Here is a 68,780-nt window from a genome sequence, read left to right on the forward strand (position 1 = left end):
CACCATGTAATAATTGTTAGCACACTGCCTGAAATGGTTTTGGGCTGTGCTGACTGCCCACTGTGTTGCCCCTTAGCTCAGCAGGCATTTCTGAGGGAACGTGCACATTCTGGCTCTCATTGCAACCATGTCACACCTTTGCAGTCACCGATTTGAAGCCCCAGCTCTTCCTCTGTGCAGAATGAGGAGATGCCTTCCACAGAGGCTGTTCCTCTTTGCATCTTTCTCCTTGCTCAGAGTACCTTGCATCCTGCCTGGGCCCTCCTCGTAGTGGCACTCTGGGTGGATTTTAGGAGGAGGGTGTGCAGTGGGAGTTGACGCAGCTGAAAGCAATGGTGTCGCAGCCTGGCTTGAACAAGAGGCATGAGACCTCTTCCCTGTCTGTGAGCCACACTTAGCTACTGTACTGCTCCTGCTAACAGCTGGTTGCTGGTGTCTAGGACTTTTCAGCTCATCCTGAGCACGGTCCTTGGGGAGCTGTGTCTCTGTCAGAGCTGTTCAGGAAAGATTCACACCCCTTTCCTAATGAGATGGAGTGAGTAGTAGAGACGTTCCTCAGGGACAGTGTTGTAAGAGGTGCTACGTGCATGTTCAGGACCAGAGAGCAGGTCTCCACTAGCTTTTCCGTGCTGTTGTGCAGTAGACATTGATGCATGTCCCATCTTGACAGAAGAGATAAGCTATCTGCCTGCTGATGGGAACTTGCCTTGCAGTTACAGCCACCATTCCTCACATTGTTCTTATCAGATCTCCTGGTTTGGCAAGTCTGTTTGTTGAACGGTGAACGGCAATGTGTTTGGGGCTGTTCAGCCTGGGATATGATACGATTTGTCTAGTGTGAGCAGTGTTCAAAGCATTTAGCTTGTAATACTCTTTCCCCCTCTTGGGACAAGTGTTCTCCATCCAGGAATCTGACTGCAATAAAAGCAATTTATCTGCTTCGCTGCAGCAGGGCTTTTGTGGGGAGCAGTGTGAAGGAACCTGGGGGCAGCCAGAGATATACAGCCATGTTCTTGCCTGGATGTATTGTCAGTGGTGGAGAGAATAACAACATCAAAGAGGCACAAACTGGAGGGAAGGGAAAAAGAGCCAGGGAGAACAAACAGCATGGCACAACCACTGAGAACACAAAATAAACATCCACTGTGGTCAAATGAGGGCTTATATACCACTGACTGTATGTGTGGCTACATGGGATGGGCAAAAACAGGAGTAGAGAATCAAGGAGCAGTCAAGAGAAGGGACAAGATACTCCTGTGGGACTGGTTGAGAAAACAGCATGTCCTCAAATGCAAGGGGTGTCCCATAGTGCCCATTATAGTGCTGGAAAGGGAAACAGGATGTCCTGGCAGTGCAAAGCAGTCCCCCTCCCTGTAGTACTGTGAGGAGATTAAAAAGCTCTTGGCAGTGTCATGACCAAGCAGGCTCTGCTGGTGCCTTTAAAAGCTCTTTCACCCAGGTGGAAACTCAAAGCAAGGCTATGGCTGTGGTTCTTCACTGGGGAGTAGGGAAAGTGTAATTTAGTGTTCCTCACGTCCTTGAGAGCGGAGCTGGAACCTCCTCTGCACTTTGCTAACAACAGAGTTGTTTCCCTGGGCTCCTGTAGCAGTTGCAGGTCAGGTTCAGCTCTTTTCCCTGCAGCTTGCTCTAAAGGTTCATTGGTTCATTTATTTCTGGTGTCCTTCTCTGCGAACAGGGGGTGGGGACAGGAACAGGGGGAGTCAGTTGTGTGGGCCTGATCTTTTCTTAGGTCTCTTCTAGATGCCTGCAGTTCCCTCTTTAGAAGCCCATTTCCTGCACTGAGCCAGTCATTTTGGGATTTTGATTCCCTTTTTTTAGCAGCTTTTCTTTTCCATTTCCATCTGGTTTGTTTTTTACTGTTTCATTTTGCAGTGCCATCAAAGGGAATCTGTTCAAGCTAATTTCAGAGCAACAGATAGTTTTGACTTGACAACCCCCTTCCCTGCAGGCTTCAGCCACAGTCTTGGATCAGAAGCTGATAGCCCCTTCAGACCCTCAACGGTGATGGGAGTTAAGGTGGCTTGCCACTTTTCAGGGTGGGGAGGACTGGGGTTTAGTGATGTGATGATGAAAGAACAGACTTTTTTATTTGGTTTCCTTCTTTCCAGCCCATGAGCTGTTAATTCTTGTGGCTTTTCAAAACTTGCTATTTCTCCTTTAGCATTTCTTTCTCTCTCTCTCTCTCTCTCTTTTTTTTTTTTTTTCCACAGTGGATGAGCCACCCTTGGCATCACTCCTTGTGTGTGTGACTCAGRCAGATTCTGCTTGTCTGAAGGATTCTTGCAAGTCCTCGGAGTTGTCCAGCCCGCCTTGGCTAGTGCTGGAGCCTGTGAGAAACGTTCAAAGCAAGTTGTGCGCTGCCAGCAGCCTTGTTCTTCCTGTGCAGGATGGACCGTGTGCACAGCGACTCAGCACTCCCTCTCGCTGCACCCCCTTGCTGCTGTGTGGGGTTGAATCTGTGATGGCTGCTCCGAGCTCGACTGAGGGAAGTCCCCATGGATGTTTTGTGTATGGTGCAATTCTGCATTTCTTTTTTGCTTATTTGAGTTCCATCCAGTTGTCCTCATAGTGTCTTTGTTGTGGGAAATGGTCAGGGGGAGTTGGACTTGGGGCATCTTGGAAGTCCCCTGGCTTAACATTTTTGGAAGGGGTCCATTCTTTCTGAATGCCTCTGTTTTTTGGACTTATTTGGACATACCCAAGGGCTGATTTTTTTCAGAGGCACTGAATGCCCCATACCTCCTACTGATATTAGATGACATGGTGAGAAATCAGCATCTCCAGTATCCAGAGTACATTAGCCTAAGGTGCCCAACTTACATTCAGCTTCTGGGACAGGTTTGCAAAGCTGTATTGTGCAGATCTGGCTATGGGAGTTTTGAGATGAGAATCCAAACAAGGACAGTTGTTTTTGGATATATACTTGGGTATTTGCACCTCAGTTTCCCCATGTGCAAAATGAGGGAATTGCCATGTTCCTTACCCAGTGGTAAGAGAAAGCTGTTAGAGATCTTCCTCTTCTGGTGCAAGATGCAAGTGGAGCATAAGACCTCATGAAGCTGATCCTTTGTGGAGAGCTCTGTGGGTGATGATTTTTCCTGTTTAGCTAATGATATCTCATCCAGCAAGTCTGGGATAAGCAGAGAGGTCCCAGAGGTGYGAGAGAGAGGGAAGCCATGAACCATCTATGTATCTTCTCTTTTGTTAGTGGAGAAGCTTTCAACATAAGTGCATTCTTTTATCTCCAGGCATGTTTTTGAAAGCCTTTCCCACAATCCACATTCCTGGCCTGCCTCCATGAAAGAATTAGAGAAATGAAGACTGGAAATGGAACTGGGTGGCATGTAACCAGTCCTCTGACCTCCCTTCCCCACCCAGTGCCAGTTCATTTTCTTGTCCCTCAGGCAAGCTGAGGACCCATCGACATGAATCATCTGGCTGCTTGGGCCAATGAAATGGCCCTGATGTCTTATGAACCAGCTTTCATGCACAAGAACCACCTTCCTCCCCTCCCCTTGCACAGCTTGTACCGCACAAGAGTGTTACCGCAGACTTCAGAGCTGCCTGAGACAAATGTCCCCTGCAAATCTGTAAGGCCACTTGGCCCTGGGGATGAAAACCTTCCATCAAAGTGCTTTGAACTCCCCGTGGACATGGGAAATGCCAGTCACTGTGACACTGGAGCCTTCCTGATGCAGTAGAGAAAGAGATGGGGTCTGAGACTACACTGCTTTCTTTTGCTCTTGATCTGCTCCAGTGTTGTGGTGCAGGTTCCCTTCTTCCCTGATGCCCTGCAGCTAGCCCTGAAGTTAGGTGTTTTTTTAAAAGATTCCAGCTCTTCCAATAGCTGTGTCCTTCCTCCTCCTCATTCCCCACATCCCAAGGAAAAGAATTTGCACCCCAAAGGCGAAGGGAAGAGATGCTGCCAGAGAGCCTACTAGATGCTGATGGCCTCTGATCCCTTGCCCCCAGATTCAGAGCATGGATACTACTTCCATATTACCTAGAGAGGCTCAGGACTGATGCACAAGCAGGGAGCTGGGGCATGGAGGATGGCAGGGGATTACACCTTATCTTCCAGTCCTTTGTTCATTCCCATTTTAATTGATCCAAATGCGGAGACTTCAATGCCTTCTCTAAAACAGCTATTCCTCTTTGGTTAACCTCTTAGGCAAGAGGTTAGTGCTCATAGGCACTAGTTTCCTAGTGCTCATGATTACCTTGGCTTCTCCTACATCTGGACAGTCCTCCCCTGTACGCACCCTTCAGATCCACAGACCTGCTTATCCAGTCTCCTGCTTATCTCATCATTTGGCTGAGGTAGGTATATTTCATTCTCTCAGTCCTCCTCTGTTAGGAAGCTGGCTCGTTTTCAGAGTTTAGAGATAGTTTGGGTGAAGGTTGCAGTATTATCTGATGAGAGGCAAACCAACACCTCTCCACTAAAGGGGAAACTGGTCCTATCAAACCTATAGGGGAATCTGTGAATAGCAGGTAGAGGACTAAGCACAGGCATCAGGAGGTGATGCAAAGCCTGTTCTCTGTCATGCGATGGTGGAGTTTGCACAAGGATCTGGGTGCATTGGTAGGACCTATTGTTCAGAGGGACTAATGTTCCCCACTTGTTTTCAGAAAAGCTGTGCACACCCAGGGCATCTGAAAATCTGGAACTCAGCTTCTTGAAATGCACCCTGTAACCCTCCAAGGCAGGGGGGGCATTCCCAGCCAGGCTTCATAGCAGAGGGGAACTGAGGCAGAAATGTGGCTTATTTTCAGAATTACAGGGAGGAACTTATCAGGACCCTAGATGAGGTCAGAGAACATGGTTTAAATCAGGTCACTGCTTGGTATTTATTGTGTAGAGTTTTTCTTTTTTCTTTACTCTTGCACTGAAATTCTTCCCCAGAGGCTATTCAAGGAAATAAATAGCCAGTGGAAAGGGACAATACCTTGCTGTGGAGTACAAATTGTATGAAGCAGTAGGAAATAATAGCAGAGTGAACAGCTGCTACTCCAAGAAAGACTGCATGGTCTCTGCAGCTCTTTTTGCTTTGAATAGACACTAAGGCCTGGTCTACAGCACAGACTCTCTGGTGCCTCGAGTGCAAAACTGAACAGAAGCTTTTCCCTCATAGCATCTTTCTCTGGTGCTGATTGCTTTCTTTGGTGTCTAATTAGTTTTGAGCTGAAACTACAGCCTTTCATGAGAGCAGTAAGGGGATCTCTTGCCTTTTTTCTCAGGGCTTGGTTTGACAAAGACAGTGGTGCGCACATTCCCACATCCAGCATGATTTCCTTGCCTTTATTTCTTTGACATCTGGGCTGAACACCATGTCTAATATATGACAATTCATGTCACTTCTGTGAGCAACTGTTTGTAGCTTGTATCCTCTAGAGGGTGTGTGTTGGCTGCCCTCTCCTCTAAGTCTTGAGCCCTTCCTCAGAGCACTGTGCAGAGGTTGGGATGGGGACAGTGCTGCCTGTTGGGTGTGCTGGTGTGGATTTTAGGGTGCACCCCTCACTGCAAAAGGCCCTGTGAAACCTCTCTGTGGGGTGATTGTGCTACATTGGCCTGGAAATTGGGAAGCTTGTGATTTTCTTCAAGGCTGCACACCTAACTGACTTATCTCTTGCCCAAATAAGGAAACAAAATAATACTGCTGCCAGCAATGATGCCTCCAAGGATCTTGGCAGCCTGCCTGGGAGGGTAGCATTCAGTCTATCCTCAAAAGCAGTGTGGGTGCCAGCTGGTAGCAGTGGCTGCTGCAAGCAGTGGTACATGAGGTGCTGCTGTCTGGAGCCACTCCAATGGTCCTGAGCTCTCATGGGTGCTTTTGGTGGCTTGAGATCCCCAAGGATATAGGGAAGGCCAGGAAGGACTGTTAACCTCAACATCCACCTTATGAGACCTTGGCAAAAGAAGTTGCCATGTTTCATGCAGTGAAAGCATCATTCTCTCCCCCTTTTGCCCCAAACTCTTCCCTTGCTACCTTGTAATTGGCTGCCCTCTTTCTCCCTTCATGACAGCACCATGATTCCTCCATATGCACTCTAAAACACTGGCAACATTTTAGTGACCATCCTGCTCTGCTCCCCAGGTCAGTCAGAGACCCCTCTGAGCACTGAGAGACTCAAGGGTCCCCAGGCAGAGGGGAGGAGGTGTGAGCCCCACAGTCACTCTGCAGAGGACCTGCTCTGCCACCCTTCTATYGCCCACGGCTGAAGGCCCACACAGTTGCTTTGGTCTCTTCCCTCCTTAAACAGGTGCTGCCCTACCCTGTATGATTCTTCTGTTTCCTCTGTGTGAAATTGCAGGTCTGACCCCTATTGGAAGCTGAGCTTGCCCTTGGGTCAGGCATGGCCCCACCCTTTCACTGGTGACTGCTTGTCAGCTCTCTGCTATCCCAAGGCAGCCCTCTGGGAACACAGCAGGGGCTCCTCTGGCTCTAGCAGTGTGAAAGCAGGTGTTCAAAAACAGTATAGGCCAGGTATCCTCCAGCCAGGATAAACATCTATAGGGGGTCCTRGTCGGGCAACCCCTGGCAGATGCCCTCTTATCCATCTCTCTGGGGGTGAAGGATTCTTGGGTCCCCTTCACCAGTGACCACCTCCTCAGGATGCCAGCAAGACCTCTTATAGAAGCCCTTCCTGAGGAGCCTCAAAGCTTCCACGCCCCTACATTTTCCTCCCTTCACGGACCCTCCACCTCCTTTGCAGGTGCCCTTTAGCCAAGTTTCCTCTATCTTTGGGATGTGCATTCCCACAACATCACATTTTCCCAGAGTTTTTTGCTTTGGATTGTGAGTGGGGGAATATCAACTTGCCCCCTGCTCCCTCCTACCCTCCCATTTGCCYCTTGACTATAATTAACTCCTCATGGGCACATCAGGAATCTGGGAGATGACACACTGCAGCAGCCAGCCCTGGTGCAGGGCGAAGCAGGCGGGTGTATGTCACTCAGGCTGGCTTCAGGGTGTGCTAGGTTGAAATATAGCATGAGGGTCCCTGGCTGGGCTAGTGAAACTTCCCAGCTTTGCTTATATGGAGGATCTCAGCTCTTCTGGGGTCACTAAAGTCCCAGACCCTTCTTATGTGGGGAGCCCACATCCTACATGAGCCAGGCCATCTGTACAGAGTTGTTTTCTGACCATGCAGAGGCTCAGCTTCACAGATGAAGGAAGAAGCCATCACTGGCAGAATTTCTGCCTRATTTCCCACCATTATTCCCAGTGGCAAATAAAAAAAGGGGTTGATGCCCCTGCTGAGCATTTGTGGGAGGGGGTTTAATTTTATCTTGGCAAAAATCTCACGGTCTCTTTCTGAACAGCTTGTATCTCTCYTTCCTGCCTCTTGTCTCTCTCCCTGTATGTTCTCACATCCGTGATTCTTGTAACTCCACACGTAGCTCTCTGTATGAATGGTTCTCCCCATCCCTCAGAGACATGCTGCTCTCTCTCCTGGACAGCCTCAGACTCTGCCAGTCAATGAGATCAGCTGATAAATCCTGCTGACACTTTTTTGTTTTTTTCTGTCCACTCCACACAGGTCTGTGTGGGAAGTGGGGGACAGGCTCCACTAGTCAGTATGATACTGACTGAACACCTAGGCCTTGTCTCTGCCACAACATTCCTGCGCGACCTTGACCAGCCGTGCAGGACAGGATTTTTCTGACAAAGTTTAGGATCTGTCTTGGGGCATGATGTCTTGAGCCCTAAAAATGTATGTTTCTACTTGGCTTAAAATAAATTCAGGTAACTAACCCTAGTGGTGGCTACATGGTCAGTGTCTTTTGATGGATGAATCCTATTCTTGTCCCTGCAAATGGGAGCTGCTGGAAAGAAAGAGCTAGTGGGATGCTCAGATATTTTGGAAGTGGGGCTCTTGGCTCTGCATTCACCCTGGGAGGGCTGAGGGGGGAGCAAGGTGATGTGAACCTGTGTGYGGGTGGGACATAGCAGTGCAATGGGAAGCAGGCCCAGTGCCAGAAACCACCAGCACCTGCTCCTGCCACCCACAAACTTAGCCTGGGGAGGTTTCACCAGTGGCTTAAGTGACCTTAACAGCAAATAGATTTCCAAAGCCTGCTGGGCTTTATGACCCTCTGCTAATAGGAAACACCTCCAGAGGAGGAGTGCTTATCAGCGCTTATCTCTTCTTGCTTCAGAAGCCTTTGGGGAAGGGCAGACGCTATCTTTTATCTGGCTGTGCAACAGCAGGATAACTGTGCATCCAGCTGCTCTCTGGAGGGATGGGGCCTGGGAGGGGGAGTGAGGGACTACTAGTCTTCTTAACACTGGCCTCCTCCTCCCTCTTGCTTTCYGACTGACTTCTGGAGTCTGGGAGTAGAGCACCAATTTCTTCAATCAAATCTAGGACACTGTCTCCTGACTTGTAGCTTTTACTGCAGAAGGAGATTGATGAAGTGATGCTCCCTTGTGAAGACAATATTCCTGTTTCTTAGGGTTAGGGTGGACTGGGCTATTGAACCTGCTATGCTTGGCTCCTGAACCTAACAGATTTGGGTCTCATTGGAGCTTGGATGGGAGATTGCAGACAGCTCCCAGGTATTGCTGGTGCAATCCACACAGCTGGGGCTGAATCTAAGGCCMCAAAAAGTGAAGGACGTAGGATGCTTTATTGGCTGAGCTGCTACACAAAGAAAAGAAATGAACATGGCGGTCACATCTTCATAGCCAGCTGGGATGATACTTGTCCTATGTGATGGCTGGAGTTAACACCACTAAGGGCTATATGTGCTGATGCCTCCACAGGAAGTCCACTGAGGGGGCAGTGGGGCTGGGAATTGATTAAATCTCCCTGAATCGCTAGTGAAAGGAATTGTGTGKGGGGGAGCTATTTCTCTGGATCAGTATTCTGGTTTAATAGCAGTCAGTGGTGCCTTGCAAAGGCAGGAGTGCTGTTAATGTGTAAGCCACAAGGWAGTTCAGGGATGTAAGATCTTCTGTACAAAGGGTTTCTGAGCTAAACTGCCTGTGGCTTCCTGCCTGGTTACTCTGCTCTGCTGAGGAAGATGTCTGTAAGGGCTGCTGCTCCTCTCCTCTATCACCTTGGGGTCCCCAGCTCACGGTGGTGGGTAGTCAGCAATGATGAGTGAGGGACAGGCACGCCACAGCTACCTCCATTCTCACCAATTGCATTTCCTGGGCTGTGGGTGATGCTGCCCACAGAGAAGCCTTTGGGGAAACCTGTGTTGGACCCCCCTGCTTTAACCCTCTTTGTATGTCTGCTGTCATGCTTTGTCTTTCACTATGCTATGGACAAGCCTGTTTTCATCTCTTCTCTCTCTCATGTCTTTTGTTTCCTGCTGGCTTCACTCAGCCCTCTCTTCCCTTCATTGAGCAAGAAAACCATGCAAGACCTCCAGTATGGGGGGTTTTAGGCCATGAGAGGAACTTCTGAGAGCAGTAGATGGTTTTTTGGCTAAGGCACCTTCTCCAAGTAGTGTGCTCTCACTTGCAGTGTCTGAAGGAGACCCACAGACCTTTTTTCTCTTTGCCTTAGGAAGTGTTTGAAATCTTCAACCTGGATCTGAAGGCTGGGGACAGCCTGAAGATCAAGGGCAAGATATCTGAGGATGCTGATGGGTAAGTACGAAGAAACCACCTCAACTCACCAAGACTGAAGGTAGGCTGCAGAGGTGGGGGGGTTCCTAGGTCACCAGGGATGCCTGCCCAGTGCAAAGAGCCTGAGCATAGCTTAGTGTTAGGGGAGCCCCTGCACCACCCCCATTCTAATTATCCCAGTTCATGAGCAGAATGAGGAAACAGGAAGGGTTAAATATCTTCAACACTGATTGAGGAATTGGAGGCAGAGCTGTGTGTTAGACCTCAGATCCTTCTAAGACCCTGGCTTGCCCACACGGCTGACCTTCCTCCTTCACCACAGCTTCGTCGTCAACCTTGGCTACAGCTCTTCAGATCTGGCATTGCACTTCAATCCCCGCTTCAACGAGTCTGTCATCGTCTGCAACTCCAAGTGCTCCAAAGCCTGGCAGCAGGAGCATCGTGACAACCACCTCTCTTTCTCCAAGGGCTCCACTATCAAGGTGAGGGGTCTGTGCTGGCATTGGGTCGTGTGTGTGTGTGCGTGAAAACCCTTGGTTAGCATGTTCGTGTGCACCGCTTCCTCCCAGCCTGCCCTCCAGAGCCTCCCGCACCCTCTTAACAGCCACTTATCTTCATCCCCTGGGTTTTCAGTCCTGATTGCCATTTCTATTCCTCCTTCAAGTCTCCACTGCTTCCTCTGGGAACTTTGCATGAGCCTTTTCTGTCTTGGGCTGTTAGTACTTCCTGCTCCCCATTCCTGCCCAGCACAGCTCAGAAAGTGAGCACACCTGGGGTGGGTACGAAGGTAAAGGGAGTCTCCAAGAAGCAGGATCTTGCTGCTCTCCACCCTATTTCTCTCCCTAGTTCCCTTCCAGGCAAACACAGGTTTTAAGGCAACCCAGGGTTGGGAGCAATGTAGTTCAAACTACCCTTCTTGCCCTTTCCAGTCCAACTAACTCTCCCTCAGCCCTTCCATCCTCAACATTCCTGGATCCACATTGACAGCCTATCCCCCCTCTCCTCCTGCCAGGGATGCTGCCCAAGTTGCTGCCTCATGCTGTCTGATGCCCCAGGATTTTGACAGGGCTGCTTTTATGAGCAGTCCTTTTCCTATTGCTGTGGAGTATTATCTCATTTCCTCAGTCATGGCTGGCTCACGGGGAAGGGGTGGAGAGGCAATGGCGATGAGTAATGATCCCTTTAATTTGCAGCAATCAATAGTGAGTTTTCATCTTKTCTGTGCATATTTATCAGTGAAATTTCTTTTGCCAGGCCTTGTTCAGTATGAGTGTTCTGGTGAGCTGCTGCAGGGCTCCCAAGGCATTCAGGTCTGAAGTTTTATCTGCCCCATTCAGGGCAAATCTAAGCCACTGTGTAAAAAGAAGCAGTGGAAGCTGCACTTAGGTTTAACTGTTCTGATTTTACAACCTGAGCAGCTGAAACAGTCCCAGGAGAGATCCTCTCCCCAGATCATAGTCTAGATACAAGCTCAGACCTTCAGTATCAGTCACTCATTTCCTGCCTCACTCTGTGAGGTGCTAGCTCAGCTCAGTCCCCAGCACCTTGCTTAAGGCTGTCAGGACCAGGTCTGACCCTGATGTGTAACAGCCAGGTCTTTGGAGTGGATTCTTACTTCCTGTTCTCCTTCTTGTCCCCAATTCTTTCTCTTCCTTCCCTCTCTTCTCCTAGCTCATCATTGAATTCCTGGCAGAAAAATTCCAGGTGAAACTACCAGATGGGCATGAAGTGGAGTTCCCTAATCGACACTGCTATGACAAGATCACCTACATGAGTGTCAAGGGAGGATTCAGGGTCACCTCCTTCAAACTGGACTGATGGGCACCGCTTCCTAGCTTTAATAAAGATCTAAGCAGTGGGTCTGTTTGCTCCAGCTGCTCTGGCTTCTATGAGGTCTCTGGCTCTGTGGCTTAGTGTGAGACACTGACAAAGCCCAAGGTTTTCTGCCAGCAGGAAAGGAGCCCTTGTTGGATGGAAATAGCTCCCACATAAAGCCAGGTGCCTTTTCCAGCTCAGACCAGGATGTAGGGATGAATAGATGGCACAGAGGGCAAAGCAGGCTGTAGGTGGGATTCAGGACGAGGAAGGCAGTATGTGATTGCAAGTGAATGGTTGTGTAATATCTTCACAATGCACCATTTCTTCCTGCACCCAGATTTTGGGAAGGAGGGAAACAAAACCATGATGTGAACAATGTGGAATTCAGTGCCACAAAAGCGTATAATTAAATGTTAGGTTTGGGAACCTCAGGGCATGGGTTTGATGTTTTCCTCTTGGCCTCTTGCAGTAAATAGGAAGGAGGAAAGGGGTGCCTTGCCCTCCAGCAGGAGCCGTACCAGGCAAAGCGGTGGCCCYGGGAATGGAGCACARGTGTGCCTCTGAGCTGGCATTCCTRCTAGTGATAAGGAGCTGTCTTCTCGGTCTTTTCCTCTTATCTCACCTCACTTATCTGCTGGCACATTCCAGCTGGGTTACCCATTACTCAGACATTTCCACACAGTATCATACTCAGTATGAAAGTGAGGCAGGGTAGGGCAGCAGGAAGGAGGGTATTTTGGTTTGGTTACCCTGTTCAGTGTCTCTCAGTCTGTGTCTCTCACACAGGATTACASGCAATTACTCCTGATTAGCTGCTGCTGCTGCTCTAATTAAAGTGTCTCACAAGCCACAGGGAGGGAGAGTGGGCCTGGAGCACACTGGGTCAATTCTGTTCCCAAAGTCCCCAGGGAGAGAGACTGAAATGTGCAGAAAATGAGGTAACAGGGGTATTGCAACACCTCCAACAATGTTGGAAGGAAGGATAGGAAATGTTTTAACATAAGAAAACAGGCTAAACTTTTACCTCCTTGCCCTCATGAGATTGAGGTAATGGGGAGAAGATTGCTGACCAGAGAGATGGCATTAAAGCTCTGAGTGAGACTGATGTATGATAGCAAACAGCAGACTTCAGAGGACTTTGAACTGGGTGGGATGAGAGTAGAAGAGAAGAGCATTTTATGGAGAGTCCAACYTAAAAGGACATTACAATGCTCCTGCTATTCCTCTGTGCTTCCACACTGCCTCCTTCAGTGTAAGCAACAGCTGTTTAGCTCAAAACAAACTGTGAGCACAGTGTCCCACAACCTATGGGACTTGCTGCTGCCTGAGCATTTGGGCAGAGGTTTTCTGAAGGATTGGAAGGCCTGTAGCCAAGCCAGTTTTGGGAATGGTAACATTTTGCTTCAGGGTGCAAACTAATTGTTGCTGGGTTGGAGAGGAAACTTTGCGCTCTCCTGTATGCTACATGGTGCTGCATGAATAGGAGAGATGGTTGCTTTGTGTATTAGTCACAATGAGAGGCAAGGTACTGGACCAGGTGATCCAAGYATCTCTGTGGTGCTGGCAAATCCCACTTCGTTGTGAGCCCTGAGTGCAGAGACAAGGTGATTTTGGGGCTGGGACTGGAATGTGGTCGGATGTGACAAGAGAGGTGTTAAGCTTGCTGGGTCACTGCAGCTGTGGGCAAGCTTGAGGAGGAGGCACCAGAGGAGAAATTAGTATCAAAACTGGTTTAATRAGAACAATAATAAGTGCATGGGATACAGAGTAGAGGCAGAAAGGATTTTCCACAGATGTGGGTCTTTGGTCTGAAGCTTGTATTATGGTGCGGGAAGAAGAGGGCAGGGGACCTCATCCTGAGAGCCAGAGTCCACCCAACAGAAAGTGCAGGGGTGGTGAAGGCTGTAGATGCTCAGGCCTTGCTGGTTGCCAGTGGCTGGAGATGGGGACTCCTTGAAAGTGCTGACTGCCCCAGCTTGCTGCTGCCTGCTGGTGCAAGGCAACTGCCTCTGGAAGTGGGGGAGATCAGCTGCCCCTAACCTCGATGACCTGACAGAGGAGCAGCACTCAGACATGCTGTTCCCACGCACACACACGCGCAAATGTTGGAGCCTCTGTTATGCTCAGAAGTGCTCCCTGACAGAAGAAGCCTGCAGAAGGACCAGGCAGTGGGTGAGCTGTGTGGGAACGGAGCCCTTTGGCCATGGCCTAGCATCTCCCCCTGCCACACACACATTTCTGTCCTGGAGAACAAGGGCAGTCCTGTGAGGGTCCCTTCAGTGACCTCAGCCCCAGAGCATTTCAGCTCCACGCTGTGGCACAAAGGCGCTTCTATGAGCGTTGCTTTGCACGTGGGACAGCGTGGGGGGCAACTTGTTCCAGGAAGGCCATGTTGCCCAGAGACAGTCGATTAGAGGCCTTAACCATCCACAAATACCCCTTGAGGGAGGCACTCTGGAAAGAGGGATGTGTGAGTAGGAAATGGGGAGAGGAGGAGAAGAGGGAAAAGAGACAGCCCAGATCTCAACTAGCCAAGTGGCTGCAGAGAGTAAGTCTTCTTGTTCTGAGATGGGGTGAAAGGAAGGGTAAAAGTATACCTGCAAAAGGGTATCTCTCAGGTGAAGTTATTGTGAGATGGGGGGTAATCCAGTGGTGGGAGGGCCCTAACATCATGTTTCTTAATCTTGGTGACTGGAGATGACTATTGAGATTTTTGGGGGCCCAAACTACAGAATTTGATGACCTGACAATCTCACCCCTGCATCAGCAAGGCAAGACATCTTTCCTTCTTCCTGCTGCAAGAGGGCAGGGGTTAGAAAACAAGACTTCCTAAGTGATGTGCAGCAGCAGGAGGCAAACGGAAAGCCCCCTGCAATTATCTTTGTGAACAATCTTGCCTTCCTTAACACTGAGCTCATGTTTTTTTGGAGGGGAAGGGGGAAGGCACAGTTCTGTATGTTTGTCTGACCCCAAGCCTCCAGCTGACCTTCCCAGGGCACGCAGTAGTTAGATATATGTGCTATATGGGAGGGTCTTCCACTAGCCAGAGCTGGGCAGACCAGCTTCCCTTATGTGTGAGACATATCGGTGGGAATATCTCCATGAAGGCAACCTTGCCAGCACAAAGGGGGCTTTGGTGGGAGGATGGAGCATGTCCTAGGTGTGTGAGCTGGGCTAGGCTGAGGGATGGGAGAGGTTCCTCTATTTCTTTCTGTGTGGTACTGCAGTCACATGAGACAGGAGGGTGCTGGTGCAGGTTGGGGGGAGGGGTCTCTGTGAGGCAGGAGAAGGCCTTGCTGCCCTCCAGGCACACCAGGAGTGGGCTCCCTGTCGCTGCCCTGGTGGGGGTGAGAGGCAGGAATGCGAGCTGGATTCCAGAGCCTGTTCCAGCCGGCTTGTGCTGCCGGCCTGGGAGCATTGCATGCAGGCTACTGCCTCCTTCAGAGCTGAGACAGCTCCCTGCAGTGCTTTGTCCCAGCGTGACTGTCTCAGAGCCCACTCCTGACTCACCGCCTCTCCAGGGCTGGGTTTTACGTAGGGGGAATGAGCCCTGTGTCTACAGTCTCTCCTTCTGTCTGCTCTCTGTTTATCACCTCTCCCTTTCCCGAGCAGTGTTTGCTTGCCCAGAGGATGTAGGATGGGGAAGAAATGGATTGGGGGTTTCTTTGGCATACTGGAACATTCGTTTGGCATCTAACAACAGTGAGGCCAGGAGGGGGAAGGACTGTGAGCATCTGTCTCAACACCCAGTGCTGCAATGCAGAGCAGAGCGGGTCTTCACCTGCTCACCCCGGCACCCTCACCCAGCCCTGAGGAGCCCTCTGGGAGATGGACTACCCTCTTCCACCCCTGCCTCCCCCCCGCTTCCTGCACCCCACTGCCCTCAGCTTGGCGCATCTCCAGAGGAGCATGACTCAGCCAGGAGTTCACCCAYTGAGTCTGTTGTCAGCTCGCTTAAGGAGCTGGCATCTGAGGGAAGGGGATGGGGCGAAGAGTGAAGACCATGGCACCAGTGTCTTTGGAAGGGGGCTGTGATGGGAGGGATGGTTGTTCACACCTTGACTTCATCGTCCTCTTCCTCCTCATCAGCGTACTCGAAGGAATTGCTGCGGCCATCCTGGGTGCCAACATCCCCCTCCTGCAGGCTCAAGAGCTCATTCTCTTCCTCATCCTCTTCCTCTTCTTGATTCCATGGGCCCTCCAGGGATTGGCTCTCTGTTGTCACTTGTGACCGCCATGAGCTGCTACTGGGGCTCTCCCACGAGGCCTGTGTCTGGGCCTGTTGGGCACCCTTGTCCTTTTCCTCTGAGCTACGTGGGGTGCTTGTTCCACCATAATGGTGAGCCAGGACCCRGGCTGCCCGGTCAAACTCTCCCGCCTCTATGGTGCAGTCATTCCAGTGTCCCTGCCACAGGGTCCCTCTGGACACTGCCCCTGACCCCTCTGCCAGCCCTGAAGCCCAGCCAGAGCCCCTAACTTTGGCAGGGTCCTCTCCTATGTGCTGAAGAGCATGTGTCTCTCCATTAGCACGGACAGTCAGTCCTAGCAATGAGCTGGCCCTGGACAGGTTAGTTTGCCCAGAGTGGTCCCAGAAGCTGGATGCTGCCTTCCCCTCTCCATGGGCTATGTCTGATCCCAGAGGGAGTCTGTCCTCAGTCCCCTCACCATGCAGGAGAATGTGCCCGCCAGGCAGGTCTTGGCCATCGTCCCCTGCCTCATTTCCATTGGTTTTGGTGAAGCTCATCACCTGGAGGAGCTCGCTCATGAGAGACGGCCCCAGGTCCAGGCGGAAGGAAAGCAGGGAGTCTGAGCGCGTGAGCTCTGTTTCGCCAGGGAAGGTGCTCTCTTGGGCCTTTTCCAAGCGAGGCACACGAGGGATGGTGCAAAATCCAGACTCCAGCCCTGCAAGGCACAAGGAACAGCTGGTGAGGGGGGGGGGGGCACAGCTAAGACATCATGATAAGAGGAGGCCTGTCTTAGATCTCCAGAGGACAAGGGACACTGACACTAAATTGGCACATGTCACTGTCCTGTCAGTGGCTCTAGCCTGTGAAGGAAAGGCCAGGTTTCATCCCTTACTGCCCCATTGGTCCTAGGCTCACCAGGTCCAGCAAACAGAGGGTTCACACTACTGCACTTCAAGGATTGTTTCCCTGTGTAGACATCTCCAAAGCCCAGTTTTCAGTGGAGGTCTCAAGGTAGGCACCAGGTTTGGTAACATGCTGGTGGGGGACGAGCCATGCAGGTGGGACCAGGAGATGGCAGCATTGCCTCAGCTTGCCTTTCCCTTGGAACCCAGCCACATCCATGGGCTGCCACAGGCGCCCCCCGACCATCCTGAGACCCTCTGCCTCAGAGCTCCCTCCCTGGAGAAAAGCTGAGCCACAGCCTAGTGTTTTGAGGCCAGAAAAGCCATCTCGCTGACCCATCCCATCATTCCTGAAAGCCTTCCTCAAAGGTCCCTCCTGGACCATAGTCAGCAGGGAGGGATGTGGGCACATAGAGGAGGAATGGACTGAGACCCATGAGGGACATGTGGAGATGGAGGGGTTGGTAGGTTAGGAGAAGCACCTGTAATAGGCCCCTTGGCCTCGGTACATTAGCATTTGCCACACTGTCCCAGCACCCGCTTGGCACCCCCAGGGAGGCTGCCCTTGAGAAAGGCATAGGACTAGGGGAATATAAGGGGCACCTCCTTAAAACTGCTTCACACAGGCTGGCAGCTGAATGCAGGTTATGGGGAGGGAGTGCTGCCTGCCTGGGCTGGTGCTGGAGGCACATGGAGGAGAAACGTCTGTGCCCCACCCTGGGGGCATGCTGGCAGGAGACACTCAAAGAGCAGGAGCAAGGATAAAAGTTGAAAACAAGATTAGAGTTTCTCCTTGTAAGGTTTACCAGGGCTGGGGACTCTTAAGTGGCCTGTCTCTGCTGAAAGCCTAAAGGTGATGGCTGTCCCTCAGTTGGGAAACTGAGGCACTGTGTGTTGGAGAGGCGATGCAKAAGTGCAGTGCCTCAGAGCTAGCCCCCTAGCTGGCATCTCACCCCTGCCCTGTGCTTCACTCACCATAGGCCTGGTGTGTTTTGGAGAAGCTGTTGGAAGCACTTTTGAAGGAGAACTTGCTGGTTAAGCTGCCCCCGCCATTGCTGCCCCCATCGTACATCCCCTCATTGAGCTGCGGCAGCGACACGGCATTCTTGATGATGGGTGAGACAGCTGGGGGGGCAGGCGATGTCTCTGCTTGGCTCCCACTGCCCCGGTTCCTCAGTGGTGTCCGGCGGACATGCCGCAGTGTCCGGGTGAAGAAGTTGTTGGCTTTGGCTGTGTCAGCCCCACCATGGTTGCTGAGGAAGGAGGTGTCCCCGAAGACGTCCCCGCCACGTCCCACGTGCATGGTGTGCCGGAAGTCCCCCAGTGGTGGGCTGATCATATCTGGGGTCAGCTCTGACTTCAGCCGCCGCTTGCCATGGGAACCTGACACCCAGCTGATCACAGGGAGCTTTCCAAGGCTCATATTGCACCCTGTTGCACCCTCACACCAACACCTTTAAAAGCCCAAGAAACTAGCCTTCACTGGGCCTCCAACACCAGAGTCGCATGTCACATCCCTGGCCTCCTCATCACTCTTGCTCCTGCCCCTGGTGCTCTCAGGGGCTTGGGGGCACAGCTCACGTTGTGGTCCCTTGGCTTTAAGAGTAGCTGGTGGGAATCTTGCCTGTCTCCCTGTTTCTTTGCACTGTTACACTCATGAAATTACCCACAGAGTGTATGTCTCAGACCCGTTGGCTGCCAGAAACTTCCCCAGTGAGTGGCACAAGGGACTTCTGGCTCATCATATAACTCCTCCTTGGGGAAAATGGGAGAGGGGAGTCTTGTTTTCTTGCCCCCACCTCCCTGATGAGGATGGTGGTGTGAAGGTGTCTCAGAGGGGTCTGCAGTCACCCCAAGTGCTGCTTTTGCTGCCAGAAGCTGCGTCTGGCTGGCAGCAAGCAAAACCACAGGCTTAGGGCTAATCCACTGTCTCCCGTCTTCTGTCGTCTGTGCCTCCTCCTGCTGGGAGTGTGGGAGCTGATTCACAGATGGGGCAGCAGGTCACAGAAGCTGGAGTGAGGGGATAGCAGGGCAACYGCCTTGATCCCCTTGTAAGCAGCCTAAAAAAGACAAAAGGAAAGGTGAAGCCCCTGGAGAGGATTTTCCTAATTATGCTGCCTGCAGGAGAGGTGTACTCCAGAGACTGGCTGGGCTGGGTGGTCCTGAAAGCAGGGAGGTTAAAGCCAGTGCATGTGTCCTCCTCTTGAGGTGGAAGAAGAAGGCTTCCCCCTTCAAATCCTCCTCCCCCGTACCTTTCAGACCCCTTGGCTTTGCCCATTGCTCAGACCTAAGCTGAAATCCGGTTTCCAGATGGCACCTCCTCCCAGACAGGCAGAGGCCTTGCCCTGCCCAGCTGTGTGTGCTCCCAGAGTGAAAAACCTCTCCCTCATTTTTGCTATTCAGCCGAACCCTTCAGGAGAGGGTGAGGCCTGGGGACCGAGTAGTTCTCAGGGAGGAGGGGTGGCAAGGAGGGGAATTGCAATATTTGTATATTGGCTTGTTTGTCCTCCTTTGGCTCTTTTCCTCTTCAGATCCCTAAGTGCTTGGCAAACCTTGCCAGAACTTGAATGCAGCAGCATGGAGTTGGAGCCTGAGGTGTAAGGGGGCAGGCAGGGGAGAGCAGCAGGCTGCTTKTCAGGCAAGGAAACTGAGGCATGCCAAAGGGAGATGGATTGCTCAAGGTCAGAAAAGTAGGTGGGACCCTGCGCTCAGGCAGGTCTGGGAGACAGCAGCACTGGGGGACAAGCACGCAAGCAGTAGCTAGGCATGCAACAGCAGGGCGATGACCGGACGGCTACGTGGCCTCTCTGCTGGAACGGATCAGCAGGGAGGACGCTCACATCAGCAGAGCCCAGGGTGGTGTGCATGGCAAGTGGGAGAAAGAGGGCTTGGAGGAGCTGGAAAGGAGAGAATTGTCTCCTCAGGATTTTGGGCACCTCAGTATGTCAGTGATCCAAGTCTCCTTCCTGGGCATGAATTTGGCACTGCAGGAAGCAAGTCAATGGGTCACTGAAGGCTGTGGGGGCATGTCCCTCCCCAGGCTCAGCCTCTCACAGAGGCTGGAGGYTGGGACTGGGGGAACAGAATGGGGCTGGGTCCTTTCAGCACGGCCAGTTGTTGAGAGGAGCATGCCAAGAGGAGATGTACGAACCTAGCATCCCTTGATCTCTGAGTGCTGGAGCTCTCCTGGCCACATGGCTCCATCCGTCCCACCCCTGCTACACTGCCTACTTCTCCTCTCTGTTCGTGGGTCACCTTGAAGTGGGTGGCCAGTACCAGTGASAGCAAAGCCTCTGGCAAGGGGGAGCCCTGGGTGTTGCACTGCTTTCTTGGCTGGCTACACGTGTTTCACCTTGCCCTGGCCTTGTTTGCTCACCCAGGGCCCCYCTTATCTGCCAGGGGTTAATGCCTGGGTGAGGGAAAACAAACCTCCCCTTGTGGCTCCGGGCACCATTGGTTGCTTCCCTTTGTGGCGAGGGAGCACAGGAACGGTGGCAGTTTTGCTTCCCGTTGGCTTTCACCTCCCTGGCTTGCAGTGCCTTGTTCTGCCTCCTGCACATGGAGGCTGCACGTCCTTCCTTGAGGCTGGGATGGGCCACACACGTGGCAAATTTGGGATGGGGGGGCAAATGGTGAGAAAGTTTCTCTCTCTGGCATAAACCCATTCATAGCCACTGGCCAGGGCTCTACTGGGACTCAAGGAAAGCACTTGGTGTGGGCCCTGCTGTCCCCCTGCAGCACAGCTGGGGTCTCAGAGTCATAAGAAGAGAAAAGTGACATCATTTTGAGCTTGCCCCTGAATTCCCTAGGAAGGTATGTGACCCTGGAAGAGGGTCTTATGTGAGTTACGACACTTTATTTCCCTGTTTTCCATTCCCTCCATATATGGGACCCATTGCAAAACTAGAAGTGGGGACTGTCCCCTTCAGCAGTGATGTCTGCATGATGTGGGGCACATGCTGTACTACTAGGCCTAATCTGAGGAGAGGAAAAAGCTGCCCTGGGTCTCCTGCACAGCTGAGCTGCCCTGAGGACCTCTGCCCTAGAGACAGGGTGGGAAGGTGAGGGGAAGGGTGATACTGGAGAAGAGGCCTGGCCCCCTCCATGCTCCCTGCCTGGTGAACCTACCAAAGGAAGATGTGGTAGGAGGAAAGTGTTTCTCTCTATTTACCCATCCCCTGGCCATGATGGGGACGCAAGCCTGTGCTTCCTGGCCCTCGGCTGTCCCTGGCTGCTTCCCAGGCAGCAGGCACTGCCTTTCCCTGTACTGGGAGAGGGATGGAGGCAGCTGGTGCCAAACCCTACCTGGATGGCAGGTTTCTGGCAGGCCTGCTCGGCTTTTTCTACCTCCAGTCCCCTCTTTCCTCCTTCTCCTCCTTCCTCTGCCTCTGCTGAGTATCCAAATCAGCTGTGCCCAAAGCCAGCGCAGGCCCTTTGAGCCCTGCCCTCCCTCTGCCTTCTCTCCCTCTGCCCAAGCATATCCCTTCATGCCAGAGAAACTCGTGATTCTTGGGGCAAAGGGTCACCCGTGTGCTCCTCTCCTCCAGTGGGCAAGGGGACCCTGTGTCTGGCCGCCCGTCCGTCTGCCAGACACATAGCACTTCCATCTGGCAGCCCACTGTGTTTGCCAGCCTCGGGTGTGGCAAGCTCGGAGCCTGTCCTCACCTCTCTTTCCCTGTCATCCCCTCTCCCCATCTCTCTTTTCACCAACTCTGGGAATCCCTCTTCCCTCAAAGGCAAACCACTAAAAGGCTGTCGGCACCTCCTCCTCCTCCCACTCTGGCCTCCTCCATTTCCCCCACTGAGTTCAGCTGGTTTCCACTGGTTTTCCAGTCGCCAGGAATGGCCAGAGCTGCTCTGCTTGCTGGGAAGAGCGGAAACCAGAAAGAGGGGAAAAATAATCCAGATGTCTAGTTGGCTGGAGCTGCTGAAAGCAGCCTCTCCCCCCTCCTTCTCTCCTTACACCACCCTCCCCCCCCCCCCCCCCCCCMCCGCCAAGGGGACATACTCCAAGGAGGGAGAGGAGATGTTTGGGGTGGTCTCAGTAGGGGGGTGAGTGGGTGCAAATTGCTGTGGGTGGGCAGGAAAGCTTTCCCAGCCTTCCTGAGCACTGAAAAACTTCTTCTTCCTGAAGGAAGAGAAGCAGAGGCTCTGCAATTGGGSCCACTTTGTTCTGGGATGGGGAAAGCCAGAAGGGACAGGGTTTTGGGGAGGGAACCATGCAACTGGGGAAGGGGAAACGGGCTTGACTGGCCAGGCTGGGCTTTTTCCAGCTCCTCTGGAGCAATGCCGGGCAGTAGGCGGACAAGCCTGAGTCTGACTCCCGCGCTGCCTGCTGCTATATATATATTTATATCTCTCTGTATAACATGGGTGTTTTTCCAAGCGGACGCACTTGGACATGGAGGAAGGCTGGTGTTCCAAACACAGGCAGTTTCCAGCCATCCCCTCCCTACCCCCTTGTCCAGAACTGCTCCCTTTCTTGCTCCAAAAACTAAAATTGAGGCTCTGAGAGCCTGCAGGGCTTCATGAGATATTCAGAACTGAGGGAGAAAGGTGGCAGCTGGAGGGGGTGCCTTGCTGCTTTCTCAGCTCTGGGTCTGCTTCCTTGGGGCTTCCCTCTTGCCCCATTTTTTTCCTCTCTCCCCTGGCCTCTCTCCCGTCTCTTTGCTCCGTCTTTCCATTCCTCTTCTCTTCATTTCCTGTTGCATTCCCGTCGTCTCCCTTTCTTTTGCTACATCCTCCCCGTCTCCATCGTCTTGCCACCCCTCCCAGTTCTCCCACCCCTTCAATCCCTCTCTTACCACCCTCTCCAAACTTTTTCTTCTGCTCTGAAACATCTCCTCCCCCGCCCCGCCCAAGCCCTACATGCATAGGAATCAAAACTTTCAGGATTTACCTCTTAAGAACCAGGGCTTTCTTTTTTTTGTCCTCCAGCAGAAAAGTTCGGAGAAGCTCCCAGAGTGCCCCTTCAGCCTGCTTCGGGGGCTACCAGTGCTGTGTCCCTGAGGAGGGGGGAAGGGGAGGCATACCCCCCCTTCTCCCACGGCTGCCCCCCCAACGCTGGCTCCCCAGGCTGCTCTTTTGGCTGCTGTGCATAACACACTGGTGCCAGTGGAGAGAGGGAGCGAAGCTGGCGGGGAGGGGATGTGGGAAGGAGGGGGCGGGCTGCAGCACTGCTGAACCAATCCTCGCTAACCCTAAGCAATCTTTGCCTCAGCAATGAGACCAGAGAAAATGAGATTTATTCCAACTATCCAGGACAGAAAACTTCAGGAACTTCTGTGCCTCCCCCCTCTTTCCTAGTACCATTTCCCTTCCTCTGGGATCAGACTCTGAGTCGCCTGTGAAGAAGCCCAGATTCAGTGAATTTGGGGGAAGGGGAAGGCCCAGCTCTCCAGCAGACCTGATTAAGGAAACCTGGCTGGGGGCAAAAGAAAGGAACTTGTTCCCTGTGTGTGAAAGCCCTCATGTTTTACCAGGGATCGTCTCAGCCCATGTTGGATGTGAAGTCCTCAATGCCCTCGATAGAGTGTTATCAACCAGGAATGAGGAGAGAGGCCCTTGGTCTGGGGGCTGTGCAGTCATGCCGGGACCTGTGGGTAGAGTTGGGTTGAGTGTTGGCTGGTTAAGGGCCTCACTGAAGGCAGTGTGGGCCAGGACAAGTGTGACAGGGCTAGGACAAGCATTACAGGGTCAGGACAAGTGTTATATCAGCAGCGCTATTATAGGGCCAGAGTGAGGAGGTGGCACTGTATAAAGCAAGGAGAGGGGCTCCTTTGCAGCATGGGGGAGGGTTTCTGCCAATGCAGGTGACACTGCATCCCTCTGGCTTTGTGCTTTGATGCTTTGCTGGTGATGGTCACAGGACAGAACACCCCATCAGTCCTGCTGAGGGGCAATCTCCTGGGGGACACAATGGCTCTGGTTCTGTTGGTGACCCCCGTGACCTCCAGGTGAGACTCAGTGGCTCTGCTGGGAAGTGCTTCACCCAGACACAAGTGCCTATTCACGGCCCCGTGGAGGAGAAGGGAGGCGTCTAAGCTGGGGAAGACGAGATGAGACTTGTTAAGCAGGGCTAAGCAGGGCCTGGCTGAAAGGATGACAAGATGTCTGCAGAGAAGATGTCAAAATGAAGCCTGCCCTCTCGCTAGGCTCAGGTGGCCCATGTTGGGGTGGCCAACCAGGATGCTGCCCTGGACCAGCAGGAGGGGCACCATGTGTTTGCACATCCAGCTCACTAACTTAAGGCTCTGCTCGCTCCTGGAGGGGAGGAGACCATGGCCTCTCCCTTCTCCCAGGACCACTGCCCTGCCATCACTGGGGAAAGGGCTTCTTTTACTTTAACCTTTCCTGGGACTCCTCCTTTTTTCAGGGTTTCCTTTCCCAGTAAATAATCCCAGAGCAGGATTCTGCTGTGCATTCTGCTTGAGAAAATTAGGAGAAACTTTCTGTTGAAGACAGGCTCAGTGCTTTGCAGAGGGTGCAGGCAGACCAACTTGGTACCTTGGTTATTCCTTAGAAGTTTGCTAAACAGCAGTAGGTTTTTGGCATGTCTCAATCTCAGTCTCAGGCCCTTCCTCTATAAAATGAGATAGTTAGGTTTTTCTGCTTTCTTCTGTTGAGGTCAGATGCTTTTGGGAATGTCATTATCAGCACAGAAGTCATGTGTTTTGGGAGTGCTTCTAGTGGGTCTATGCCTCTGAGGGGGACAGGAGCTCAGGCCTGAGGGGGCTGGGCTGTGCTAGCAGTGGGGAAAGAATGAACCATAACCTATATCCTCCCTCCTTGCTGGAGCTATATTAGGTCTCTCTCCCCACATGACCCACTCAGAGGAAAACAGGCAGAGTGGTGGGAGAGGCATGGAAAAACCCTTATTCATGTCTCCTCCTTCCTCAGGCCTGCCAGGGCATCTACCAGCCAAAGGGGCTCTATCACTCTCTGTTCAGCCTGGTCCCTGCAGACGGATGGGTACCTCTGCCCTCCGTCCCCTTCCTGGTTCCCTGCAGCGATGGCTGCAGCAGGGAGTGGAGTCTGGGCGATGGCAGCCTCCTCCGCTGGGGAATGCAGAACAAATCTCTTCCAGATGGGGCAGGGGCCACGCTCCGTCCTGCAAGGGACGGCCAGCTCTACACCCCCTCGTTCTCCTTGCCCTCTCCTCCTGCACTCAAAGCATTTCTGTGCTCTGGGCTAGGATGTGCTCTGTTTCTAGGAAAGTKGCTGGAAATCCCCCTCTTCTGCACCCCTCCTTGCAGCCATACCACCGGGTCTGTGATTCTTGTCCTTCTTGGGCAGGCGTCAAAGTGCTTTTTCCTGGCTTTGGAGACCTCCAGAGTACATGCTGGCTCTGGGACTCAGTACTCATCCTGGCCTTTGGATGCCAGGGTACAAGCAGAGGTGATTCAGCCCCACTGGCTACACCCTAACATGAATTGCACCCTAACATGTTTTGCGCCCTCCCTAGACTCCTTCCTTTTGGATACAGTTTTCTAGGAAGTGCGTGCTCATAATCATGCCTCCCAACCTCCCTCCGTGCTGTTTATCTGCCTTGGCTTCTGGGCTTTCCAACCCCAACAGGTGCCATCTCTTGCAGTGAGTCTGGACAGTGCCATGGAGTCACCATAACAGCTGTGAGTGCCCTGGGCAGAAGTTAAATCCTGGATTCCTCCCATCCCCATCAGGTGTTTGGATACCTCATTTACCCTTAGTAGCCCTTGCCTTTCATCCATCTGTAACCTCAGGCCCCAGGCAGTTGTCTCAGTTTAGCCCTAATAGAGACTCTGGCTATCAGGCTTATTATAGGAGCAGCCAAGTAGCCCTGCAGCTTTCAAGGGTGACATTGTTATTTGTTTTGATTCCTACAGCATCAAAGATCAGGCTGGGTAAATCGCCCCCTCTTCCCAGCACTCTTCCCTCAGGCATGGGGCCAAAGCCTTGCRCACCTTAGTTGTTGCTGAGTACAACAGGGAAGGAGAGAGGGAGAGAGTGAGCTGTGAGGGAGCTGAGGCCTCTGCCCTGAATCTTCAGATGCAGGTGAAGGAGGGAGCAAAGGACTCATCGGGGCCTGAAGATGTGCCTTGCTCATTCCTCACATTTTGCTTTGCAGCTCCGTTCCCCTTGTCCTGCTTGCAGGCCTGGGGGCTTGCAGGGTGATGCCTGAAGGAGGTGGGTACAGGACTCCTTTTGGGGAAGAAAATCCTGCTTCCTTTCTCCTGTGCCTGGGGAGGCTGAGGGAAGGTCATGGGGGCACCCCAGCTTGGGGACCTGTCCATGGGCTTCTGTTCCCTGCCAAGCAATGACTCTCAGAGAATGCTATCCCAAATGCCGCCATGGAGCCCAACACACCTTGATGTTCTGCTTTCCTTCCCCTCTCCCTGTTTCCCTCGGCTATTGCTGTTGGTCCCACAGGGGACTGGGCTCAGTTGCCTTTGGTCCACCTTGGTATGGCTGCTTGTTGGCGCTCCCTCAGTCTTCGGCCACCTCCTGACACATCTATTAGCTGGAGAGGGCTGCGGAGGGGAGCTGTGCCAAGATCCAGCAAGGATGGGACCACAGGGGTGGCTGCAGAGAGGTGGGGAAGGGAGCGCTTTCCTCTGAGAACGGCGCCTGGGGGCCTGCAGCTTCTTGGCAGCCAAGTCTTGCCCCACATGAAAACACCCCTGGAAGGGAGCTCTCCCAGAACTGGGTCCCTAGATGGCTCCTGGGGAAGAAAGGCTGGAGGGAAGTGGAGGCAGAAGCGGGAGGGAGAGTGGGGAGGCGGGAAGGGGTGTCTTGCTCAGCACATAAGAAACAGATATCCTGTTGCTGCCTAGGGTCTCCGGCTCATATTTCCTCATTAACTGGGAGTGCTGCTTGTTTGCGGGTGACTTCCAGATGTTTCCATTCTCCTCACAGTGGCTGCAAGGGTGCATACCACACGGGCTGGGAATTACTGCAGGCAGCGGCATGGAGGCACCCCCTCTGCCATGAGGGGAGGGATTGAAATGGCCCCCTGCCCTATCATGCAACACAGCTTGGCCCTGTCCAGGTCTCTCCTACCCTACTGCTGTTGTATTCCTCTTCCCTGTTCCCAGCTCTTGGCCCTTGGCCACTGCCTCCGATGTGCAGCTCACTGCACTGGAGCTGAGCTTGAGGCAGAGCTGGTTTTAAGGGAAGATAAACAAGCTGGGGTGGTGGCAGAAGACTGTTATGTCTTCAAGCCCTCCATGGTGTAGGTATGAGGAGCCTGCTTTAGATTCTGCCCAGTGTTTCCCCAGTATGATACAAGCTCTGGATTTTTGGGGACTCAGATCACTTCTGCCCTGCAATTTCTCCACCAGGATGATTTCTCTCTCTGTGGCATCCCACAGAGTGGATTATGTGGGGCCATACTCAGCCCATTCTCGGGGTTGTGCTGTGGGTCCCCCACTCCATACTCATAGCCTCTGCATCTGACAGTAGCTGGGGAGAGGGAAAATGAGACCTATGTTGTTCCGAGCGGCCTTGTCTTGCACTGTCCTTGCTGTGGCTGGAGAAGGAAAGGGGGTCATACTGCAGTGAAGCACCACTGGGCAGGCAGCAGGATCAGGTCAGACCCACTCACACAAGAGGGTCTGAGTTGAGTTTGTAAGAGCCCATTTCTCATTTCACCACCAATTTCTACAGCTCCCCTCCCTTGGAGCAGTGGGAGGCCAAATGGATGGAACTGACCACGTCCTGCTTGTGGGGTTARCCAAGGAGGGGGTGCTTTTCCCCCGGGGAGCTGGCCTGGGAACTCAAAGCCTCAGGRCTTGCCAAAGCCCGGGAGGAGGTAGGGATGAATTCCCAGGCTTGCTGGCTGACTGCCTCACTCCCTCTGCCCATCTCCTCCTATCCCAAATGTTTTCATCTTTCTTCCTCCTCCTCCTGGCTTTCTCCTTGTATGCTAGTCCTGTTTGCAGGCTCCAGGAATGTGTGCTGCCTTACATGTGGTGGTGTGTGTTGTGGGAGGGAGGATGGAGTAAGAGATGGTAGGCTTTGAGGGGAGGGCTCTGGGAAGACCCAGATCCATGCTCTATCTCTTACATTCCCCCTGCCACAGAGGAGAGGGAAGAGGTGGTTTGGGACATGGCTGGGAAGGGAGGGGGGAAGTTGCATAAGCCAGAAGCAATCCAGGAACAGCTGCCTGTGGCCTGGAAACTCCTCTATGATTCCAGGTGCTGGGAAAGGAGATATATAAATATATATATATGTATATTACTTCTCAGAACAACCCCTCTAAATGCCACTTAATTCTCTGGTTCCTCTTCACAGACCTTAAGGAGATGTAGGAGGGACTGGGGTGCTCAGATATCAGTTTTCCTTCTTGCAGGAGCCTGTGGAGAAACAGATCTSTGTGTGTGTGGTGGGAGGCCTTTGTGGGCCCATTTGCCTTCCCCAGATAAGTTCTCTCAGTAAAATAAGGAGGTGGAGCATATCTGCAGGAGTTTAAAGTCTTCTGTGCTGGCTGGGGGGAGCTGGGATGGAGCTTACTGGGGCAGGAGAGAAAGGAGATGGCAAAGGTAGGAGGGATGCAGCAAGGAGCAAGGGAGCACAGAGGAAGGGGATAATGAGCAGGAAGCTGGGGGGCTCAGGGAGAGCAGAGGATGTAGGGGATGAAGAGTGCCTGGGATGAGGAAGAAGGGGGAAAGGGGAGGCCGAGGGAGCAGCCTGGAGGGCAGAGAGGCTGGAACAAAGAGGGCAATGGTGGGACTGGAGGGATGACAGGGTAAGAGTCTGCAGGTAAGACTGAGGAGAAGGGATGTCTGTATGGGTGCAAGGGGATGGAAGAAGGACCCTTTTGGAGAAAGAAGGACATGTGTGACAAGGTGGGGGAAGGGGTTTGAGGAAAAGAGGACCTGAAAGTCCTGAGAGAAGGGAATAGGTCCCAGGATTGGTGTGATGTGGGAAATGGGACTGTCAAGGGATGGGTGACGTGTCCATGGGGCAGAAGGGAAGTGGGGGTGAGGAATGGTGTGATGTGAGGAAATAGGGTGGCTTTGTGGGGAGAGAGGTAACAAGGGATGGGGATGAAGACAGTCATCCATGGGAGGAGAGAGGGACCTGTGACGCATCTGTACTGGTCAAGGGGAAGAGGTGAAAGACAAGGGAGTGGTTCGAAACAGGGCCTGGACAACTCTTTTATCTTAATGATTTTGCCTGTCCATCCAGCCTGTGTATTTTTGGCCCACGGAAGGAAGGGGGTGGGGTGCAGAGGCAGCTAAAAATAGGGGTGTCCCTGCCCATTCCCCCAAGGCGGGCATCCATCTGTCTATCTGCCTGCGGGGCTGCTGCGGGATCTGGAGGAGGGGAGCAGACCCAGCCTCCTCCCCAAAGCGTCTGGCTCTGCTTTTGTTTGTCTCTCAGCCCTACAGGGACAGGAAGAGGCCACGGGGTTGGGAAACAATGGCTTATTCTCTCGGAATCAATGCCTGGCGAGGAGCGATAGGGAACGTGGGCCTGTGGCCAGAAGGCGGGCATAGCCTCTGAGCACCACGCCGCGGCCAGAGGAGCTCAACTCCAAGGACATGAAGGGGGGAAATGCCGGGACAACCAGTAGGACATGGGGGGGCCTTCCCCAGACCATCACGCTTCCATGCTGCTCCCCAGGCTCCAAACCCAGCTTCTGTGTCAGTGTAGAGAGGGGAGTAGTAGCCATTTCATGTGGATGCATCTTATGGAGGAGATGAGGGAGAAAGAGCAGGCAACCCAAAAGGTGGTGAGAGCGTGTCTCCAACCGGTCATGGGGAAACCTCTCCCTTCTCAGCCTCTCCTTGAGCCATCTGGTACACTGTGAAACCTGCAGAGATAGTGCCAGACAGGATTTGGCATCCTGCAGTGGAAATGCCCGCAGCTGGGGCCAGTGACGTATTTCCACCCTCAGCACTGGAAAGTGCAGCATGCCTCTCTGTCCCCAGCTATCTCCATGCTTGCCAAGGCAATGCCAATGCTGCTAGCAGAAATGAGACCTCCCTGCTGTCTGGGAAATGGACGAGGGGCACAGATGGGTGTGCATGGGGGTGGGGTGATAAATCCTTTTTTCCTACCTCTTTCTTCTCCAGCCCCGCTTTCCTTCTCATGGCACTATCTCTCCCAGGGGCTGTTTCCTCCTGGGATGTTAGATTTGACAGCCCAGTGCTGGAATTGCCTAAGGCACCTTCTCTCCCTGATAGATACTTCTCCAAATCTGCCATGGTGGGGGTAAGAGGACATGGTGTTAGCACCTGAGGTAGGGGAGAGGTTAGGAGATATTTTGCAGGGATTGTGTGGAAGGAGAGGAAAGAAGAACCTCCCTGTCTCCAGATCACTTTTCAAGGTCTCTGATGCTTGGGGCTGAATGCTTGCCAGGGCTCCTCTTGTTTACTCAGCCGGGGAGCTGACACATCCAAGGTCTCTGCTGACTCTACTTTCCCACATGCTGCTGGCGGGCGCATTCCAGGGCAGAGTGGAAGTCAGCACAGAGGCATGCGAGAGGTTTCGATCCGGGATACCATCCTGTCCTCCCCCCTCCTGTCTCCTCTGGCATCCGGCATCTCATGCCAGGCAGCAAAGATTGGGCATCACAGCTGGCTGGTGTCCTGGGGTTTTACAAGCCAAGGCTGGCACAGATCCCAGTGGGAAACCATGGACCAGGACCCAGGGACAGGGATCTGCCTTTCAAGCTGAATGCCTGCAGCAAGGCTAAGTCGATATCCTTGCTTCCTTCAGGAGATCTCAGTCCTGCTGCCACTCTGGGATTGCCTGCTCCCTGGGACAACCCTTGGGAGACCCAGGTTTCTCTTGTGCCCCGATGTGCAGAGGGGCAGGGAATGCCTCTCTTGGCTTAGTCCTCTCTAGAGGGATCTAGGGGAAAGAGGTAATACCACGCTATACTGCTAGGAGGGAGTCCCAGCTTTTTCATTTTAAGATGGGCATCCATCCCTGCTGCTGTGCTCAGCTTGTCAAGGGTTAACAGTGCTGGTCTCTGCAAAGGCAACTCTGTGAGCTGGAGCTGTCTTGGGGGAGGAGGAACTGCACCTCTCACTTGTGRGCACCCTCTGTGGCTGCTCTGGTCCTGCACGCACGCCCTCCTGGGCAGCAGCCCCGACCCGATGTGAATGCCTTTGGTTTTAGGAGGGAACACCACAGAGCTTTTTAAAATAAGCGCTGAGAGCTAAAGAAGGGTTTGGAGAGCTGGCTGCAGGGCTGAGACCAGAGCAGTCCTCGCCCTGTCATTTTGGCTGCGCTCCCCTCCAGCAGGCGCCTGGAAGCTCTCTGTCCCAGCGCTGCTCACACCTCTCCTGGTGTAGTTGGCATCTTTGTCTCCTCGGAGCAGTGGGGATCACGGGAGACCTCAGCTTGCTCGGTAAGGGCTACCACAACCTTTTTTTTCCCCCACACTGGCCCACAGAGGCCCCTTTACGCCCAGCCTCAGTGTCTGCATGAAGGGGCCTAGTCTCCCTCCTTGGCTGCCACAGGAAATGCAGAGCCTGAAGGTCAGGGGCCAGCCGGCAGCTCCTCCCTTGGGGGCCAAGCAGGCAAACACAGGGGCTTGTATCACGCAGGCACATGCAGGAGGGGAGAGGGGGAGGCAGAGCCACAGAGCAGGGGGAGAGGGCCAGGCTTTTCCTGTTTATGTGACTAACAGACCCCCAAGAAAGGGAAAGCAGTTGGAAAGCTCATTGCTCTTGGGCAGGCTCCAGTTTGAGTCTGTCTGCATCTCTTAGGCTGAGGATCACCTCTCTGGGGTAGGGCTCAAGTCCTTCCCAGGGGAAATGGACATCCAAATCCCTGGGGGATGCAGCCGGACCACAGAGACTGGGGTTTCATTCTTGGGGCCTGCAAAAGTCTGATCTAGAAGCTGGGGTTGGCATCCTGAGAAGTGAGGCATGGCTCCTGCTGCACCACAGCCTTTGATTCCTCCCATGTTTTGTTTGTTGGCACTGACAGAGAGCTCATCTTTGGCCTTGGCTGATGCTGGTCTCTGTGGGATGGTCCGAAGGGCAAAAGGCCACTGTGGTGGGGGCGAGGAGGTAGCYGGGTATATTGGCTTTGGGACACAGGAATGAGGAGCTCTGAGAATGCCAGGAATGGAGGAGTGCTTAGGGAAAGCATACAAGTAACACCACTTTTATCCATGATGCCTCCAGCACAGAGCCTGTGCAGCAGGCAGAAGAGCTGCAAGACCTTCTGTGTTATCTAGGGCCACATCCTGCAGGGTGTCTGGGGTGGCCATGGTGATATGTGGAGAGAGAAATAAGGTCCAAGACGTTGTTCTCTCTCCCTCATTTCTGGCACCTAGCTGCTCTGGCTTAGGGCACATCTGTACTGAGTTTGTCTGGTCTCAGCTTTCATTCCTCTTGTAGGCCTTGGCCCTACAGTTCAGCTCTGCTGATGTGGGCTGAGGGGTAGTCTGCGCAGACCCACCTCTGACACAGGCCCCGGAGAGCACTCCCCAACAGGCAGTGTTAATGGGAGCAGAGGGGAGTTATAGACCCCTTGCTGTCCTCCAGGTAAGTCTAGGCCAGGTTCCTTGCAGTAGTGATCTCCACTCAGCTGTAGGATGAGAATAGCTGGGCCTGGTGCAGGTCAGTGTCTTCGGAGTGGAAAGGCTTGGGAAGGACTTCAGCAGCAAGGGGCAAAGCGCCCCAGCAGATCTGCGTGGCAGAAACAGGCACAACCCCTGGCACTTCCCCAGCTCCTTCCTTCCTCAAGGGGTAGGATGTGGGCCAGTGCCATCCCATGGCTCTGGAGCAGTGTTACAAGTGTTGGTAGCAATTGGCCATTCCTTGCCCTCTCCAGACAGGCTTTGCCCCCTTGTTATGAGCTCAGCTCTTTCCCCTGTCTGTGCCCTGTGCTCCAACCAAAGGGGAAAGGTACTTTCCTGGTCCTGGCCTACCAATACCCCAACAAAGTCTCCGCATGCCTGCCTCTCCTGCAGTTAGTTGCATTGCTCACCTGCCTAGAGAAGTCAGGTATTCCTGGGACTAGCAAACCACCACCAAAATGGGGTTTGTTGCCCAAACCATGTACTACAAAGCCAGGTGCACAGGTGAATGGGGGTCTCCCCTCCAACAGTTGCTGCTGGAGCTGTGTTGGGTAGCAGGGTGAAAAGCCAACACACCCTTGCATGTACATCACCAACCCATGCCCTCAAAGCCCCAATGTGCACCTGACTGTGCACCTGTTCTAGCAGAAGACAGCTTTTTGGATCTTAACTTACATTGTTTATGCAAGGTCTGTTGCTTTATGGGGAAAATTTGCTGGTCTTCTGAAAGAGCAGCATCTCCCTTTCCTGATACAGGAACTCTGACCCTTTCTCTGGTATGGCTCATGTTCAGTGTCATGGGTGTTATGAGACAGTATCACTCCCTCCTGCCACTCCTCCATCAACATCTGGCCGGCCTCAACCTGACAGTGACTCATAGAGACTCAGGCTGCCCTGCTACCCAGCCAAAGACTCTGGTGTTGCCTGCATACCAGTACAGGAGAGGAGCCATAAGGGCCTTTGCCTTTGGGGGCAAGTCATTCTTCTGAATTCAAACTGCTCACAGTCAGTTTGTTCTTCCGCATGGCAACATCTGAGCTGTTGCTGGTGATTCTCTCTGTGTAGGTGTCTTTGCCTTCAGCTGCCCTGCAAACAGAAGGCACAGTTTGCTTTCTGGTATGTCTTCAACCTCATCCTAAGCTAGACCTCGCATGAGATGGTGGGAACATGTTTGATCCAGACAGCTGGCTAACTTTGGGCAGAGGACCAGTAATGATCCTCTAGTCCAGTGGAGTCTCCTTGGAGAAGATGACTTTCGCCTCGGGAAACCTGACACCCCACAAGGCAGGAAACCAAGAGATGTCTTGTTCTGCTGGAGGGAGGAATAGCAGTGTCTTGTTTGCTCTAACTAGGTGGGTGTCCCCATAGCTGATAAAGGGGTTGTGAGGCTAGGATAGAAAGGTCCTCTCCCCGACCATCGGAAGAGGTCTAGGATGGGATGGAAAGGAGAAGGAAAATGGTAACACATGACTGAGACAGAGAAGAAGAGATGCTACACGTGCTGGCAGAGAAGCATGTGCAGGAGTGCAGAGGAAGAGCTGGATGCTACAGAGCATATAGACATATTGATTTCTGTTCTGCACAGTGCAATTTACCCTGTCTGACTTCTAATACAGATTGATGATCCTGCTCATTTAGCCCCACTCACCATCCTTTGGCTGCAGGTTGGCAACTCGCTTTTATTCAAACAGCCTGCATTTGTGGCAGACCTCATTCACAGTGACAGACCTTAGACTCAGGGAGCAGAACTGGGAGTCAGGGGAGTACAGATAGCCCATTTCCATCTCTTGGTTACAGGGCAGGTCAAGGGCTGGTGCAAATCACCTGAGTGACACTGAAACTAGCAGTAGGAAACAAGCCTGGAGTGGCTGGAGTAATTGTGGGGTCCCTGTAGGACTTCAGACAAGTGATAAGGTTTGAAATTCAGAATGTCTGCAGGATGCTAACTGGGGACTTCGTCATTTTTAAGACCTTTTTTTCAGGATAGTGCTGAGGTCAGATTGTGATTAATGCTTTGAATGTTCGTTTACATGCAAATCTACCCTGAAGTTATTTCCTGAGAGGTGGAAAACATTACCTACTTCATATTTCTGTTTGGTGTCCCAGGGTGTTGCAAAGGAGCTCTGTGCGGCACCCAACAACAGGTTGAGGTTGACGTGGTCACATTGACCTCTGGTGGCTGCAGCCTCAGCATGCAAGGAAAGCACTAAGGGAAATTTGGTGGGCTGGTCTGATAAGCTGTTGCCTGCTGCAATTAATATRCAGTTTGGTTCATTCCTTCGCTTTCCTATTGGTTTGCCTCTGGGACAGTCATTTCTTCTCTGCCCAAAGCAGGTGGGATTTACCCCTCTTTGTGTGTACTTCTTCAATCCATTCATTTCTCCTCCTTCTTCTGAGTTAGACTCAAATTCCATTTGCATGCACGCCAGTAAACAACAAAGCTGTGTCCTTTGACAGAGAGTTGAATTCATCCACAGTTTCTAAATAGAGTGGCATACCTGGGGAAAGCAGACACTGCTCCCTTGAAAACAGTGCAGCTGCTGTGTGGTCAGTGTTTGGACTTGTATGGCCCTTTTTACATAGTGGAGGACAGACTTTATTCAGTCTCTTTGTAAAGTTTGGTGCAAAAACAGCCAGCTAATCTGGATGCAAAATAAGCAGCAAGATGGGAGTCTCAGTTGGGGCTTTTTCTGGACAGAGAGGAAAAAAAAAAGTGGAAAATATCTCACAGACTTAATGCTTTAAAGAAAAGGTAACTGAGAGCAAAGCTAAGGTGGAGGACAAGTGTGAGACTTCCAGGTGCAGTCCTGTTCATGTGGCGCCTCCTTGCAGCAGGCAGTATGGCAGCTTTGGAGTGAGGAAACCTGCTTTAGTGACTCAAATCCCATGAGCCTGCTCTAATTCAGCTCTTACTTGCCACCCTGCATACCTTGAAGCCCTAATGAGGACAGAGATGTGTTGCCAATCCCTTACCAAAAGGTTCCCACATGCTTTTGCCTCCTTTAGCTCCAGGCAATGGGTGTGTGCCTGTGAGGGGGAGGAATACTGAAGGAAGTATTCACTTGTTTTCCTATCTCCGCACACAGATATACACATTTCCTTCCTGCAATGAAGGCCACCCCCTGCTTTTTGGAGGGGATTGTTCCTCCTCCCCTTGTATAGTCATCTACTCCAACAGGAAGGGAACAAAAAGCTGTCAGTGTGCTGTGGCAGTCTCACCCCAAATCTTGTTTGTGAAAAGCATAGGGGAGAGTAGTAGATAGTCAAAGCCCTTGCAAATGTTGTTAATACAACACTGAGTCTGATGAGTGTCAGTAGGAAAAATAAAAGTGGGTTTTTTGCACGTTAACTAATCCGGTGTGAACCAGTGTATAGCTGATTAGACCTGGTTAGACTCAATAATTCTGATTCAYGACATTTTTTGAGTTTTCAACATTTGTTTTTGTTCCACACAGGAACAAAACCTGTTGAGAGTATTTATAACACAGAATTGTGTTAGGACATCTACTATAGGGTGGGAAAGTTCAGGGGGGGTTATTTCAAAATCTCTTCCTGGCCCTGACTAGAGAGATGACCCCAGACCTTAACAAATCTCTACCCTAAAACTTCATTGGAAGCTGTAAGTCTTTGCAAATCACTGGGCTGTGAGAAAAATAGCAGATTTTGATAGAAAAAAAGGACAAAACAAGAAATACTTTGTTGCAAATGTTCTGACCAGCTTACGTTACAGACACTGTGTAGGTAGGATATTTCAGGCCAGGTTTGTAAAGATACTGATGTTCCTAAAACATTGGCAGGTTTTTAAAAGGCATTTAAGCTTACTATCTGTAACTGCAGGTTGAGCTTTATACTGACAGAATTTTAGTCACACAGTCCAGAATTTAATTAATTTCTTCACCACCTCAAACCTTTCTAAAGCTGTTTTCCAGGAGCAGGGAAATGATGTGGTGCTGTGGCATACCCAGTCCCACTCTCTGAAGCACAGACTATCTGTCTCACTTGCCTCCAAGGGATTCCGCTAACTTCTTGCAGCCGCTGCCTGCATTGCCGTGGGTTGGATCTGTACTGCAAAGCTCCCGCTGTAGACCCAGTTGCCTGTCACACTTTGTGGGTCATGTGTGCTAAGCCCTTCCTCTCTCACTGGAAACAATGCATGGCTCACCATTTGCTGGCCTGTTATAGATTTCCTGTGCAAGTCAGCATGGCTTGGAAAGTTTTACCAATGCAACTATTTTGGTGAGGATTTAAAAAAAAAAAAAACAAAAAACACCCAAACACCATAGTGCACAATGTCATTCCTAGTGTGAACTCAGCTGTGCCAGCACAAAAGTAGCTGCTATCAGTACAGCTATTTCTGAAATATGATATCTGGCCGTAAACATGTTCAGTCTGGTAGGACTGTGTATCTCAGACAAATTGTAGGTGTCTCGTACAACTGCAGCTATCCTGCAAATGGCAAGCTCTTCATCTCTCTGTGCTTCTGTACCCTAGCCGAAAGCCAGGGACATATTATTTCCTTCCTCTCAGAAGCTGTCTGTCTGATTTATTGAGATCAGCAGCCTACCCCAGAGCCCCGAGGGGTGGTCTGCCTTCCCCTGGGGGTGCCCTACAAAACTCAATACCCTGCATCCTGGCAGCATTAGCTCTCAGATTCCCTCTGTGAATGAGAGCAGCTGATGACACTTGATGTGGGCACTGCTGTCTCTGATGTCTGGGCGGGTGCTGGGTGCTCTGAGTCACAAAGCACCACAGCCATTGCCCATGGGGTCAGGGCGGGGGGAGGGGGAGGTTTTCTTGACATCGGTTTTGAGTTTGTCTCTCTCCTGGGTGAATGATGCCGTAACCAACACTCTTTGGTGCTTTTATCGTGACTGTGAAGATCTTATCTTCTGTCACCACAGAATATCTTGTTCAGAGAATCTTTTCACTAGAGAGACCTGGGTTGCTTGCGAGAGAATAACTAGCAGGCAGAAATTCACATGGCTTGAGTCAGTCCTGGTTCTCTGCAGGCAGCCTTGCTTGTACTTGCTTCTGATCACTCATTTGCAACTGGACTGCTCTGGCTGGAGGTAAGGGCTGGAGACTGGAGCTCGGTCCTGCCTGGAGAGTGCAGCTCACAGTCTTTGGTCAGCACGCACCCTTTGGGAAGGAGTTGTGCAGTGCTGGGTTTGCAAGGGAGGGGAAGGCGGCATTTTGGACCCCTTGCAGGGAGAGTGAGTCAGAAGCAAATATACATACAGCCGGGGTGTCAACCAGCGCTTGGTGGGATGGTTGCCGTACAAAATGAGGTCGTGTTTGCTGAAAGCCCTGCGTGTGTGTGTGTGTGCCTGGTGTTTGCTCAACGCTTGTGCATTTTTAGCAACAAAGAGGCTACATATTTGTGTGATGCACAGAGGAAGGTTTTGGAACAGAGCAGATAAAATAGATGAATGGAGACTGATTTATCTCAGTCTCCAGATGGTGGTTGTGCCTGACCATGAAAAAAACACAGCAGCAAAGGCAGAGGGTCTTGCTAAAGTCTCTCTTCCCTTGAGACTGCCTTACCTAAGACAGCTCAGGAGTCTGGTGTGGCCCAGAGGGGATGTGTCTGCCATTGGCCCCCAGAGGAGAAACAAACTAGGAGGCTGATTTGGGGTGAAGTGGGAATCCTGTGACTCCCTTTCTCTCTCTGGAGGGTAGCACTGCTCTCTCTGTGAGAGTAGCTCTCCACCTCAAAGGGGATGTACCCCTCAACTTTCACCCCTTTCCTCCCAGGAAAAGGCTGTAGTTGGGACATACCCCAACCTCCCAGTTCATACCTCAGGAGTGTTTCACGCTCTCCTCCTCCCCCCTTTGATTTCTTCACTTGTTTTAGGGAGGAGAGAAAAGTTTCCATGCAGAGGTGGGGACTGGAAGCTGCAGTGGCAGGATGGGGAGGGAATMCCATTTTAGGGACAGAGGAATCCCGTTCCCACTGGGCCCAGGGAATGTGTTAGCAGGGGCAGGAGCAGGAGTAATGTAGGAATTCATGTCATGTCGCAGCTGGCAGCCTCCAAAGCCCAGGAAGGAGGCACAGCACTGCTCTGGGCTATCCAGTGAGCTGAACTTTAAGCCACCTGAGCCATGCTGTCTAGTTGGAGCAGGAGCAGAGCTATCTAGGCATCAATTGTGCCCACACCCCTGGGGCTGGAGGGACTCAAGTGAACTCTCATTCCTTAACAGCCCAATATTACATTAGGGATCTCTTGCAAAGAGCCTGTGCTATCTATCCCAGCCATGGGGGCATACCTGTGAGGCCTGAGATGTAATGAGGTTGTAAGTGATGAAATGAGAGCGAAATGGGGTTGCTAGAGGAAATGAATAAAGCTTAGGTCTTGGAGGGGGAAGCATGTGATGTTACAGGGACTGAGCCACTGTGTCCAATATAGCCCTCCATCTCTCCCAGACATCTCCTAGTCTCAGTGGCACAGCACAGGTTTGGGCAGTCTGGTACACAGCAAGCCTGGAGGTTATCCTATGTGGGCTCTTTGGGATGCTGTGTGGATGCAAATCTGCTCCTGGGATTGCAGTGGCTGCTCAGGCCGGGGAAGAAGGAAAGCTTCCCTGCATCTGCCTCTGGCACCAGGGAACATCAGGCAGGTGCAGGCCCCTGCATGCCTTGGGGTGGTCAGGCAGGACACTTCTGCCTCCACACCCGGATCCACCCGCAGACACTACTGAGGAACAAAATTAAGGCTGTGGAGCCTCTTCTCGGCCTGGATCAGGCCTCTTGCAACCAACCCCCAGGCCACCCCCCACTTTCTCCCCTTACTCAAAACCCCCCTCCTTCCAGAACCAGCCCCACACCAGAGGTGGCCAGGCTACAATTTCTGGAGCCCTTAAGCCAAAGGCCTCCCCTTACCCATCTCTTCTCCCCCAGTAGAGCTGTGCCCTGCCACGTGCCGAGGACCTGAACCCGCCTGCCCGGGCAGGGCCCGTCTCGGGAGCTAGGCCGGGCACCCCCTTCCCCCGCCGGTCTGTGGGAAGGTGAAGCCGGGTGCGTTTCAGAAGAGAAGTTGCCGGCGAGCCACATCCTTCCGGAGAGCAGCTGCAGGCCGGCGGGGGGCGGAGGTGGGGGCAGAGAGGAGACAAAAAGCTTTTCCCCGGCTCGCCCAGGTGAAAAGCAGCCGGAGGCGCTCGGAGACCGGGAGCAGCTGGGGTGCCCCGGGGGGCTGCCCCCGCCTTGCTCCGCTCCCGGAGCCCCTCTGCGGCGGGGGGGCCGCCGCTCGCCTCCCCGGGGCCCGTGCCCGGGGGCCGCCCCACCGGTGAGTGCCGCCAGGGACCTTCGGCTCCGCGGCGGGCGAGCACCGGGGCGGGGGCGCTGGGCCGCGCCGCGCCGGCTCGCGTCGCCCCGGGGCTGCCGGCTCCCTCCCCTCGCAGCCGGGCGGAGGGAGGGAGGGAAGGAGGGAGGAGGGGGGTAAAGGTGCCGCGGGGTGGGGAGAGCGCTTCAGACACACCTGCCGGGGCGGCGAGGCGGCCGCGCAGCGGCGGGGCGCAGCGGGCGCAGCCCGCCCGGCAGCCGCGGGCATGGCAGGTAAGGCGGGGAGCCCCGCGCCCAGGCGGGGGGGAGCCGGGTTTCTCCCCCCCGTTGTGCCCGTCCCTTTGCTCCCCCGCTCCTTGCGGAGCCGCGGGCCGGGCCCTCGGGGGCGGCTCACGCCGTTTCCCCCCTGCCCTCGGCTGTTACGCAGCCTTTGAGTCGCCCCGGGGCAGCGGGGAGGGGGCGGCACTTGCACTGCATGCTTTTTGCACGGACTCCGAATTTCGGCGGGAGGAGTTGTTCCTCTTCTGCCCCTCTTTCCCAAGCTACTGTCTGCTCCTCAGGGTTGGCATCCGGCTTGTCTTTCCCTAGAGTCAGGCTGTGTCTTCAGGCTTGCCAAAAGGGGAAGCGAACGGGCAGAGAAACAAGGTGTCTTCCCTTGCAGCCTCCGTGTCAGCACCCAGGCCTGGAGGACCACGCTGGGTAGGAGGTGCTGGTACTGTCTCCCAGACCCCTCTGCTCTCTCTCTTTGCCAAGCCTGCCCTGCCAAGAAGCTGGTTGCTGCTTGCACAGTTCTCCCTCCCCACTTGGTTTTTTTTTGGAGAAACACTTTGATTTAAAGGCATAAATCTGCTGCCAAGGAGCAGAGCTCAAAACAGGAGGCAAAGTTTGGAAACCAGCACGCTTTCTGTTACCTGCTGTTGCATCCCCCCTTTTCATAATTGTGCCCCTCTAGCAAATGAGTCTCTCCCAGATGAGAGAGAACAGCTTTTATAAGAAATGCAGTTTCTATTCTTTTTTCAGCCTCCTTATCAGTAGGAAGGTCCAGATCTGTACCAGTATTTAGGCTCCTAAGCCCTTTGGTGCTGAGAATCAGACACTTGAGTAGCTTTTATGGACTCAACAGTTCTCTCTCCCTTCTATCCTGCATGCAACAGACCCTGAGCCATCCATCTCTCTGCTTGGAGGATTAACTTCTGCGCAGCTCTCTCAGCCATCCTCCTTGCCATGCTAGTTGGCTGTCTAAAATAGTGTGGAATCATTTTCACCACGGGGTGGGGGGAAGGGGGAAGGAAAAAAGAGTGGGAGATTTCCTTCTCTTTGCCTTCATGCAACAAGAATGCATACAGTGCCTCAGAGGTTGTTTGTGTGGCTGGGGTGGGAAAGCTGGACTTGATGCCAGCAACAGAGGGGGAGGTAATGGTGCACACTGGGAAGGAAAAATGACTTCCAGGTCTCAGAAGGTCTTTGCTGTGTTTTGACTTGTGAGCTATAAGGATTTGTGCTGGCCTGTGAAGCAGGCTTTATTTCTCGAGTGAAAATTGATATGATGGTTGAGTTGATACCTAGCTGGGAAGAGAACTCCTTGTTTAATCACAGCCTGTGTGACTTAATGGAGCAGGTTCACCACTGCTGTAAGGTGTCCGCAGTCCTTTGGGTTCTGGGGGTTTCTGTCTGTTTTAGTTGACAGAGAGATTGCCTTCTTGCTGAGTATTTCCAGTGCCCCAGAGTGATGTGTGGAAGATGCAGGGAATTCTTCTTTGGCCCCAGTACCTTGAGCCAAGCTGCTCTGTGGCATACTGCCCTTGAGAACTTCAGTTTGGTTACCAAATCTTGAGGCATGCACAGAGGAAATGGATCCCCAGAGAAACCCACCTGTCTAACACCAGTATGAGAAAGCATGCCCCAGGCCATAAAATCTCTTGTTCCTGAAGCAGGGATGGGGAAAAAGGGAAGATGTGTGATGGTCTGGCGGAATTTCAGAATGTGTCAGGGGAGAGGATGGCCTTTTCCCTAAGCTTCCTACAGTATATGCTCCTAACTCCCCTAGGCACCGCTGCCTTCTTCCTCCTGCGTATCTAAGGCCCTAGGCCGATGCGCCAGGATCCAGCCAGCCAGACTGGTAATCTAAATGGCTTCAGATGTATTTGGGTCCTATTGCAGAAAAAACAAAGCATTCATGGAATCATACCTTGATTCATGTTCTCCCATGCCTACTCATGCCTTTTTCCCTGTGCTTCTCCATCAGTCCTCAGACTTTCTTTCCTTTTATCCTTCAAGCCCTGGAGAATGGCCCTGTCCAAACCTCCAGCCTCTCAGAGCAGGAGGAGGAAGAAGACACCCTCTGGGAGAAAATTGAGAGCACACGGCACCAGCTGACCCGCTCCCTGAACCCTGCAAAGCTCACCCCGTACCTGCGCCAGTGCCGTGTGATAGATGAGCAGGATGAGGAAGAGGTGCTGAATTCATGCCGATTCCCTTGCAAGAGCAACCGGACAGGTGGGAGAAAGCACAGACTTGTACAAAGTTGGGCCTGGTTTTGGGAGAGAACCTATTTTTGAGAAACAGTGGATACTCTTCAGCATGTGGTGTTCTGGCCTTATGGCTCCCTCCCACTGCAGTGCTACTTGGCTTTGTTGTTGATTGAGATGCCCTGAAGCCAGACCTCCTCATCCTCTGCGGTGACACCCCACCCCCTCCCGCGCGAACACATATGCAGGCAGCACTCCCACATCAGTCCCATCTCCAACCTGTCCTTCCTGTGGAGGGAAGTATACTTGGTGGAGATGTGATTTTGTATCATGAGGYTGGGCTATGCTGTTCTTCTCTGGTTTGCAGGGAATTCATCCTACCTCTTTATCCCTTCTTCCAGGTTACCTGATGGACATCCTTCGGCGCCGTGGGAAACGGGGCTACGAAGCCTTCCTGGAGTCCTTAGAGTTTTATTACCCAGAGCACTACACCCGGCTAACAGGGAAGGAGCCAGCCCAGCGCTGCTCTATGATCCTGGGTAGGGGCAGGTGCTCTGTTCTCCCTTTAGCTGCTGGTTGCATGGGAAATGCCAGAAATCTGTGTATGTGCATGTCTCACGTCTCTCATGCATAAAACCCTGGCATGAGCTACCTGCTTTTGAGGAACCCTGACAGCCCTGTGCTCTGAATTTTTCAGGGAGGGGGCCATATGTATGTGTACGTGGGACYGTGGTGCCCTAAGCACCAGGGTGAGGAAGGCTGCACACCTCAGGAGGCTGTGGCACCCCTTGAAGGAGAGAGTGATGGGCAAATCTGTGGACTGTTTTTTTGGGGTTGCCCCTGTCTAAGCAGCCAGGACCTGATTCTCCTTTCTCCCTCCCAGATGAGGAAGGCCCTGAGGGACTAACTCAGTTCCTGATGATGGAGGTGAAGAAGGTGAGGGCTCAGCGGAAAGAGCACTTGCTGAAGGAACACCAACTCCAGGTGAAAAACCAGGCCTTGGAGCAAGAACAGGCCCGGCTGGAGCAGCGTCTGCAAGAACTCCTGAAGGTGCAAGAGCGTTGCCAGCAGCTGAGAGAGGAGTGGGACTCCAACAGCGTGGAGCTGCTGAGGCTGAAGGACGAGAACTACATGATGGCCATGCGCTATGCTCAGCTCTGTGAGGAGAAGAACTTGGCTGTGCTGCGGAGCCGGGACCTGCAGCTGGTGGTATGGTGCCGGGGAATGCAGGGGCATGTCTTGTCAGCAAGGGAGGCAGGAGGCTGGGGATTTGACAGTCACTGAGGGAATGAATGCAATGGTGCAGCTCAGAAGGATGCATGTGAATGTCTGTGCACAACGGCGCTTGAGCATGAAGGAGCCGATCCATTGTACAGCTGAACATGTGTCAGGGTGCATGGTTGTGCCTTGGCTGGCATCTGTTCTTGAGGGGGAGTGTGCCCCAAGCATGGCAGAGCAGCCAAGTCATGGGCATGGCATGTGAGACTTGTGCAGTTGGCTTTCACCTTGTGCTTTCAAGTATTTGGTGTGTTTGTGCAGCATTGCACCCTGGCCTCACATGACTGGATGCAGCTGGTCAGCCTGAACTGTGATGTCCTCACAGTTGTGCCTCGAGGCATGGGCCCCAGGGCAGGAAAGAAGCAGTGGTGCCCTGCTGTGACTGGAGATGTGTCAAGTAGAGAAGCCTGAAACAACTGCTCAGAGTGACACCCTACCTACAGTGGCTTCGTGCTCTTTCAGCCTGGCCACTGGTACCATGAGATGCCCTGTCTGTTTCTGCATGTATTTTCTGCCCTGTCTGCCTATGCTGTATGCTCCACCAACGGGCGCCTGTGTTGTGTCCCATCAGCACAGTCGTGTGGGGGACAGCTAATTCTATCAGGTTGCGTGCTATGGTGATCATATTTATTCCTTCCCCAGGAAAGGGCTTGCATTCACTTTTTTCTAGTGATGATCATGGCTGTGCAACTGCCTGCACACAAGGCTGTAGGTGTGTGCATGCTGCGTGGAGCTGCCTGTAGGGGTACATAGGAGTTTTTTGGCCCAGAGTCCATCCTCATCGCTTCCTCATCCCTCTGATGACGTTTCAGAGGCTCATGCTGCATACCTGAAGGAATTGATGACACTGYGCTCCAGCTGCCAAGCTCTCACCTCCAGTAAATGCACCCATTTCCTGTCTGGACAAGGACAGCTGTACTTTGAGCCTATTTATAACTCTGTTTCACCCTTCCTCTGCTGCCTCGTGGTATTCCCCCTGCCAGTCTGGGCCTGGGCTTCTCGCACAGCCCTGCGGTTACCTTTCATTCCTTATCCTGGTGTGCCAGCACTGGCATCCCCCCCTACCTTTTATCCAATATTCCTGCCAATGGCAGCTCTCCCAAATCTCTTCTGAGCAGAGAGGTGAATTCTCTGTGGGTAACTGTAGTGTGGAGAAATCCCACAAGGTCCCAGCCTGCCTTCCCCTCCTGACTGCTACCACTCTAAGGTCCAGAAGTGACTGGTCCTGGAAGCTTGTTCTAGGTTCCTTGGCAGATCTGCAGAAATAATCCAGTCCCTGAATTCCTTCTTGGCAATTTTGACAGTGCTCCTTAGTGCTCAGTGGCTTTAATATGTTCCCCCAACCCCATATGCTCTCAAAGTCCACCTGGATGTGAAACTCGTTTCCTGATTAACCTCATCACCCATTGCAGGTCTGTGAGGACCCTGCCTTAATCCTAAAAGTAACCAGCCTCCATGTCCTGTGTCTAAGAAATGTCCAGCCAATGAGCTTGGGCTCATGCCTCCTCCTGCTTCCAGCCCCTGGGCTTCTGGTTGTGGGTTGGATGCGTGCTGAGGAGTCGGAGTGTTGACATAAGAGTGGCCAGACAAGGCCAGCATGAACTTCCATGTTACCCAGCACCCTGTCTCCAGTGACATGCTGATGGAAGAGTGTGAGAGCAGGCAAGTGTGAGATAATACATCTGTGAAATCCTGCAGCCTGTAATGATTTGATGCTCAAACACTTCCCAGGCCAGAGGTGTCCTCCTGCACTGAATAGCCTTCAGTGGATTTTTCTGCTGTGAGTTTGTTTCTCAGCTGTCCTAGTTGGAAAGCCTTTGCGAGCCTGTCACAGTTGCTGGCCTTGACAGCACATCAGAGAACCCTGCTCCACCTGGGGTCAGGGCCAGCTGTGCTGTGGGTGCTCCAAGGTAGCAAGAAAGTTGTTGCGCAAAGAGGGGCCCCTGAGACTGAGTGCACTTACAGAAAAATTTGGTGCAAGTGCATCTTCCTCCTCTGTCCTGCAGTGAAAACCTTGTATGTGCAGCTGTGTTAACCTTACCCCAGCTGTAGGATACTCCTTCTTCACTTGGTTTCCCAGCCCTCGCATTCCTTGCCTCCAGACCACTTTTCTGCCCAGCTTCCTCTCTGCTTCACTCCCCTCTAAGGCAGAGGTGCTTGTGGGAGGGGGTGTCAGACTATGTTTCTTCTCTGTGTTGCAGGTGGACCAGCTGAAATGCAAAGTCACCAGCCTAGAAGAGGAATGCAGCCTGCTGAGGAAACAGGCCTCTGCACTGCCCCAGCGAGAGGCAGAGGAGCGGAGCCACCCTGACACAGTGTCTGAGCTGTGGGCTGAGAACCAGCGGCTTACAGCATCGCTGCAGGAGCTGCAGGGCATGTTAAAGGTAGCTGACAGGGCAGAGCAGGCTCTAGGCCACCTCCTTCCCTGGTTGCACTTACAGTGCTGGTGACGTGGGTGAATCACCACTGGAAAGTAGGGGGCAATCACTGTCCCAGCCTAGCTGGTCCCTTCCTCTGGGCAGATTGCTTGCTAGTGGTGGCTGCTATTGCCCCTGGGTCTGGGGCAGTGACTGGTCCTTGTTTGCAGCTCTGTGACTCTTAGGTGTGCTCACACATGCGACTTTGTGCCTCTCACTGTGGACTGTGAGGGCCAACCTTACATACTGAGAGGAAGTACTCAGGGTGAGAGAGGCTGGAGCTGCAGCCTTTGTGCAGACACTGCTACTTGGGGTTGGCCCTCACAGAGGCAAGCTGTATTTTGATGATGAGGCTGGAAGGACCCAGCTGGTGTTAGGACTCCCTGTAGCACCTGGGAGGCCTAACCTCACACTAGCCCCCACAGCTGGGTGCCATGGAGCCCAGAACAACAGAGGTGCCTTGTAAATCTCCATGTGGTGGGCAGCCTCACTGCCTGGTCCTTCACTTGATGACCCCTGGCAAAGCAGTTCTTTCCCTGCTCTGTTCTGGGAAGAGACTTCAGAGAGATGATCCCTCTCCATTGCTCAGGGTCACCTGCGATTTTATAGATCTTGCTCATATCCCCCTCAACTGCTGCTTTTCTGACCTGGCACAGCCCAGCCTACTAATCTGTTCCCTGTAGAGGAACCCCTCTGTGCTGTGACCTCTCATCTTACCTGGATCTTTTCCAGTTCTCCTGTCTCATTTGAGGAGATGGGAGGACTGGACCCTGCACACTGCACTCAAGCTGTGAGTGCACAGTAGTTTCATACAGTAATGATGACCATAGTAATGCCAGCCTGCCTGTTGTTCACCTGCTGAGCCAGGTGCTTACCGTAGTCTGGTCGTCCCATGGTGCTTGTGGTGAAGTGATGGTACCTCTCACCTCCTAGACGCCAGGTGAGGGCCCAGTGCCGGGCTCTGAACAGATCTTGCTGGACATCCTGGAGCACGACTGGAAGGAAGCTCAAGATGATCGGCAGGATCTCTGCCAGAAACTCCACTCCATGCAGAATGAGCTGCAGTGGGCTGAAGAGCTGAGAGATAAGGTAGTGCATTCCTCACAATCCCATCCCTGCACACAGAGCAGGGCATGGAAGAGAGGGGAGGGAAGGGCCTGGGAAGCCACACCACTCACTTCTGGGAGGGCTAATGCTCACTGGTCACTCTTGCCAGTACCTTCAGGAGGTGGAAGATCTGCAACTGAAATATCGGACACTGCAGAAGGACTGTGATCTCTACAAGCATCGGATGAACACAGTGCTGCTGCAGTTGGAGGAAATTGAGAAAGAGCGGGACCAGGTGAATTGTCACTCCCCTGGCTCTCCACCGCCCAGCAGGATCAGGGCTTTTTTCTCTGCTGTGTACACCCCCTCCTTCCCCAGTAGATCTTCTTCAGCCATGCCAGGATGGGAGGGGGGGTTATTGTTGCAATCCTCTTAATTGCAGCCTGGCTCCTTGCAGGCTATCCAGAGCCGAGATGGGGTGCAGCTACAATACTCCCAGAGCCTGATTGAGAAGGACCAGTACCGCAAACGCGTGCGGGCCCTGGAAGAGGAGAGGGATGACCTCCTAAGCAAACTGAGCCAGGCAGAAGGGCTGAACAGCACGCTGGAGGCCCAACTACAGCGGTGCCAAGGCAACCGCAGCCTGGGCAAGGTGAGGGAGGCTAGAAGGAAAAGGGAATGGAGAAGGGGAAGAGACCAGGGCTGTTTCTTGGGGGATGCAATGGGATGATGGGTCCCTTCTCTCCTAGATGTGCAGCTCTTCCTACTCCCTCTGCTCCAATCTCAGCAGCACCTGGAGCCTCATAGACAACCCTTCCAGCCTGACTAATGGGCTTGTGGAAACACTGGGGATTTCTGCCATCCCGTTTTTGGGGGACTCTGCCATTCAGAGCATGGTGAGTGCTTGACCATGGGATGTTGGCCCTGAGATGAGGGCAGCAGTGACCCACACTGCTCTGGAAGGACACAGAAGCATTGGACTGGTCTGCGACTTGCTGGAAGACGTGGAGCGGGGCAGTGTCTTAACRTGGGAGCAAAACCTAGGCGCGAAGCTTTGTCAGTAATAAACCAGCCAACGCTGCACCAAAGTGTGTAGTACTTTGCTAGCTGGGAAATAGCAGGGAGTGAGACTTCCTTCACCCTGTGTGACACCCCAGAAATCTACTGCCCCATGTAGGCTGCTGACCTTTATAAAAAGCTGTTTTACATATGCCAGGGGAGAAATCCTAGCTCTTTTGAATCCTGTAGCAAACAATCCTATTGTCTTTAATGGAGTCATGTTCTTACTAAAGTCCCTTTGACTCTTTGAAACCTCATCATACAGCATCCTAAAGTGGGTAGTCCCAAAGGTTACTCACGCCTCTGGGTGTGCCATGGCTAAGAGTGAGATATAAGGACAAGGAGAATCTGATCCCTTCATCTGATACTAGTCCTATTGCTTGTACTTTGCAAAAAGACGGGGATCCAATGGCATGCATCTCCATCCCTGTTCTCTCCTCTGGGATGGCAAGGTACCTCTGGGCACTGGGAGAAATGTGGATGATCTCTGAAGAGGCATGTGGTACACCAGGAGCTAATTGCAACCTAGCCTGAAGGAGAGGGAAGGGAGGTGCTGGGCATTGGTGTTAGTGGGTATCTCTCATTCTGCTCAAGGATGTAACTCCTGACAGTGAGAAGGATATCAATCGCCTTTCCACCTTTCCCTTCCCACCTTGCATCGGCTCCATCCTCCGGCGGCAGCGGGAAGATAGGTGCATGCCCTACAAAAGGTGACTTCTGCAGGCTGCTTGAGTCTCTGTGTTCTCTGCTGGGGTTGTGGGGGCCTGAGGGGCCTGGATGGCAGGGGAGGGGAAGCTGGCAGTTGGGACTGTGAGTGGGAAGTCTGGCTGGGAGCTGCATGCTAGCTGGACAGTGCTTTTGTGTTGGGGTGGGGAAAAGCTGTGGGGAGGGAGTTGAGAATGGGATGCAAACAGGCTTTGGAAAAGCTGGTGCCTCACAGCTCACTTTTGTGTCCTTTCTAGCTTGTCCTGTGGCTCCTTTAGCAGCATGGAAGATGCAACAGGTACCATAGCTGGGGCTTTCCCAAAAGGGCTTAGCTAGAAGGAAGTGGTGGCTGTGGGAAGACGAGGGTGGACAGCTGACTCTCCCTCATACCTTTGGTCTATGTGGCTCACTGTGAGGGCTCTGCACACATAGCAGGGTGCCATGGACACAAACATTCCACACTAGACTCTGTGAAGTACAGCAGCTGGAAAAGCTGGCTTGTCCCCTGCAGAATGTGTAGCTATTCACACCTGATTTATTTAATTTATGGAGAACTTCTGTTGATGGAGAACTTGTTTTGGAGTTGGGGGAGTAGGAACCAGAGGAGATAAATGCCTGTGTTTTTGGTGATGGGCTGTAAATCTCCTGAAATGGATATCTTGGTGCTGGTACATCCTGTGGTGGGTGCTGGTGGCTGAGCTCCTGAGGGCACATCCAGGTGGCTCTGGTTTCTGCTGTGACACAGCTTGTGATCAAATGCTGATGAGGAGGATGGAGATTTGTTTGTTTTCAGGAGACATGGGAAACCAATCCTAACTCTTCCCTTCCTCTCTGGGAGTGCCCCTTTCCAGGAGGGTGACTGTTCAAACCCTCTTTCCAGCCTCAATTTCCTAGTCCGATGCTAGAAAATGCAGAGAAGGGAGGTGACAGACCTCAGCCACCCTGAGAATGTGGACTCCCTGCAGTGCTCGGAGAGGTGATGTGCCCTCTCTCTTCCTCTTGTTCTCTTTCCTAGGCAGTGGTTTTGCTAGTGTGTCGCTTGGCGCCTTCTCCTCTTCTTCCAGCAGCACCTACGCCAGGGTGAAGTCGGAAATCTGCTTGTCCACGCTTCCCAGCTGCAAGGAGGTCACCAGGAGGTGACTGCTGCTCTCTGAAATAGGCACTCTGAGTCTGCTGCTTGGGGGGATGTTTTGCACTCGTGGGAGACCATGCTTGGAAGGCCATTCCTTTCCATCTTTCTCCTGTGGGCCCTTTTCTGCCAGCAGGAGAGGAAAGAAATGAAGTTCCAACAGTCCTTGCTTCCCAGCAGGGCCCCGGTTTTCTGGCCTGTTCTGTGTGTCATGGCAGGGATGGGGATGGTGCCCTGGACTTGGACAAAAATCTATCTGATTTGGGACAGGACCAGGAGAGCCTGCACTGGGGCTGGTAGGGTGGTGGGGTGGAATGGGCCTTGGGTATTCATAAGCTCTATGTGTGCACCCTGGTGATGACTGTGAATCATGAGCTTCATACCTCATGGTACTCGATAAAAGAAATGCCTTGTGGCAGGACACCAGGCATGGGGACTAGTTCCTAAGAAAGGCAGAAAACTTCGGTAGTTGGACTTGGTGTTTCTCCTTGCCAGGTCCCTGGTGGTACARCTCTCTAGCATGGGGCACCCCAGCAACCCATCACCCCAGGAGAAGAGGCTTGGAGCAGATATCTCCATCCTTGGAGGGAACAGGACAGGGATTTATGTCCAGTGGGTCAAGCCAGGCTCACAGGTTGAGAGTGCAGGACTCAGGGAAGGCTGCCGGCTCATTGAGGTAAGTCTGGGAATGGGGTCACTTTTGTGGGATTGCAATGCATCTGAGACACAAGGAGTGTGAAGCAAGCTCCAGTGCAAACTGGCCTCTGCCCAACTTGAGGTGCACCTTCATTTCTCTTGTTTCCAGAGACTGCTCCCTGTCTACAGCTCTGTGCAGCATGAACAGACATCCAGATTGCTTTGCAGACAAGCRTACCAGTGCATGTAAAAATGCTGAGTCTTCCTGAAACACTTCTTTCAGCTGTGGGAGGGAAAAAACAAGGATATGCACAAATTAAGACAGTGATATGACTCTGTGTCCCTGGAGTTGTCTGTCACCTTGTAGCATTTCGGAGCAGTTTGCACACTGCATCCTGTGCACGCCTGTTGCAAAGCAATTGATTCTGGAGTGAAGTTTTGCAGGCCTTCATGACCCTCTCAAGCTATAGAGAATAATTGCTCTGGAGAAGGCTACTGGAGGGAGGAAGGGCATTTGTTTTGGCAAAAATGACACCACTTGAAATGCAGCTAAGGTATTTGAATTAATATCCACCTGTGACTGAAAATAAACCAACCCCCTCCTCCCCCCTGACATACACGTATGTGCACACATATGTTCAGTTCCATAGCAACCCAGCATCCAGATCTGGCAGTGGCTGGCAGCAGGTATTTCAGAGGCAGAGCAGGGAACCAGAGGCAGAAGGAAGATGCCTTGTCCTCAGGTAGAGCTTTCCCTGGGCCTGCCTTGGTCTGTATCTCTTGCATAACTTTGATGGGTGAGGAGCTGGCAGGGGGAGGAGCCTGCTCTTCTAGCCCCTAGGTCTAACGGCGTTTGATTCTTGCTAGCTGAGGGTCCCATCACTGAAAGAAGAGGTGCTTTCCCTGGAAAACTGCACCCGGGAGGTTGCCTACCTGAGCCTGCTGCATTGGGACAAACCCACTAATCTTGTCTTCCAGCTGGACCTGCAAGGTAAGACCCTGGCAGCTGGGTCTCCCTTGAGCTTGGGCTCTCTGCCTCCCTTTCCAGGACCTCCACCCAGTTCTGGAGGTAAATCTCTGTTCTGAGTTGTTCTCTCTCCTCTCCTGTTTGGTCCTAGGCCACAATGTGTGACACAGGGGTTGGCCATAGTTCTGGTTATTTGCCATGTCTAGTATGATATGTGCATCCTCTGAGTTACAGGATGGAGGTACAGACCCCCCGTCTGTTTGCCTCCTCTGAACTCCTATCTGTAGCATCACTGCTGTGCTAGAGACTTGGCTATCTTGGCAGGTTCTCTTGTTGGTGATGGTTGTCTCTTGTGTCCTTGCCTGTGCTGACCTATATGTTTTGCTCCAGGATACCAGCCTCTACGTGAAGCCCTGGAGGAAGGGAGGAAGATTTCTGGAGACTCGTTCTATGTACGCACCAATCTATCCCTCACAGAGCAGTCAGATCCTTATGCGCTGTGTGTCAAGTGTCGGGAAATCCTCCATGTCACGGACACCATGCACAAAGGACGGCTGGAGTGGTACTGTTCCCGTGTCGATCCCTTGACCTTGCGGGACCTGGACAAGGGGACGGTGCCCAACTACAACAGGTAACAGGGTGAGGAGAAAGGGGGTCCCTGGGGTACCTGTCCGACTTCTCTGCAATAAGCATCCACTAGGAGTCCTGAGGAGTGTGATTTGGCCTTTTCCCCTCATGATAGTGTGAGCTGTCTGAGCCTTGTATCAGGGACCAGTGCAGTGGTATCTGGGTGCCCTTGAGAGAATGGGTGGTTGAGTGAGGGATTTTTTATACTTATCTTTCACATGTCTCTGTGGAGGTTGCAGAAGTGGATCACAGCAGGCTAAGGTCCCTGAGGGCTCTAGAGCTGCTTGAGGGCAACCTCTCTGTCTTTTCAGGGCCCACCAGCTTTTGAAGATCCAAAAGAAGGGCCAGATGCCTGGGCAGCAGAGGGGCCACAGAAATAATGTAAGCCGAAGAAAACAGCAATGAGAGCCGTGTGTGTGTGCCTACGTTCACCCCCACACCTYGACATGCAGTCTGCCCTGCTCTGACAGTAGAGCAACTCTTATGGAGGCGGCAACTTGGCTAGCAAGCAGAGGGGGCTCTTATAGCCCAGGCAGCATCTTTGCTCTGTGACTGCTCCCCTGCCCACTCCCTGTTTCCCAGCCTGAACCTGATGGTGGGCAGGCCTGGTTTCTTTCCATGTGTGCCCTCCATCTCCTTTGCTGGGGGTTGCTCTGTAGTCAGCTGTATGTGTGTGAAAAGATCCGTGCTTTCAGCTTTAGTGCCCTCACTTTCTCCTCAGCTAAAGAAACGGGCCTTGGACCAACTACGCCTGGTAAAATCCAAGCCACAGAGGAGTCCGGGACAGCCCCCTCAGCAGTTGTGGCTGGATCCCTGCTCAGGTGAGCTCTCACCCTTACATCTGCCCTATCACCCTTGGAGACCCAGTTGTCCTCTGTGGGCACTGAAGGTACATTGACACCTAGGATGCCTCAGTCTCTCTGGCCAGAATCCCTCATATTACTCTGCTGATGGTTTTTGAGAAGCCTGAGCATATTTAAACCTGCTGCTCCTTCTCCCAGGTTTTCTAGGGCTCTCCATCATTGCTGCTATGGTTCTTGGGGTCACCCAGCACATTATGGAGAGAAAGGAGAAGAAACTGATCTGTAACTCCTGTGATTCTCTAGATGATGGACAAGGAGGGGTTACAGCTGGGGCATCTGCCTTTGGGGGAGTGGTGTAACCAGTGGAAGATCTCTCCTGGGACATGGGGCCAGTAGCTGCATCCATGAGTCAGGACTAGGGGATGGTGCAGGGAGAACTGCATGGAGTCTGGGCTGGTGGCAGTCCTGTCTCCCATGTTCTCACCTTCGACTTTTTCTTCATTCCTGTCTTGCAGACCCAGATAGGAGCCTGAAGCCTTACAACCTGGTGCACCCTGTGGTGATCCAGACACCTCGTCCTGTGGTGCTGTCACCTGATTGCATTGCACCACGGCTCATCAGGAACTTGCTGGACTTGCCCACCTCCCGTCTGGACTTTCATGTGTGCCCAGCAGGTAGGTGGCAATGACCAGTTAACTTGCCCAAGGATGTTTTAAGAGCCTGTGGCTGAATGAAGTAAAGTACACAGGTGTCCTACTTTCCAAGGTTGTCTTCCTGTTTTACTTCCTGCCATTTCTTCTTCTGTGGAGACCTTGGTGAGTCCAATTCAGGGAAGAGGTGCTGTTACCCTGGGAAGGCTGAGATGTGATCTCATGGGGCTTGGAGAGGACATGAGATGTCAGCAGCTAAATTGTGAGAATCTTACAGTCTTCCCAGACAATACCTGTTGTCAGGTCACCTTTCAGCCATTTGAGCTGAATGTCTCCAAAGAGTTCCCTCCTCTTCTTAATGGTGCCCTGTCCCTTTGACCCATGGGGAAGTCAGACCTCTCTTCTGCYCTTCTAAGGCAGAAGGGACTTCTGTCTTCCCTTGAGTGGGTGGTGATGGCATTGCCTTGCTGCTCCGAGTGGCTCTTCCCATAGATGAAGCCCCTGCCCAAGGTGGGATCTGCAGGTCGACTTCATACTTGTCCTGCCTTCACCAGGATGAGAGCATCCAGCCTTGGTTATGTCCTCCACTTCTTCTGCCAGCAATGTGAGATTGGCACACAGCTGCAGAAGCTGCTGGGAAGAGGGTTTTTCTCCCATCGGGAATTTTCACAGAGGACAAATCTCTTTTCCCCCTTCTTCCTCCATTTTCCCTATCCCTCCCTTCCCCTGTGTTTAGAATTCTTCCTTTGCCAAATGCAGAAATGAAAAAAGTTGGTGTTTTCTTTTGCGGGGGTAGTGGTGGGTGAAAAATCTCTGCTTTGCCGAAAGGGAAGGCTCTGCAAAAATAAATGTCTTCCACTGGGCTTGTTAGCCATATATCCTGTCTTACTAGGCCCTCTGCAGGGTCCCCCTCACATTGCATTCCACTCCCACTGCTTCCCCAGCCCTGCTGCTTGCTGGAGCCATCTGTGAGCCCATGTAACTCTCTAAACCCTGCAGAAACCTTACCTGGCAAAATAAAATGATTAGTTTTCTGCTGGATTCTGTCTGGAAACAGTTGCAAGATGGGAGCAGGACAGTGTGGCAGCGAGGAAGGAGGGGATCAGAGCTGTGAGCTGGCTTAGGCTGCTGCGCTACTGCAACACAAAAGCTGCTTTTACCATGCAAGGTGTCTTCAGCTGTGATATGTTGCTTGTTCTGTAAGCAGAAGGCTGCAGGAGATCCATGCCAACATGTAATGCTGTATAATTAGACTTGCTCTCCAGAATCCACAAACACTGAACTCGATAAGTATCAGCATGGCAGCAAATGTGCAGCATCTGAGGTAGAAAGTATGCGCAGGAGGGAGAAGTGGCTGGTGTCTCCCTTTTCCTATCTCTCTTTCCTCTTGGCTTGCAGAGAAGCTGGCAGAACAGCATCCCAACACTACCCACACTAAGGAGGACCTTGTGTCTAGAAGTTCCCCCCAGGACCGGAGGGAGCCTGGGCAAATCCGCATGATACGGGAGGCAATGGAGAAGGTGCTGAGCTGTTTGATGTGGAGAGAGAGGACAAGGATGGGGCACCCCATTTAGATCCTAGGAGAAGAGGGGACAACAGAAAGGGGGGAAGAGGGAGAAGAATGGTGAGAGAAAAGGAGTTGCTTATTTGGGGGCTGTGTGACTTGGAGGGCATTTTAGATCCAGATGCTGTGGGGCTGTAAAGCAACAAATACAGGTCTTCTCCTGAGTCTCTGTCCACCTTGGTGAAAGGAATGATGACTGTGGATATGTGGGGGAAGTGATGGGAGATGCCTTACACCTAAGCTGCCTCCCTGCTCTTGCTTTCCTCTTCTTCACTGAAGTGGCTATGGCTCTGCCCAGGGCAGATGGAGAAGATGTGGGGCTGTGGGTGATGACAGAGGAAGGGGTATGAAGACAGACTGGCTGAGCAGGGGGTCTGGTGGGCTCTTGGGTCAGGTTGGCTGTGATATAGTGGATGACCCTGCTCTTCAATTCTCTGCTTCCCTCTTGGCCCTGGCTGTAAATCCCACATTTAATGAAATTACTATCGGAAAAGCAATGATGTTTCACAGTATGGGGTTTGATTTAATGTAACTGTCAGGAACTGAGGTTATTTCTTCTCCATTTAAATCAGTAAATCTATTTGATTTCCTTCCAGAATAAACACTGCCTGCTAGAGCTTGGAGTTCAGAGTGTGAGGGATCTAATTAGAAGTGAAATATACCCCATTGTTATCCATGTCGAGGTCACAGAAAAGAACGTTAGAGGACTCAGGTAAGAAGAGACCATGCAGTATGGATGGAGGATATTACGGAGGAAAAGAGAAACCCTTGTCTCTATTCAAAGGAAGAGACAAAAGACCCTTATGGAAGTACTAGCTGTGTGTGTGCYGGGGGGTCGCTGTGGGAAAAAGAGCAGGAAAAGCAACTTTGTATGTGTGAGTTCTTGTAGGGATCAAGGTGGGAGCGCTGGCATTTTTCCCACCCCATCTCTCTACACAAGGGTAATGTGTGACCGTCTGTTTCCCCAGGAGCTTGCTGGGGAAGCCGGGCCAGCGGGACTCAGAGGTGCTGAAGGTGTGCCGTGGTGCGGAGCAGGCGCTTCACACTCTGCCGTGCTCTTGGGCCTGTGTGGATCCCCAGGCCTGGAGTCATGTGGAGGAGCTGGCCAAGATGGTTCGGGGCTGCATCTTTCAGGAACAAACCCGCCCGCTGTGGATTGAGGAAGGCGATGACTGAGCTGGGACCTAGCAGAGCTGGCACTGTGCTGCCAGCTACCTTTCTCAAGAGCTGTTCTCAGAGGCCCCTGCCTCCCTGACCTCCTTTAGGCAGTGTCCTTTCTCCTCGAGGGGATGCCATCAGCAGATGCCCCTGGGGTAGTCTTTCAAGTCCCCTTGAGGCTGCACAGAGCAGGGGAGTAACACATGTTAACTCCCCAGCCTGAGTTTTCCATGTTTTATTGGAGAGATGTCTTCCACCTTTATGCTGGAAACCACCCTTATGGTCTATTCCCCATCCTCTTGGGCCTACCTTTGGCTCTGGTACCTGGTTAGGTCGTCAGATTGGACACTTGAGAGAACCGTGTGAAATCAGGGTGTATAGAAGTACATCATACACACACATGGGCATGCACACGTGTGTACGTCCACTCTGTTGTTTGGTACCTCCAAGGCCCTTTTCTCATCACCTCTGTCTTCCCTTGCCCATAGCACTGTGTGCTGTGGGTCCTTTCCCCCTCTTTCTCTGTCTACCTCGCCTCCTGCCCTGAGGAGCAGGAAGCAGTGCTTGTGTGCAAGCACCCCACCACAGCTGGAGTGACACTAAGTGGGTTTTGTGACACATCCTCATTTTATGGGAACTGTACTCTTTATTGCTTGTAAATTATTAATGGACCCATTTATTGGCAACCCGCATATAAAGGAGAATTAAATACCATTTATAATGGGAATAGGTGGCGGGTTGTGGGTTTGTGTGTTAATGGAAAGGGCTGGTTGATACATGGTGGGGTATTTTTCTCCTTTTGCTGAGACTCCTCTGCACAGCTGTCTAGGGGAGAGAAGGAGCACTGCTCTTGCTGTGGTCTTGCAAAAGGTGCTGCAAGAGGATAGGTTAGAACAGGCTGCAGATCAAGCTTCCTCCCGTCTCTGCCAGCCCACCTGTTTTTTGGTCCCTTTCCCCTCGCTCTCCCCAGTTCTGATGCTAGCAGGCAGCTGTGCTCTGGGAAAAGCTTGCTTGATGTGCCTGGCTGAGGTCCCCAGAGCTCTGCATGCCCCTATGCCTCAGTTATTGTGGAGTGACAAGCCAGCTGCCTCCACCACCTGGGGAACGACATGCTACCAGGAGACTGTGGTCCCCTTACCACTGTGGCAGGGCCAATTCCCACCCACACCTGGGACTGACCATGGCTTCAAGCTCTGACAGAGGGAAGATGTGGGGGGCTTGGGAAGCAGCATCTGTACTCATGCACTGCAGCACAATCCTGACTCCTTACCAATTGCTGTTATCAGCTGCCCTATGGGAAAGGGGTGCCAGGATACCCCTTCCATGGAAAGGTGGTGGTTGGTGACGGGGGAATGGTCTTTCCTATGCAAGAGGAAAAAGGGGGAAGTGGCTCTGGGAGGCCCCATGGGGCAGGAAACTGGGCAGAGGGCTGAGCGCACTGCTCCTGGGGCAATGGGAGAAGATGGGTTACCAGCACTAGAAAGTCAAGTTCTCTCTGTGTCCTCCTCATCTCTGTGATTAGGGCACTGCTAGTGCCACGCACTTCTGAAGCTCTGAGCAAAGATTAACTTGCTGATCTTCATGGCTCCCCTGTGAGGTGTTATTTCAGGCTCTAAACCAGTTGCCTGTCTTTTATGAGGACGGGAGTGGGGGGAGGGAAAAAAGAAAAAGAATTTAACCTACAGTCGCTCAAATGTAGAGCAATGTCCCAGAGCCGCCCTGGAGCCATGCAGCTATGCTCCCAGGGAAGCGGGGACTGGTGCAACACACGGCTCCAGATGAAAGCTCCCAAATGACATCCACTCTGGGGGACACAGCCCCAGCATCCCAGCACTGCCAGCCCTGTGGGAGGGTGGTTGCCCTGCAGGTGAACAAAGCAGGACTCTTGTTGATCTGATGAGAAGACAAGTCCCCAGGCAAGCTCCCCTCCACCGGGGCATGGATTTGCAGGGGATAGAGGGTAAAAAGATTAGAGCCTGCATCTTTTCAGGGAAAAAAGTAGTGCTCGAGTACTTAGGGAAAACACTTCCAGTGAAGTGCACTGATTCAAAACTCCTTTTGGGCCAGATTGGGTGTTGTTAAACAGCAAGCCCCCTGTCTGGGTAGACTGGCTGTGTTCCCTGTACCAGAGGGCTGGCAGTCTACTTGGTGGCTGCTCAACCCCTGTATAACTGCCCTCCCCAAGCACCTTCCTGGGCCGTCAGCTTTGTCAGCAGGAAGGAAACTGAGGCAAAGAAAGCTTGAGCTGGGGACCAACCCACTCGGGGCAAGTCTGGCATTTCCCATCTCCCTAACCACCAGGCGGCACTGCCTGGCCTGCTCCCAGCCTTCTTCGAGGCCCACTTTTTATCCATGTTCTCTTCCCCAGAGACCTTTTGAAATCCTGCTTCAACCAGTTCTGGACATGGGTGAGAAATGGGGCAGAGGGCTCAGAGACAAACACTAATGACTCCCCCACCTTGCCCTGCACACCCCAGCCCACCTTATTTGTATCCCCGGGGGGTGGCTACCTGCTCAGAGGAATGAGTCACAGGTTAGGTAACAGGCACAATGCAATTAACAGCCCTGGGCACCAATTACCAGCTGTAACAGCCTTGCACAAGCCCCTGTAAAGAGTCATTGAGAGCAAATTTTCTCCCACCAGGGAGGGGACTGACAAGGCAGCATGCGTGTGTCACTGTGGGAAGTTGCCAGCCCTTTCCACGCTGCCTGCCCCTGCTCCTGGCAGAGCTGTAGCAACATGCACCCTGCCGGCAACGTGTGGGTCAGCCCCTCTGCAGCGCAGGGCTGGGCACTGAAGGGTTTCTGCCCCACAGAAGCAGCTTTAGCAGAGCAGGCTTGTGGCTGTAGGGTGGGTGAGCACAGTGCCACTTCCACCATGACAGTGACAGATGGTCCCCTAATCCCGGTGCTGCAGAAGAAAGAGGGAAGAAAGAGGGAGGCTGCGCTCACTTTAAGCTTCAGGCATGTTTTGGTTTGTACGTGGTTGGGTCTGATCTGTTCCCCTGCCCAATACCCTGCTCTGTTTGAATTTGAATTATATTTGCAGCTCCCAAAGGTCTCTTCTGGGGGACATTATTAAGGATGCTCTGCCTGTGTCCCCCTTCCTCTCCCAAATGATGTCTTTGGCCAGGGCTGGGAGACACTGCAGGATGCCTGGGAGCTATGGAAGCTGCCTGGGGCTGCAGGCGTGGGGCCAAAGCACTCAGAAAGGTTAATTCCTGGTTGAGAAGCGGTGGCTAGCCATGGCAGCAATCACAATGTTTGGCGCAGAGACAGTGGATCAGTCATGCTAGCTTCATGTCCCCACATTAATGTAAGGCTGGAAGGTGAATGACATGCTCCCCCCCCAGATCAGCATAAGAAAGCATCCCTATTCAAAGGCACCTAAAAATAAAATCTGCAGGGACCCTACAAAGGGTCATGGGAGATGCTCGGGAGATGTTCTTGCTTCAGGGGAAGGCCGGGAGCCTTGAAGCCTCGGAGGCTCAGAAAGTACATGGGAGGAGGGAGAAGAAAAGTATTCAGTGGGTTCTTCCTTATAAAAGAGAAAGTTGGAGCCAAGGACAGGGCTGGGGTGAAAGCGTTTGTGTGAGGCCTGGGGAAACTGAGCACCTGTCTTTAGTCCTAGAAGGAGATCTTCCCTGTGCCCCCATAATATGCCTATTTTCGGACACACAGCAGGAGTGTGGGACAGAGGTACCCTGATCCCTGCCCTGACACTCTTTTCTAAGTTCCCACGATCCGGCATGTGCATGCAGTGAGCAGCAGAGAGACGGGAGGGCCTTTGTCACATGGCATATCCTGGGAGCCATGTCCCCCTCCCCAGTCCCTTCCCAGTCCCTCCTCAGTCCCCATCTTATTATTATTATTTTTTTTGGTATGCTCAGATTTGATGCCCACAGCTAGTAGCTCCCTAAGGAAGTGCTCTGATTTCAGTAGCTTATATAGAGCACTATCATCATGCTGTCCCCATGCGTGCTTCAACATGGAAGCTGGGGTGGGGGTGTGTGCGTGTCATCCCAGCCCTGAGCTGGTTATCTCTCTGTACCCCTGGGCTGCCTTTTGAAGGGTCCTAAAGGTAACATGAAGGCATGGCAGGGGAGCCTAGCAGTCACCCACCTTATTTCTGGCTGAACATCACACAGCAATCTGTGGTGCTGAACCTAAGATTTCCCATCTGCAATGATCCTTGCCCTGGAGGGGCTCTCATGTATCCCTGATATCCCCCTCCCTGGGGACAGCCTGCTCCACGCAGGGGCTGCTCAGCTACAGTGCCCCTCAGCACAGTCCCACACCGCCCTCATCACCATATTGGCAACCATTGGGCTGGAGTGAAGGTGACAAAACGGAGATGCAAGGCCCTGTTTGGCTGTGGGAAGGTAGTAAGGTATGGGGGTGCTGTGGGGGGAAGGAGATGGCTGTGCCAGTTTCCTGCTCTGCCCATGGGACTCATCTGGGATTCTCTGTAGGGGGCAAGGAGACCAAACTTGCTCAGGGAATGGGAAAAGGAAAGAACATCCTGGAAAGCACAAGAGCCCCAAAGGACAAGCTGCTGAGCTGAACCCTGCTGGAGGGCACTGGGAAGCTCAGAGCACCAGACTGCGGCATGGTTTGGGGATGGAACTTGGGCACTTGTGTCAGGGAAAATGGATGTGACAAACCCAGAGCCTGAGTGCCTGGGCTCCAGGAAAGCCACAGCTGCAAAGAGTTTCCCACTCCTGTAAAGTGCCTTCTGTTTCCCTTGCACACACTGTGTGCAGATGAGTGATGTCTGCTTCTGTGGTGAGTGTGGTCCTAGGATATCCCTCCTTATTTAATCCTCTGCTTAAGCAATGGCATGCAGGATACTGGCAAACTGTTCCTTTCTGGGACATGCAATGGTGTGGCCTTACATCTGTCTTCTCTCCTTATCCCCCCCACTACAGATCTATCTCTGTCCCATGAGTCCCTTCCCCAGCGCCTGCCCTGTCTGACACAGGCTGACAGTCAAAGCAGCCGCTGAGCTCTCAATCCTCCTCCCCTTGTTTCATACTTGGACAGCCCTGCTTCCCTGTCCACAGAGCAGGTCAGGGTCTCCGGGGGGTAGTGGAAGCAAAGCCAGGCTTGGCCAGCAGGGTAAAATGGGTCTGGAAGAGATCAGCCTTCCCAGTGGGTGCAGAAGCTAAGAGGGGGTGAGAACCTGGGTGGGATAAAAACCCAGCAGTGATGCTGAGGCACAGACACCAAAAGGGAGGCACTAGGCCTCCCCTCTCTTTTGCTGGTGCCCCCTGCCTATTTCTGTGAGCGTCACTGGCTCTGCAGCCACCTGGGCAGCAGACTGCCCTCAGGCTAGAGCCAGGCCTCCTGGGTGGGGGGTGTGAGATGTGGAGGGAGGGTGGCCAGAGGCAGAGGGAAAGGGACCTTCGAAGGTGACAGGGTTGGGGTCATGGTTTGGGGAGACAGGGGTTTCAGAAGCAGGGGTGAGCTCCTAGTCTGAGACTCTGGGGTATATGCGGAGAGAGCAGCAGGGGACACATAGCCCCGATTTGGGGAGGCAGGGTAGGGTAAAAGGGCAGGGAAAGTAATTCAGAGCAGTGCCAATGGGAAAAGTTCAGGGGGCATGCATGGAGAAACATGTTTCCTCCCAAGAACAGTTTAGGACCCCACACCTTAACTTCACTTGCTTTGCTCCCTTCTACCTCCCAGCCTGCATCTGGCTCCACCCTCCCTTTCTGATGTTCCAGCAAAGGGCTGAGCAGGGCTTGCACCCACATCCTGCCTCCCCTGTAAGGCAGGGAACCCCTCTTGCATGCAGAGACTGAGCCAGATTTTTACTGAATGGAGAAAACAATCAAGCAACAGGTTTGTCCTTGCAGATCAGCTTCTTTGTCACACCGGAGAGATCCCAGCCTGGGAATGGCTGCCCTGGCACTGCAGATGCGACAAGCCCACTTTCAGACTCAGACCTCCCCCCGTTCTTCCTCCATCCTCCCTTCTCCATCCTCTTCCTCCACCGGGGCTGGTGCCCCGCCCCATGCCCGGAGGCGGGACCGAGGCCGGGGCTGGGGCTGGCAGGGAGCAAGGGCAAGCTGCACACAGAGGGAGCAGGTGGTGAGACAGTCCTGTGGTCCGCCGTACGCATGGAACCTGGCCCCTGCCCTGCAGCCCTGCTCTGGCTGTTTGCCTCCGCCCTGCAGCCCCTGGCTTGGATGCACGGGCTGGTGTCTGCTGGGGACCTGATGGCTTCGGTCCAGACTTCTCACTGATGGAGCCAATCTCTTTTACTCCTGCTTTCTATCTCTAGCCTGGGACTCAGCATCTCCAGCAGGAGTGGGGATGCTTGCTTCCCACATGGCAGGCTGTGCCAGCCACCTGCCAGTTGCCTTGGAGTATTTCCCTGTCTCCTGTCCTTGCCTGCCTGGGTAATCAAGTCTCCTTGGTCTGTAGAGATTCCCTCCTCCACCTCTAAGCTCAGGGGCTGTTGTCTCTTTGGCTTTGCCCTTAGGTTTCTGTGAATTTTCTTTTTTGCTTTCTGGTCCACATCTGTCCCATTTCTTGGCTACATCCTATCTGGACCTCACTCTCAGCGTGTCCTGCCCTGTCAGAGGCTTAAAGAAGAGTGGACAGATTCACGCGGAGGTAGAGGCAGAAATTGTCCTTGTCTGATAGGCTTCTGGCTGCGGTGGGAACATTTCAGGAGCCATGGACCGCCGGCTCATCCGTGGTCTGTCTGGAGCCGCTGTTTTCCTTGTCAGCATGGCTCTCCTTTCTGTAAGGCACCATGGGGCTCAAGAAACAGCCCGGTCCCTGGGGCTCAGAGAAGGGATGTCAGAGAATACAGAGCAATGGGCCAAAGTGAGCCCACAGGATGTTGCAGAAGGTGGTGGCAGGAGGCGGAAGGACCTGCAAGCCCATCCTCAGGATGAATACAGGACTGGGGGAGGTCTGAAGCTTGAGGACATTTTCATAGCTGTGAAGACAACCAAGAGATTTCACCAGAGCAGGATGGAGCTGCTCCTGGACACGTGGATATCTCGGGCAAGAGAGCAAGTGAGTGTGTTGATCTGGACTAGTGAGGGGGTGTTTGGTGGCAGGGCATGGATGGGATGTCTGTGGAGAGGGATAAAGGCCAAAGGAAGTGGAGGCTGGACATTGCAGTCCCCCCAAGTACTTTCTTTTATTTCCCCTAATTTTCACCTCTGTTCACATTGAAAGGTGGATGCTACCCACCAAAATGTTTCACTGGTTCAAGGGAAGGGCCAGCAGAAGACTGAAGGCATTGTGTGGGCTCTTCCCACAAAGGCTGGGAGGATAAGTGCTCTTAGACAGGCATCAGCTGCCCCTAACATAAGCCTAACTCCTTGGCCTTGTGCTGGGGGGAGGGATTTACTTTTGTTTTTTATCTAGTAACACTGGGGATGATGGTTTGCCTGGGCCACACCAGTCTGAAAGCACAGACCTTCCCAAGCCTGTCTGAAATGGTGGCTTTCTACATCCAAGCAACATGTGTTTGCTAGGTTTCAAGTAGAGTGGCCCCTCCCAGACTTAGACCATGATGCCTGCCTTGCGCCTGGGCACAGTTCACCCTTGGATGGCGTAGTGCAGCACATAGGGGAGCAGAGGCTGGAGGATGTGGGCATGAGGGGAAGTGGCCGAAGAGGATGGGTGTGCAGGAGGGGTGTCTGCAGCCTTATTCCCTCCTGTGCATATCAGCATAATCAATCCCTTGTTTTCTTGGCAGATCACCTTGTGTGCACGCTCTTGAGGTGACATTTGCATATATCTGACTTTTTTAACTGGGCCCTGATGTTTTCCCCCTTTGCTAAGGAAAGGTTGGAGAGTTTTGCTTCCTGCTAGAAGAACTGATGTAGGGCATGTGTATCCATGACTAGTGGCGTTGTGCAGACTGGCAGAAGTGCCCCCTATTACCTGGGCTGTACTTCCTTGCACTTGGAAGAGCTTTCATTTCCGTACACTGGTGCAGGCTCCAGGCTCTCTAGCAGCCCAGCTGGCTAGGGATCAGAGGTCTGGGCTACAAACTCCGCTTTTCAATCACTGCCAAATCCTAACCTCAGGACCTTGGGGGAAATGGTACTTCTCTGCCTTGCCTCCACTCCCTTGCAGAGCTACTCTTCAAGAAAGAAAAAAAATCCTGCGGCTGTCCCCAAAGGTTTTGTTGTTTCTGCCTGTGTGTAACATGTGGCTAACAGACAAATTCAGGCCTCAGTGAGGAAGGGAGAAGGGGGTGGACGTATGGGGTAGCAGAGTGTTTGAAGTGATGCAGGGTTTTCTGGGTAAGAGTGGTTTTCCACTTTATGGTGCTGCAACTGTTTGGTCTGCTGCGGTTGCTGCAGGAAGTTGTGTCCTATTTTGAGCATGCTTCCTCTCCTGTATGGGTGTCTGTGTTAGCATCTGAGATACCCTACTTCCTCCTCAAGATACACTTCTCCTATCTGCTTTCGCCTGCCCTCAGCCCAACGGCTCTTTGGAGAAACCAAACTCAACTGTGTAGCTGTACTATGGGACAGGCTGAGCACTGGCAATAAGATATTGAGATTGGGCTGTTTGGAGTGGATTTGCAAGAGGCAGTTCACCTTTCCCTCCTCATGTATTTGACAAACATACATCTGGCCATCCTGCTGACAACAAGAATTAGATAGCAGCTCCCCAAACTTGTCTGACCCTCTGTGCGTGGGGTATATGGCAGACAAACTATGCCCAAACCTGTGAAGAGCTTCACCTCCAACAGTGGTGTTGAATTTTCAGTGCTGCTACTGGCATGTAGGAAAGCTTCACAGACTGAGCAGGAAAATGGCAAGGGGAGGCTAGAACAGGAGACTTAGTCATTTTTAAACATATTTTTTTCATTAATATCAAATTTTTCTGCAAGTTCCATATTTTCCTCTTTTTTCACTGTCAACTTTTCCTGTTTTTTTCCTGTTTTTTTTTTTTTCCCCTAAATGGCCTTGAGGGCAGGGGAAGGAGGGGGTAAAGAGAAGTATATGAGAGTTAAAAGCCTTCATTTTTTCTTGAAATAAACTGTTGGAGGGTTTTTTGGAGGTGGGCAAGTTTTAGATTTTGAAAAATCAGCAAGATAGAAGCTCTTGCTTAGAAAAAAAAGAGAGAGCTCTCAATTTGCAAAGGGCATTTAATGGTTGTGGGGCCAGGGCTAGGATACCAGATATCCTCCTAACGAGGCTTTATGGATAAACAAAAACAGACGTTTAAGTGACAGTCTCAGAGTCTTAAGTGACTCAGGTCTCAGAAGCACTGACTTGCAGGGATTACCTCCTCCTAGGGCTGACCTTGGTCTTGCTATCTCACTGGCCATAACTCATGGCTGGCTACTGATCCAGTGGGGCCTTCTGTGCAGGTGGCCAGCTGGGAAGTCTTAGCATCTGGCTGTGTTCCTGATACTGGGATCTGCACAGTGTCCTCCCAGAGGAAGCAACCTGGACCTCAAAGGCTAGGCCTAGGTGACTATAACAGGAGGCAGGACCAGCTGTGATCTTTACGGTTAGAAGAGAGTCCAGGGGCCCAATTAAGAGTCCTATATGTTGGACTCAGTCAGGTACACAGTAAGAGAGAGAGAGAGATTTCCTAAAACTGTATTGTTTAAATAGAAGAGAAGATAGGCAGCTAATGAGAGACAGGGAAATATGGGATGGGTGCTCTTCACTAGATGCTGGACCATGCTCTGTTTCTTGAGGACTACTCCATGACAAACTTTCCACTGGAGCTTGATAGGGAGGGTATTTCAATGAAAGGACTTTTCCCTGGGAAAGACTTCCTCTGAATATAAGTTTTGATGACTGTTACGCTGGAAAGCATTTTGACATTCTTAGCCCTATAATTTTGAGAGAGAAAGGTCTAGGTTTCTGGTCTGAAATAGCATTTTATTTGGTAATATAAACTAATTCTAGTACCTTTCTTCTTTTAGAAACCCAAACACCCAACTGATTGAAATGAAACCTTTGAACAACCCATCCTGAAATGTTTTTCGCATTTTCAGTGTTGTGAACACATTGGAGATTTCGAATCTCAAACATATTCTCCAGGCAGGGGAACAGTTTCCTGGTCAGCTGTACTTTCAACTCTGCTGATGTGTTTGCATTTTGCAGGCTGTTTCTGCCTGGAGAAAGGATATCCTTGGAGCCTGGGAGATGCATGTGGACCTGGACTGCCAGATTCCACATATTTATTCCCTTTTCCTAATTTTTCCTTGTTAGGCTACGCTCCTAATTTGGGCTGAGCGGGCATCAAAGCCCAGTGTTTACCATTACATGGGCACTTCTGTTCACAGAGAGCTGCCAGGCAAGGCTGTCTGACACCAGTGGCTTCAGGTTTCTGCTAGCGCTGGCGATCTGGCAGGCATCCTCTCCCACTCAACTGTCCCAGCTCATCTGCTCCAGAACTGGGGGATGCCTTCCACTCTGCACCACTCCTCAGGCCCGGATCAGCTCCCCCATAGCAGAAGTGACGACTGTCCTGGCCAGCTCTGTGCGCACTGGAAAGCGGGACTCTGTGATTCCCCTCTACGCAGGCAGGAGTAACTGTGCTGGGGGGACGCTGGGCAGGAGGGGAGCGGGAAACTGTGGCTGAATGGCTGCACTGTGAGCCCGCTGGGCCACCTGCGAGAATGGACTTGTGGGTAGTCCCTGAGCGCAGAGGCACCACAATGAGAGGCACTATGGGAGACCATGCATGGCCCCACTGAGAGTCTGGTGAAGCACAGAACAGAGCATATGGTGGGGAGGCTGCTTCTGTCCACCCCATTTGCCTGCAGAGACACCTCTGCTCCCATGTCCCCAACAGGGAGAATAAGTCTGTGTGCGCAGATTGACCTTCTGAATCTCTTCTAGGCTCCATTAGTATGAACAAGAGCAGCTGGTGTCTCCTTGAGAAAGACCTGCATAGCCAGAACAAATCCCCTCCGGGCAGGGGAGATGGAGAAGGCAGATTTGCCTCCCACACACACTCATGCCCCCCTCTTTGCATTTCTTTTGGAGATGCTGATGTTCCCCTTGGTGACAATGCTCCTTCATCCTTGGGTTCCTGCAGAAACATATAAGGTGTCTTCAAAAAAACCTTTTTTCCATCTCACATCAAGAGGAAAGTGGGAACCTCAGAAGATTTTCACAAGTAAAAAATCTGAGAAAAGAGAAAGGTCCCTATTTTAGGTCAATTGGAAGATGATGTTTATTATGTACATGTTTTCTACTTGGTCTTATATTTCTAAGCAAGTCATTTCAAGCAGCACTGTTTCTGTTTTTTTTTTTATGTCAGAAAATTTCAATGGTTTCAGATTTTTTTCTTAAGATGAAATATTTTTCATAGTGGAAATTTCTGGCTTTGATATGCTCTCAAGGAAAATCACGTCACTGAGAATTCCTGTCTTGTCTGAACATTAAGTTATAGTCACCTGATCCAGAGTGACTGCTTTACCTGAGACTTAGCTAATTGCTTCCTTTCCTGTGATCACCTTTAAAGTGGTTTAAAATAAGAGATTTTAACCACTGGAGAGGGGTAGGAAGGTATGCACAGTCAGTTACTGCCATTCGGCTGTTGGAGGGTAATTCACCAAGTCAGTACAAGTCACACATTTGGCATAATGAGACCATCCTCTTAATTCTGGTGCTGCCATCTCTTCCAGAGCCGGATGGTTTCTGAGGGTCCTTCACTACCTTCCTTTTGTGTTTGGAGAATTTCTCTTCCCACACCTTTCTGATGGGGGCACATCACTCAGCCTGAATGCTGGGTAGATGTCGGGAGATGGGGAGGTAAGGACTTGTCTCCTTGTCAGAGCCTTTTGACGCAATGACAGCTCCTACGAGCTGTCGTCTGTCTGCCTCTTCCCCTTTGTCCCTGCCCAGGTGCTGTGTTTAACCAGCCTGTGGGCAGCTGGTGGAGAGACAGTTTAAGGCTTGTGACTCCTTTTTGATTTTGTGAAAGCTCATTTTCTGCCTGAGGGGAGCTTTTTTGCCTGAGCTCTGATCCCTGCCTGGCCCTGAACAGGGGGAGATGTGCCACATAATGGCAGTGAGGGGGATTAGAGGGGCCTGGAGGGCGGAGGAAGAGGAGGTGGCAGGGAAGCGGCAGGGGGCTATACGCACTTAACACACAAACAGATGTTCCCCTTTTAACCTGAGCTGCCTCTGACCACAATGCTTTCATTTTTCTACAACTACAAGTTAAACCAGCCTCCCTCACACCCTCATGCAGTGTTACAGGTCCCCCTGTCCCAAGGCAGCAGACCCCTGGGAAAAATGAAGTGACACAAGCATGGTTGGTGCCAGCTCAGGGCAGTTGGTTCATGTGGTGACAAAGGAGGCGCTGACCATTCTCCTCAAGACAGGCCCTTGCATGCTGGGACCAGCTTTGGGATTGTCCAGGAGCAAGCAAAGCTTCCATCCGTGTGGTCTCAGCCAGTGCTGACCAGCATACCCCCAGTGCCTTTAGTGGGAGAGCCCTGACATGCACTGAAAAGGTGACCCAGGCTGCCTTGTGCCTGTCCCCTTGCACACCATCTGGCTGAGCTCCTCTTGGAGAGGGGCACTTGGAGACTTGAACTCTTTTTCCCTTCGCTCACCTGAGCCAAAGGAAAACCACTTTCCTGGCCAAACTGCCCCTCCCTCCCCTTTTCGTACATGGGAGAGCAGCAGCTTAAAGCAATGGGAGGGCAAGAGGGGCAGTGTGGGGGCCTGTTTGCACCTCCTGCGAGCAGAGCATGGGGCTCTAAGAGGATTAATTGGCTGTGAAAGTGAGAAGAGGGCCAGCGCTGTTGGGGGAGAGGGGACAATGGGGCAGCCAGCCATGCCAGCCATCTCTCTGCCCAGACAGGGAGTCCAGCTGCTGCCTGGTGCCTGGAAGAGAGTGAGGCACAGAGGCTGGCATGGGGCTGGGAGAGGGGCTACTGCAGCATGCGTGTGTGGAGTGCGTGTCTGGCTGAGGGGAAGAGCAGATGAGCAGCCAAGAG

The 68,780-nt window shown here is 52.5% G+C and overlaps 4 protein-coding genes across 12 annotated transcripts in view; 3 read left to right on the forward strand and 1 right to left on the reverse strand.

Annotated features, from left to right (window-relative positions):
* LGALS2 (galectin 2) overlaps positions 1-11,494 on the forward strand; it is a 16,225-nt gene extending 4,731 nt beyond the window's left edge. Inside the window, exons 2-6 of one of the 3 annotated variants that reach the window (XM_026072476.1) lie at positions 2,232-2,529; positions 3,270-4,341; positions 9,544-9,626; positions 9,928-10,087; positions 11,277-11,494. In XM_026072476.1, coding sequence (XP_025928261.1) covers positions 4,234-4,341; positions 9,544-9,626; positions 9,928-10,087; positions 11,277-11,423 — 498 coding nt within the window. In that variant the 5' untranslated portion in view covers positions 2,232-2,529; positions 3,270-4,233 and the 3' untranslated portion in view covers positions 11,424-11,494. The remainder of the gene's footprint in view (positions 1-2,231; positions 2,530-3,269; positions 4,342-9,543; positions 9,627-9,927; positions 10,088-11,276) is intronic. The other 2 variants (XM_026072475.1, XM_026072477.1) reach the window with 2 other exon arrangements.
* Positions 11,495-15,455: 3,961 nt separating this feature from the next.
* Positions 15,456-22,615, reverse strand: CDC42EP1 (CDC42 effector protein 1). Its single transcript, XM_026072473.1, has 3 exons — positions 22,412-22,615; positions 17,488-18,572; positions 15,456-16,325 (listed from the first exon to the last, which is right to left on the reverse strand). Exons 2-3 carry the CDS (start codon positions 17,933-17,935, stop codon positions 15,475-15,477), a joined length of 1,299 nt encoding a protein of 432 aa, XP_025928258.1. The 5' UTR covers positions 17,936-18,572; positions 22,412-22,615; the 3' UTR covers positions 15,456-15,474.
* Positions 22,616-27,991: 5,376 nt separating this feature from the next.
* On the forward strand, positions 27,992-55,840 carry CARD10 (caspase recruitment domain family member 10). Its single transcript, XM_026072531.1, has 21 exons — positions 27,992-28,031; positions 41,592-41,810; positions 42,184-42,321; positions 42,666-42,991; positions 45,262-45,444; positions 46,411-46,566; positions 46,694-46,819; positions 46,982-47,176; positions 47,274-47,420; positions 48,178-48,293; positions 48,546-48,586; positions 49,304-49,424; positions 49,913-50,093; positions 50,921-51,044; positions 51,411-51,651; positions 51,959-52,028; positions 52,369-52,468; positions 52,966-53,124; positions 54,499-54,620; positions 55,261-55,376; positions 55,633-55,840. Exons 1-21 carry the CDS (start codon positions 27,992-27,994, stop codon positions 55,838-55,840), a joined length of 3,129 nt encoding a protein of 1,042 aa, XP_025928316.1.
* A 6,052-nt stretch (positions 55,841-61,892) lies between these two features.
* Positions 61,893-68,780, forward strand: part of MFNG (MFNG O-fucosylpeptide 3-beta-N-acetylglucosaminyltransferase) — a 16,185-nt gene continuing 9,297 nt past the window's right edge. For all 7 annotated transcript variants that reach the window (XR_003254701.1, XR_003254702.1, XM_026072581.1 and 4 more), the window contains exon 1: positions 61,893-62,854. Coding sequence is in view for 5 of the 7 variants with exons in the window: in XM_026072581.1 (XP_025928366.1) it covers positions 62,507-62,854 (348 nt within the window). In the remaining 2 variants the exon portion in view is untranslated. The remainder of the gene's footprint in view (positions 62,855-68,780) is intronic.

The sequence above is a fragment of the Apteryx rowi genome, unplaced genomic scaffold (assembly GCF_003343035.1).
Source record: "Apteryx rowi isolate R43461 unplaced genomic scaffold, aptRow1 scaffold_343, whole genome shotgun sequence".
In the NCBI taxonomy this organism is placed as follows: Eukaryota; Metazoa; Chordata; class Aves; order Apterygiformes; family Apterygidae; genus Apteryx; species Apteryx rowi.